The sequence below is a fragment of the Solea solea genome, chromosome 13 (assembly GCF_958295425.1).
Source record: "Solea solea chromosome 13, fSolSol10.1, whole genome shotgun sequence".
NCBI classification, from domain to species: Eukaryota; Metazoa; Chordata; class Actinopteri; order Pleuronectiformes; family Soleidae; genus Solea; species Solea solea.
In genome coordinates, this window is record NC_081146.1 from 14,811,256 (window position 1) to 14,878,042 (window position 66,787).

The following is a 66,787-nucleotide window of genomic DNA, read 5'->3' on the forward strand; positions in this document are numbered from 1 at the left end:
TCAGCCAGGTCCATCGCTACATCTGTCACTATGTCCATTGCTGTCCCGACGTCTGCCTGACATGTCTTCAGGCTTGACAGAGTCCCGTGAACGGCGCTCAAAGACATAACGACACGTTTTAAAAACAGACACCAGTAACACAACCAGCAAACTTCAGCTGACCATCCGCTAGCCGTTAGCCTAGCCTGCTAGCGTCACCTGTCAGTTGTTGTTAGCTTAGCTGGAAAACTAACGCGCTAAATGTCTAAAGGGTTTAAAGTGTACTAAACTGTGATAAAGTCACTCGGTAGTGACTTTACAAAGATACACGTGTAAAGTACGACAGGCATGTGAGATTGAACCAAACCCCCGAAATGGAATCTGAATAGACAACAATTATCATCAAAGCTCTGACTTCCGGGTTTGTTTTCAAAGTAAAGGGAGAAACTACATTAAAATCAAATTATCAACTGAAGACAAAAAAAACAACGACATATTATGAACTACAGTATTTATTAAAGAATGTTATTTAGTAATGGCACAAAGTGATAATCTACGTAGTTGGCAAGTTAATTCAAAGATAATTTCAGAGTTCTATGTACAATCTCTCATTAGTGCATTAAGACAATGAAATGTAAGTAAACAATTCAATAGGCCTTTTCACAGAAGACATTCTGACATGTGACAAGACAAAGAGTCAATGTGAAAATAATAAGATTCAAGCCAAGTTCACAGGGTTTCTTAAACCACTGCCCTGCTTGTTTTAGATGTTTCCCTGCTCCAACACACCTGATTCAAATGAATGGGTCGTTATCATGCTATCAGTGCTTGCTGAGTATCTGACCATTTCAATCAGGTGTGTTGGAGAAGGGAAACAAGCAACCCTGCTCTACATGACTTTCAGAGTTGGAGGATCTCTCTACAATACAGGAGTCTTTGCAGTCACTGTGAGTTTACATTACAGAAGTGATAACTGAAGGAGTTCATGTTTCATGTCTCCACGCTGACCTTTCAATTTATAAGTTAGCAATTCTTTTTTTCCTTCATCCTCTTCTTGTTGATGACACGCTGTTGTATTACGTTTTCATCTTGTTGTGGTCTCTCAAATTTCTAGCATGCTGGAAATGAGTTAGAGCTGGGCATCTGCAGGTCTTTGTCCATGGATTTTTGGGCAAAACATCTCATAGTGTGAACGAGGCTTAATGATATCTGACTCCTCCTAACTCCTTACTTTGCTATCCCACTCTTTGTGCTGGTGAAACATGCACTGCTCACAGTCAGTGTCATGGTGTACTGGAACAGACCCATCATTCATGATTAGTAGTAATCCTGTGAGTCAGTCTGTCTGCTGTGAAAACAAGTCTATGGCAGCATAATTGTCTGAGGAAGCGCTTCATCCAGATCTTCACAGAATTGTCCTGAACTCATCAAAGATGAAACTTGGCACATGGGCTTCAGCCACCTAAAAAAGATAATATAACAGAATAAGTGGAATTCAATCATATATCCATCAGTACATACAGTAAAATTCAAGGCAATAATGTCACTAGTTGTCACTTTCACTGTACTAATTTGTCATTTCTTGAAGATCACATTAGACTGTAAAAAATATATTTTACAGCATAGCTGAAAGCTGCCTTACCTTGCGTGACAATTTTGTGTACTTCACATAGTCTTCGAGGAACATCAGTGCTCCCACCACATCAGAGGGCATGTCAGGGATCTTTTGACTATAATACATTTAGAAAGTCATGTGAATTCATAAAGCCAATATATGAAACATAAGATAACATTAAGGTCAACTAAGCAATCATCAAAATAAATAAATGTGTTAAGTGATGAAACTTCCATATTTATTCCACAGTGGTCATGTTTGTTTGGTTACCTTGTACACTGCTCCATGATTGACCGGATGAACTGGCCAATGAGAGCCAAGAACTGTTGCGTGTATCTGGAGTGGAACTGCTTGAGAAGGGTGAGCAGGCCGAGCACTAATGGAGGCCAGTCAACTGGATCCGTGGCTTTCCTGCATGTCATTCCTGCGGAAAGGTAATGCAGCCTTACATACATGAGTCATTTTTACAATTAATGAAAAAAAGACACCATAGAACATATCACTATTATATTAAGAATATAGTGTTTCTCTACATCTAGATAATTCTTCTCTGAAACATTAACCACAAAACCTGTGTTTCCACCAAGTGGAATGGTTCAGTACAGTATAATACATATTTTTTTGCAGTTCCATTAGGAATAGTACCAAAATAACCAGCCCCATCTGTTCCATTTCTTAAATACCCTTCCCTTGGGGTACCTACAGTAAGGTTTGACCAGCTCCACCCATGACTGTCAGCAGATTGGGTGACGGAAAAACATTACTCCCTTGTGGTCGGTGTAAATATATCATGGAAGTCAAGGCAAACACCTGCAGTCTAGTGTCATACAAAGCTTGACGTCTTGTTGAGATAAACAGCCACAAACCAAGCAGGAAAAAAAAGAGCTACTGGATGTCCTTCTTGTTCCCTGTTGGCACAACAGTACGACATCATGCTATGCAGCCATCGGCCACAGCCCGCCTACCAAGTAAAGGTACTCTTTTCAGTTGAAACACAAGCCTGACCCAGGACTACCATTCCAAACCATAGCATACTGTACCAACCATAACTGTACCATGATGGAAACATAGCAGAAGAAACATTGATTTACCTGTTGCACTCAGACATGCACAACTTAATAAGTCATCAATAATAATAATAGCTTGATACGTGCTGTGATGTGGAAAATCATTATGAAAGAAAAACTTGCCTTGGTTTTTGCTGTACTGAAGTTTAGGCAGCTGAGAAATAATGAACAGGAAGTTGATGATGGGAAAGTAAGGCAGGCGCTTGGTTGTGATGTAGATCTGTAGGAGAATTTAACAGAAAAAAAAATGGTAAGAACATTTGATATAAAACCAGTCAGGAAACCAACTGAGAGAGTGTTGTGGCAAAAATTGTCATAAGATGTCTAATGAAGAAATATAGTTGAATTAAAGTTGATTGTTGAAGCATGGTTTGTTCTTTGCAAAGAAAGAGTCAAGATGGATAACTGCTCAATGGCAAGTCAAAGATGGCTTTGAGGCACATGAGAAACACTGTATGGTTTATAGTTGGTGTTTGCGCCCTAAGGGTTATCTGTGCAGCTGGGGAAGATGACCTTGGTTCCCAGGAACAGGCAGGGACGGTAATCATGTGTGGGCATTGCTTAGACTACAAGTGTATGAAGATAATTGGGCATGTACTAGGTACGATATGTACAGATATGTGTGTGTGTGTGTGTGTGTGTGTGTGTTAAACCAAGCAGTATATGAGAGCAGGTGTTATTTTCCATGACAAAGAGTGATGATCCCCTCGACAAGAATTTCCCATCACCGTTTCTGTTGCTCCAATGTGGACAGCAGGTGGAACATAATGGAGTAATGGATGTAACCAGTATATTCTCCGCGTACGTGTGTGTACGTGTTTTCTTTGAGTACTCTGTCATGCTCCCAAATGCAAATTGTGGTTGACTGGAGACTCTAAATTGACTGTCGGTGTGAATGTGAGTGTGAATGGTTGTTTGTGTCTTTATGTTGGCCCTGTGATGAACTGGCAGACTGCTCAGAGTATAGCTCACCTATCACCCACGGTCAGCTAAAATTGGCTGCATCTCCCCCAATGGCCCTCAAAATGTAAGTGGTAGAGAATGAAATGGGGGGGATAAACACATTGAGTGGGAGGAAAGAGCTACAGACTGCACACCTTGTTGAGAGGGTTGTGAATGCCGGCAGCCTCCAGGTAGGCAGTGATCTCATAAAGAAGAGTGTTGTCTTCTTTAGGATAGGGCAAGGATGGATCCTGGTAGTGAGCTTCAATGTCTGCCAGCAGAGACCTGGTTTGATTTAAAAAAAAAAAAAAAAAAAAAGTTGAATTTGAGCAATAATCATCCATCAACAACTGTTTTTGCTTGATATGGAAAATGTTATATATGTTTCTCTTAAGGTAAATTGCAAGCGCAATGTTATTTAGTCAACAATGCAATACGAATACCTAATAAAATGTATAACAAAAAAAAGGAATAATTGAACATTTATATATTTTACACATCCGGCATCACAAGCCTAAAGGTTATGAAACATGAACAGCTTTTTGGAGTAAAAGACAACACATTATATCATTATATTATACTGAAACACATAACGCAAACAACAATAATTACATTGCGACACAGTTATTACTGTCATGAATCATGATATGCATTTTCATAATACAGACTGACTTGTTAAGGTTCTCCAGGGCAGCAGCTAGGTGTTTGGAGTCAAACTTGCAGGAGAAATTCAGCTCATTAGCAATCTGCTGTCTGAGAATCTGCATCTGACCAACCTAAAACAAACACCAGTGTTAAACATTATTATTGTTGTTGTTGTTGTTGTTGTTGTTGTTGTTGTTGTTGTTATTATTATTATTATTATTATTATTATTATTATTATTAATAAGGCAATTTGGCTTCATTGGAAAGCTGAGTGCCACTAAGAGTTAATTATATTTATGCATTCTCACATTTATATTTATTTTCTGTCAAATAAGATGAAAGAATAACATGGACAAGTACCTTCATGATGACCTCCAGGTATGTGCCCCAGATCTTCTGTGTCTTGGCCACAGCACTGCTGTAAACTTTGCTGGCATTACCTATTAGGAAAAAAAAGAAGTTTAAATGTATTAAGGAGTAAAAACATCCTGGTAGGTCGTGGGATTTCCAGAATCAACACCTACCAACAATGCCCTGAACTGGGTTGACAGCACCCAGCATTGCTTTAAAGACATCCAACACTGCTCGGTCCCTCAGAATTGTCTTCTGAAGCATTGTCAGGAAGTTCTTATGGGAGAAACATGTTAATTATCATTACATTCCAGCAGAGACAAGACACAAAATATACCCTGAACATAGTTAAGGTTTAGGCTGTTATATCAGATATCAGAGACACATTTTGTGGGCTAATTACCTGCAACTCCTTGACAATCATGAAGCAGAGTAGACGGTCCAGTCCATTTAGGCCAAAGGTACCCAGAGTGTTCTGGATCTCAGAGAAGAGCCTGTTGTTGGTCACTTCCTGGTGGCTCTTCAAGTCATACCAGGTGTTCATCTGGTCAATGTAGCATGTTATTCTGTAAGGAGGACACATGAGTTTATAAATACTGCACGGTTTGGTATTTACAGATATGACCAAAGGTCAATCATTAGACTTCAGAGTTCAGAGACACTGTTATACTTGAGGAGACTCACTTAGGATCAGTGATTCGGAGAATTTCTCTGCAGAGACGACCAATAAAGGTGGCACTCTCATCCACAGAGGAAAATTTGGGGATGGGGATGTGGGTGGACTGGTACACACTCTGCCAGTCTTGGATCTGATTGGAGACAGAAAATAACTAATCAATCAATAAAATTATATTACTGAATAGGAAGGAAATGGCTAGAGCATATCCTGCGCATTACAAAGAGGAACTTTGATGTAGGCTCACTTTTGACAGACGTGTTCAAAAGCTATTAACATCACGTTGTTTTAATGGCTGACCTTGGTCCTGAGGAAGCTGTTGCATTCCTGTTCCACATTGTAGTTGATGATGCGTGACACTTCCTCCTGCCAAATCTTAAGGCCATAAATGCTGACGTAGTCCTGGATGTATTCAAACGACCTGTAGAACCCATCCATGGTGGCCGCCATGTCCTTCAACTTGGGCATCAGCTCACTGGACTGAGAGAATCAAATATTGTATATATTTGTTTAGTTTCCTCCTCATAACTTATCACTAAGTGAGTTAAAATACATTCCTGTGAAAATCTTTGTGTTGTGTTTATGTCCTCAGGGCAGTGCTATGAATACTTTAGTCATCTGTTGTCACACCTATTGTTTTACAAACGTGTACAAGTGGTTAACAATGAACTGGTAAATGTCTGACCTTAGTCCTGGGGTTGAAGATCAAACCTTTGTGCAAAGCGTACGCGACCCTCTTCACCAGCTCCTTCCTGATGCCGTCCTCCAGAAGCTGCTTAGGATCCACCTACAGCATTACAGTGTGTTAGCAGAGTAAAAGCCACATAAGTGATTTAGGGTTGAACTGCACCCAATCCCTGTCAAAAATGGCATCCGAGTATTATTATATCATCAGCTAGGGGTAAAAATAGCAAACATATTAACAATCACAGGATCTACCTTAATGATCCCCACTAGAGTGGTTTTCATCATCAGGATGCCCTCAGTGAAAATGGAGATGTCATGGGTGAGTTTAGCCACCTGTAATCACATGAAGCAGGATTTTTAGTCACATAAATGACAGAACCTGAACCTTAAAGTGATCATTTCAATATCTAAAAACAAAGAAATAAAGAAAGAAACTTTACAAATAGTTCTAGTTCTAGATCAAAGTTATTTAAATCCTTGTGCATTTGGCTATGTTTCATATATGCCCATTTAATATCACCCTGACAAATTGTAACTAATGATTAAAATTTAGTCACTTTCTGCAACAAAATCTTTATCTATGTCAAGCTTTCCTTTCTAATTAGTATTTCACATCAAAAGCTGTGTGTGAGATTAACATTTTTTTTGAGAAATAGCAACTTGTGTGATTGCCTCAGATTCAAATACTGAAGATGAGTCAACATCAAAACAGAGCAACGTCAGGCCTCTCATGAAATACTTATTAATATGCATCACATCCAAGGACTTATTTCCATCAACTGCAGTGACACTCTGAACAACATTCAATAAGATCTGTGACCATTTCAAACATTAGTTTTACTTCATAGCGGGCCCCGAGTTGGGAGTAGTCCTTTAGCTTGTCCTTATCGAGCCGTGTGGGCACTTCCATGATGTCGTGGATCTGAAGCTTGATGATCTTGGCCAGAGAAGTGAACATACTTTCTGGGATGATCTGAAGCACCTGGGAACAAGAGGAAAAATAGAACTGATGGGAATTGTTTTGTGTAATGGGCTTGCGAGAGAAGAGTCTTCTAAAGGAGATGGTATGAGACTCTGTAAAGTGAAACTCTTGTGGATGGATGGCTAAGGAATCATACGTAAGCATAAAATGGCATAGCGGGTGGTAAACAACACCAGAAGGAAAGAGCAGGTTTTTCTTGGTTACATTAATCAAACAGATGGATGTGGGAACATTTATCACGCAGTCATTTGCAGTGTTCAGAGCTACTTTTTAAAGTAATCAAACCATATTCACCAGCGATAAGTACCCCAGAAAATATTTACTCTGACTGACAATGAATAAATAAATAAAAAAAACAGAAGGTACTTTTAAGAGCTCACAAGCAAATATGTTTTTAATGTGAAGTACCTTTCTCACATAAGCCACCAACTCTCCAGAATAGAACTGTGAGACACTCAACAGGTCAGCACTGTTGGCCTGGTTGATGCGGAGCAACGGCAGATCGAGCGCAGATGCCAGCTGGTTACACAAACACACACAAAGGAATTGTTTTAGCATTACAGTTATCAAAGTCTATCAATGCCTGAATTGAGGGGCTTTTTTTTAAATAAAAATCTGTCGGTATGTGTGGGTAAACAGCCCTAACCTTCAGAAATGTAGCTCTCAGTTTTGTGACCATGGACGGGTTAATTCTGATGCTCTCCTGCATAATGGCTGTGAAGCTGCAGAACAAAATATAACCCAGATAAATGGTGAAATCAACTATACAAATAAAACAAAATCACAATGGAATTACATGAAAGTCAAAACAACTACAACACCACTGTATTTAGATTGGGAAAGATATAAAGTCAGCATGCTAATCATGAGATTAAGTATAAAATATGCCGACTGCAATTAAGTGAACTGTGTAGAAAATACTTTATAGATGATTCAGGTTTATTTATTGATATGTATTCATTATTACCTATCGTTTTCACACTATATCTGTACCTGGCTTTAATATTTATAAGCAAGTTGGTACCTGTCAATAATCTGCCATGCGTAAGACAGGTCTCCCACTATCTGCATGGTAATGAGGACTTCTTCTTTGATATTGATGGTGCGGATCATTTGGTGCAGGAACTTCCTGGTGTCAGCCAAAAACTGACAAACCTGCAGGTTAGATTCCAGCTGATGGAACTCCTGGACCTGAGGGCGTAGAGATAAACATTTCATAGACCCTCTCATTTTACAACAGACTGTAGCATGAAAGTCAGGTGAAAATAAGAGCACTGCAATCCCCTAAGCCAAAAAGCTATTTCTATTGTGGAGTCTGATGCATTTTCCATTTTATCTCTTATGACCACTAACCCTAACTAGTCTAGCACTAATTTCTTTACTTCTGATGGTCTTTCCTTGCGCCGTGACACTAATAAATGTCTCTGATTGCATTGTAATTTTTAATGAATGTTTCCCATGACCCGCATTTCATAGCAGTTAATAAAAATGATATAAAACCATTCAAACAGACAGCCATTTAAATATGTTAACGATCATTATCTTGCTCACCTCTACAAGAGCCTGTATGAGCTGAACTGTCTTCCTCCCAGCAGCTGTAGAGTCCTCATAATTTAAAGACTCAATCTGCTTTGAGATTTCTCTGAACCAGGCTTGTAAGTTCTCTGTGAGGAGCAACACAGGTGTGTGATAACAGCAGAGAGATTGATGACAACATGTTTTGCAAGATGTAGTTAAGACAAAAATATGACTGATGTACATATAATCCTTATCTACACAAGGTTTCATGCATTTTTTTCATAATGTGAGAATGCAGATGTTTTTCACATTAAAACCCAACTTGACATGTCACTTTATACTTTCTATTTCTATATAGTCTATTTTTTCTGCTGTCTCACCATTTTTCTCCACCCTGGTGAGTGGTTTGACGCCAGAGAAGACTTCAGCCAGCTCAGTCATTCTCTCTGATCCCTCCTTCTTGTAGCTCTCCCAATTGAGCTGCTTCTCTAACAGCATCTGCTTGAACATCTGGAGGAGGGACGACACAGATGCTTCAGTGATGAGGAAGGATTAGTCAGATGAGATGTGTAATGACAACATTAAATTTGTTTCCTCTCCTAATGACAGATTGGCTGGCCATATGCTGTGTTGCTGTATGCTAATAGACAACAGAGGCGTAAACACACCCCGTGGCAAACACAGTTGGGTTCCCTTTGGAATTATTCTTTTGAAAATTTCACACGTTTTAATGCCCACTTCAAGTTTCAGTAATAATGAGACGCTCTCACCTCTTTGAGCGTGAACTCAAACTGTGCAGTATCAAGCAGGAGCTGGAATAGGATCCTGGGGTTGTACTTGGAGTCATTGAGAACTTGCTCTTTCATCTGGCGCAGTCGCTTGTTGTTTGGGTCATAGGCTACGAGAAAGATATTGTGCATTAGCTATTTTCATCAACTTCATTTTCCCCAGAGTCACAAATATGCTCTGGAGCAATGAACTGGATGAACCGAAGAGCTGAAACTTACTACAAATGGACAAACGACACATTATTTACTATTCGGTAGCCGTAAAAAAAATTCTTACAAGTATTCTTACCTGACTCTGCAGAGTGCAGCATAAGCCAGCGAATGGCAACGTTACAGTCTCTGAAACAGTTGAGCAGTTTGGGGATGTTGTCTAGGATGATTTCCTCCCTCAGGAAACCTTCCTTCAGCAGCTGCTGCACCTGTGGCCTCAGGGACTCCATGCTGGCTGCGTACCTAGTGGCCTAATCACACCGTGATAATGGTGGTATTGTTTGGGAGATGTGGTCAAAATAATTTTTCATCTGGGATGATAAATCACAAATTCACCCCCACTAGTTGCCTTTAGGGAGTATGACCATGTACTGCAAGACTGAACAGGAATGATTCAGTTACTCCCAAATGATCATCATCACCTGCGCACGTTTATTTCTTTCAACTTCACTTTCTTTCAAGTTCATAAAAATTCATCCTTTTTTTCAATTAACTAACTTTCCAAGAAAAGTATAACATGTCTCTGTAAAGTCACCGATTTTGATTAATACCATTGTGTTTAAATTTAGATTCTGCAGTCACTCTTGATGACTTCGTACTTCTGTGAACCCAGTTATCAGTTCCTGAATGCAAATGAGTAACACACTGAAGGACTGTAGATTAGGGGAAAAAAAAGAAACTTGGAGACACTGTATGACATTGAAGGTGATACATCTGGTTTAATACCTGCTCTTTGATGTTGGCAGAGTCCAGCGTGTAGTTGAGAGCAGTCTTGGCAGCTTTGTATGGTTCCCAGGCCTCCACTAGGTTCACTGTGATCCCCATATAGATGCTGATAACCTACAGATAGACAGCACACAAAGTTTGGTTCATTGTAACAATTGCAACTATTAATATGCGTGATATGTGATATGCATTTGTCTGTGATTGATTTTAAATATTTTTATGTATAATTATTATTATTATTATTATTAAAATTAGTTTTGCTGTTGTGATACACCAGGGAAGAGGTGCTCCCATAAACCACCTTTAGTGTTAGCTGTCACTATCTTGCTACTGTCAGTCTGCTTTCATTTACCTGTATACATGACTTTATTGTGCTTTGATGTATTAGACTATTGATGTTGTATAGCTTTGTAAATTAAATTGTATATTCTGTTTTTGGGTTACATCTGTCCAGGCACTACAGATGAAAAATAGCCTTTTGGCTAAGGCTGGCACATTTATAGAAATGCTTATCAATGCACACTGTCCATGTTTACCTTTAAAAAAAATTTAGTAAACTGCCTCCAAAAGGGTATGTACCGCCAATGGTTACACTAGCACAACACATTTACAAAACCGAGTAACAAACATAGTGAATGCTACAACATAACATGGAAAATGCCATTTCTCAAAGTTGTAATCTATTGTCAGTGCAGAGTAGGCAAAGAAGATGCCCAGGGATAGATGTCTTACCCAGTTGTCAGGGAAGTACTTGTCCACAATCTCTCTCATCTTGGCCTGCTGTGTGTGCAGTATGGATGGGCTGAAGTAAAGGCAGACATACAGCATGGCTGCCTGGTTAGCCAGTGCTGTGCTACGATGCTCTGGCAAAGGGTACGCCGACACCTGACACACAATACAGGTACAATGTTTTTATTTTAGATCCAGCTTAGAACATCTGTTGTTTCAGGTTAATTGTCTTTTTCTTACTTGGTTATAGATGTCGTCAGAGCGCAGCCTCCCAATGACCATGCTGATAAAGGGGGCACTGATGGGAACTCTCTGGAAGTAGCTCTCTGGATAGTTGGCTGGTCGTTTGGCTCCAGGCTGGCTGGAGTACCCAGTGCTACGCAGGAGCTTGCAGATGTCATCAAGGTTGGAGTCCGCAGATGAACGGGCAGCACTACAGAAAATGTGAATGCGTGTTTAAAAAAATGTGGCGGGGTAAACCCTGGAGAGGTCACCAGTCTATCATGGGGCCAACATATAGAGACAAACAATCATCCACTCAAACACTCACACCTATTAGTGTTCAATTAACCCCTGCATGTATTTGGACATGTGGGAGGAAACCGGAGAACCCAGAGAAACCCACACACACAGGGAGAACATGCAAACTCCACACAAAGATGAAAAATGAGTACTGGTGCTAAGAAATAAAGTGGTAGCAAGAGAAGGAGAGGTCACAAGCCCACCTGTATCTATAGTAAGAAACGAGCATCCTCTCTCGGACTTCCCCCTCAATTTTTTGGTCAATAACCAGCAACATAACTCCGTACAGATAGAGAGCTTCACACTGGGTAGAAAGACAAAAACATGCACAGTGAAATTTAATCTTTGTGTAGTCTCTTTTCGTTAACATTATTAAAGTGTTATTGTAATTAATTGCATTATAACATTATAACAACTTAATCCTGCAACATTGAACATTTAAAACTGTATCTGCATTACTCACTAGAAGCTGTTTTCCATCCTCATTTAGCAAAACAGTCTCCAGGGTCTGCTGGATATAAACACCCTCATGTAGGTCTTCCAAATATCTAAAGAAAAGAGGGAAATAATATCATATCATATCAGCCCGCGAGACAGATACTTAATTGAACTGAACCAAACTCAGTCCTGAGTCCTGTCTTACCTGTTGAGATCCACTATGTACTTGTGGACACTCTCAAATGCCAGATAGAACCTCGACAGAATCTCAATGTTGTTCTCTCTGAACTCTTCATCCAGGTCTTGAAGGTCAGGTTTGGCTTCCAGCTTCCCTTCGTAATATTCAGGACCCTGATGGGGAAGCATTTCAATTTTAATTTAGCCCCAAACTGTCAACAATGGAAGTAAGGTGGTACAATTACTTTGATTAGAGATAAATCATACAAAGCTATTCATTTTTGTGCTTGAAATTGACAGAAAACTCTTAAGCAGGCATTCAGTGGAAGATGAATAAGATGAAACATATCAACCTTCTGCAAACATTAAATATAAGAAATGTAGTTTCCTTTTTATATTTTATTTTCTTAACGTGCATATATTACATGCCTGGCTTGCATAAATCTAACATTCACACTGTACCTTGAAGTAGCTAAAGTCACAGATTATGTCTCCATATTTCTGCTGGTCACTCTTGTCCCTGAGCCTGAAAACTGTTGGGATGAAATCAGAGAGGCGCAAGAGCTCAGCAATGATGGCATTTCCTCTGGAAACAATCCTAAGGATGGCTTGGCCGCACAGGTTGTTCTCTGCCAGAAAGTCCACCATTGTGGCTGCAGGAGGAGGAGACACAGAGCAGCCACACCTTCTTTGACCCTGTGTTTTTTTTCCAGTAAACGTTACAGCTGACAAAGAGAATAAAGAATATGTTGTTAATTTAACAAGGACTCCCACACCTCCTCACCTTCACTCCTCAGTGTCAGAAATGGTAGACAGACTCCTTAACTCACTGCATGAGGGATAAACAATTAATTGTTTTCAAATTCATTTAAATCACAAATTCAGTAACTGCTATTGATATTTTACCCAAATCATTAAAAACTACCCAGGGGTATGCCATTTGAATTGTGACTTTTAATCATTTCAATTTGCTATTTACTAAATGTCTACTCTATGTAAGGGACATTCTTTCCCTTGTACTTTATGGACATTTAAATCATAGACAACTTTGAAATCATGACTTTCTATCTAAGTCTATTATACTGGGAAAGCACTGCATTGAAAATATGAAAATTGGTATGGTTTTCTTTTATAATGTCTTGTAATCGTGTATGTGTGTTTTATTTTTCTGTTTTCACACATGGACTTTTGAGTCTGCCAATAAACCGTAGCCTATTTTTTAGATTGCAACTTAGAAATTAATTTTAATTCGAACTATTCTATCCTGTAGGGGTAATGTTTTGGTGTCATAGGCATGGAAGTGCATTATGTAAATTACATAAAATGAACCAAACCAAAATGATTCACTTTTAATGATTTCTTTGTTATCCAGAGCAAAAAAAAAATCACATTTAAGAAGCTTGAACAATCGGAAATCTTGTTTTAACCACGAAAAAAAGCTTCAAACCAATTAATCAATTATCAAAATACTTGTCAATTCATTTAGTAATCGATTAATTGTTTCAGCTTTACAATGAAATCTGGAATTCAGCGATTACAAGTTTTATTTTTTGTTATTTTCATTCATAATTCCATTTTAGTCAGACTAGCTTCATCTACACACACTGTCCTACTGAGGACTGAAGGCGAGGTAATCAAAGCAAATATCCTTATCCTAATAACATAACAAATATCCTTACGATAAAGTCACAGTATAACAGTTGCTGTCATGCTAACGTTAGCATACAGTCTTCGAACAGCTTTGTAATTAAATTACTGCAAACGACAACTCACTGTGTACATATACAAACATACCGTGGTAAACTAAGGCGTCTGGGCTGTGACGTGTCAATATAAATAACCGATCGTGTTCAATTCTGGTGAAATAAAGAGGTAAAGGCTCACCTCTTTGGATGTTCCTTCCCTGTTTACTTCCTCATGACAAACCATGTGACTGTGCCGCTGGGTGCGTTTGATTCTAGTCAGCGAACGTGCCGCCGGAAACAAGCTGTGACTTTTACTGTGGAGATGATCGTCATTCTGTACAGTTAAAGGTCCAGTCTTTACAAGTTATTGTCATTTGGCATTGAGACATTATAATTTATTTAATTAATAATTTAATTGAGAAGGGCAGAATCACCAAACATAGTAACATACTCCAACTTGGTGGTTAAGCGATATTTTATTAGTTTGCAAATGAGGAGACACATACTTTTTTTCCCCAAGTAAATGAATGAATATTAAACACTCTAAATAACATTTAGCAAGATAATATGGGTGAGGAAGTAAAACCGATGAATAAGATAAAGAAGTAAATAAAAAACAAAAGGGGGTGAGTTAATCGGCAATAAAATGGAAAGAGAGATGACATACATCCATTAGATGCATAAGCAGCAATTAGAATCCAAACACAAACAGTGCTGCCTCTGCAACTTCAACCAGAATAATCAGATCCACACGCTGCTCTAGATGGCGACAGAGATCCATTTACCATTTGGAGATTATCGCTCTCACAGTTGCTCGACCACACTGAGGGTCTGTGAGAGCAGATCTGTTGCTCCACAATGATGCAGCGATTTGCACTGAGAATTAGCCTGAACTAAAATTATGCCAGCCAGCTTCTGCAGAAAACTCTTACATAATTCAGCACACAAGAAATATACCAATCTCTGGTGTAAAACCTGCACTACCAATACCAATAATTGTCTGATACAGTCATTTTAGAACTACTTTTATGAACTATGAAGCTGTGAACAACACATTTGTGCTGAATCCTTTCAAAGACATGATTCTCCAACTGTGTAACAAGTAAGAAATAAACACCCCAAACATGACTCAGCTAAAATGCTTTTGCTGATTATTATGTACATGTTGTTACAGTCTGTGCATAGTGAAGCATGTGATATATACAATTGTTTTGATTGTATCGAAGTTGACATTTTGACCGATGCTGAGCGATACTGATTTTTACTCAATTTAAACTGATTCCCTAATTTTAACCATTATCTAAACAACAATAAACAGTCAGTCAGCAGAAATAATGAGCCTACACATGGTAAAAACACGACTGCTCGTGTTTTCTTTGGGTTCTGATTGAATTGGACTTTTATTGCCAATAACTCTAACACGCTGGCAGGCACTTCCTTTAAGCAGTGTGAGCCTGAGGTTAATAACTGTCACATGGAGAGCGCTGTTTGTTTGATCCTAGCACCTCTCTGCATGACATCTCAGTCTCAATGTGCCCGCACACATCATTCAACATTCACATCGTTGTCACTCTTCGGGTACGACACCGCCGCATCATTTTGATTGCATGTTACCGTTTGTGTGCAAAAGCCTTCTCATCAGCTCGAGGGCATTTTAAAGGATTATCTTCATTACACTTTCACTTTACTCATTTGTGCTAAGTGGAGCTTGACAGGTGACTGGGAGAAAGGGGATGTGACATATGGCATGCTGAGTTGCATTTAATGTCCAGAACAGTGTGTTTCTTATCTCTGTGAGCCACTGGTGCAACATCATTTCTATGCATTTTATAGTGGGAGGAGAGAGAGAGAGTCAGGTGCAATTTAGATTCCGAGCTCGCCTCCTCATTGACCTGACTGTCCACTAACTACACACTGTGTCCCTGCGGCTGCTGGATTTATTACCCATTTACCATCACACCAAGGTCACATTCTCAGCGGCACCTGGGTCAGCTATATCTGTGTATGGGCTTCCTGGGAAGCATCATCAAAGGTTTTCACTAATGAGAGCTCTTACTACACACCTTCTTTATTAACCTTCTGGCGCCTTGAAGGCTTACTCCTCTTGTTATCGTGATTGGTCTATGTCGGCAGGCTCTCGTCTGAGAATAGCTCTTCAATGTGTGAATGGAGATTGTTTGCCACAAATCAAATGTATGTGCAAATAAAAACAAGACACTCTATTGTAACAATGCAATCTTATCACACAGAGTATCGCTTCAAGCACATGTTGTACAGCCATTGAGTCATTGACTGAAAAGCAACCAAATGACCCTCACATCTCTGCCCATTAAGAGCATTGACAGATCTTAGCTCTCATTCCCTGAGTAGCCTGCCAGACATTCACTGGTGGGTCAGGTAATTATCATTCATCAGTGAAACTCCTGCATTGGCTGACAAATGGTGATTGCCTTTTACCTGTGAGCTACATGGTGTGATAACAAGCTCACCCCACTAAAGACTTTGGATAACATTGTCAAGAGTGACTCGGAGATTTATAAACTAGCGCGTTATCAGTATTCAGCAGCTTGAAGAGGGCTGTTTTAAAGCACTTTGTATGCAAGAGCGGCGCGGACAGACATGTGTTCACGCATGTGTTTGCGTGTGTCTGGAGGTGCATTTTTTTTTTTTTCCGAATGCATGTGTGCACGTGTCCCCTCAGGCCCTGTGTGCCCTTTATTACCAGCCAGTTGACTCTATTCAGCACCGCCAGTGATTAAACCCTTTCATGGTGGGAACTTTCACACCGCTGTGAATTGTGTGAGGTGATTAAAGGCTGCTCAATTTGTAGTCCAGTCCCACAGCTATTCTTCCTCATTGATCTTTTTCAGGCCCTTGAAGTCAGAGCTGTCCACAGCAGGTTTCTCTCACTGGACTGAGACAGGATACACACTCTGCCCTGCGCTCTCTGCTCACATGTCAGCCAATATTTCACACACATCGCTCAAGTCTACTCGCAGATAAAAATGAGCTGCCATGTATGGTGGGTTTATATTAATATTGAAGTGATTACCTTTATAGTGTTACCTTTGATATTGCTGTAAGAATTTAATTAGGATATTTTATGTTGGACAATAAACACGACTACATATTAAGTATGAAAAGCATCACTGGGCGAAACATAAATATCAATGTCAATTATGTCAACGAGCATTGTAGCGCTAAAAAAAACTACTCGATTATTAATCCATCATTAATCGTCAACTATTTTGATAATTGATTCATCGGTTTAAAGCTTTTTTCATGATTAAACAAGATTTCTGATTGTTTCAGAATATTTTCTGGTTTCTTTGCTCCATAAAAAAAGAAATCATCAAAACTGAATCATTTTGGTTTGTGGACAAAAACAAGACATCATTTCCAGAGTTTGACCAGCACTGATCAATATTTTTTACACATTTCATGAACCAAACGATTACTCAATTAATTGAGAAAATAATCAACAGATTAATCGATTATGAAAATAATCGTGAGTTCCAACTCTAGAGCAATGCATCCTTCATTTTCTATATCAAAGCACATGGATAATTTTTCATCAGTCACTACTAACTGTATAGTATGTAAGTCGATCTGCAACTTCTAGCAACTGGTAATTTACACAATCACAAGCACTGCCGATCCCGAAAGGCCCAACCCCAAGGATCTAATCTCTCCTATGTAGTGAAATTAATTTAAAATAAATAAATAAAATAAATAAACACAAAAAAAATAGTTGGAGAGGCCACAAGCATAGAAGTCAAGGAGTAAGCAGCCTATTCAGCCAACTGTTAGTCATTAGTCGATATCTGATCGTACATTTTATTGCCAGTCTCGACTGAAAATCTTGTGCCGATAATATTGTGCTGGAGGGGAGAGCTACAAAAACCAGAAGGTACAGAAAAGTTAAACAGCTATAGAAACAAAAAAAATATTTTAAAAAACGATTTAATACAAATGTAAACAAACTATATTTCAAAAAAAGAATAACCTCTATTAATTTTAACTCTAAAATGTCTGTAAAATAATGAAGATACTATGTAAAGTGTACAGTGTTGTGGAGAGAGATTTGCCCTTCATGCCCTAAAAGGGTTTGTCTCTGAGGACTAGCATTTCACTTACTTGACATGTATGTCGGTTTTCAACTTTCCCCATGAGTACACAGCTTACACAAATTCAGCACTATTAGTTATTGCGCACAGACACAAATGGCCAGGAGAAGGGTTATTACGTCACCTGTACGAGTGGTTTCAGGACAAACAGCACAGGGTGATTGTGGAAATGCTATATCACATTTGATCAAGCAGCAGATATCTCTTTTTTTTCCCCTTTTTCCTATTTGTTTTGTCATACATATTACCATATTAATGGTTTCTTGGTCTGCTGAGAGCTTTAAGTTATTGCATGTATAATTGAACCTGATCTCAATCTCTGATTGCGATGTTTGCACACACACACACACACACACACGTCGCTGTGCACAAGGAGGTCGTAATATTGCACACATTCACTGATATTGTTTGTTCTTCTCATTTCGGAAGAATCTTTCTTTTTTGTCACACAAACATTAGAAATTCAGATCATGGCATCTCCTGTGTGATTATTGTGACCATGATTATATCGATACTGGATTCACGTAGAGCAGAACTTTAATCACTGTCTTTTTAATCCATTTGGTCTTCTCAAATCCATTATTACACCATCTAAAGGCAAATGCAAATATCAAATAATTTAGCTAATTCAGCAAAACTACTGGGTATAAAGGCTGAATGTATTGTCAGGGTCAGAGCTTTTTGTGTCTGCCATTCAAATTTATGTGACAGGCCCTTATGACTGAAGCACATCACAGAAATTACTGCTAAAGCAGAAGCAGACATTCTGAATTTATTGGGGGTGAACATTTAATTGTGCCATGGTCTCTAGTGACATATTTATTGAGACAATATATCAACATTATGAAAAAAGGCTTTTTGGGACAATGAGAAAATTAAGAAATGTGATCTTTCGAGAAACAAGACTATCCATGCGATCGCTGTTTAACTTTAAATGGCACATTATTATTTTGACAGTAGATTTAGGATCATTTATGTCAGTGATATACTGATTATCGCCAGACAAATGTCTTACAAGATGGTGGAGCCATCCTGTGCAAACCTCACCGCTTCTTCTATATTTCTAAATATGTAATAATGTTGACATTTAACTGGTTTTAATGATATATTACATTGTTTGTATTCATTACAGAAAAAATATAGACCGTTATTTCATTGGACATTAGAACATTTCATTCCAACAAAAATGTAAACCTGCAGTAGATTAGTAGTAAAATGATCTGGGACCTTGTTTGAAAAGTAATGTGTGCAGCCTCAAGCAGCACAAAAGTACGACATCCTTCCATCCTTCCTTATTATATATATGCATGTATATATACACAGTATAGATTGAATTTGTAGCCCATCTCTAACCCACCTTCCCGTATTCATGAAAAACAACTCATTATCTAAAAAAGGCTGTAGCAGTACACGTCATGTCTAATGCAAAGCTATGATAGTGACATTGATCTTCTCCTGTAACATGATAAAGATAACACATATGTTACGGGCTACTGCGTTGTGATTCTGAAATCACACTCCAGCATCCCTAGTCTATATATGGATTGTTCCCACTAGGGGACAGGTGCTATATGAAGACTACAGTACATCAAGTAGCGGTAGTTCCCCAATTAAATCCTCACAGCGGCTCTTTCTGCACGGAGACACGTCTGTTCCCATATGCCACACACACATACACCCACACTCTTAATTTCACCATTCGCACTCACATGTGATTTGTGTATTTCAGCATCAACACATATGGATGAGGCTCCCCACCAAGGCTGTCGGCCTCAGTCACCAGGGAACGTTAAATTATCACATCCAAGGCTGTGCGCTACATGAAAGAGACACACACACAGCATTCACAGTGTGTGTGTGTGTGTGTGTGTGTGTCTGCACACGAGTAATCATGCATATGTGTGCTTTGTTTTGTGACACAGTTTGTATTTTAATTGCAAATATGAATGTGAACTGTAATGACAAATCTGCACAGCATTAGAATTATTAAGAAACGGAGAATCAGTGACCTTAAAATGTACTCGTGGGGTAATAATGAATTACCATTTGGCTGTTTAGTTGCTTGGCTGGCTGACTCGCTGGCTGGGAAAACTACGCTGACCTGGGTGCCTCCAAATTAGAAACTGGCATAGTTGTGTTTATCACACAGTGGGAGAGCTGCTCTGGCTCAGTCACCCTGCTGCTCTGAATCTGGCCAGTGCTCAGCAAACACAGCTCAGCAAACACAATGCAACAGCAGGGAGACAGCATCGCCACATTTCCATTAAGCTGGGGATAATAACTGCACAAAGACATATACAGTGTGTTTGTGTGTGTGTTTGCTTATGCATGTGTGTGTGCATATATTAAAGTGAGGCAGCCGAATTTGAATGAGCCTGAAAGTGCAACAATACATTCCAAAACTTAAAGTGGGGGACTGTCACAATTCCACATGGACAGACCACTTCTAAGAGCTTGATGAGCGACATCCATCAATAAACACCCTCCCTCATAAATCAGTTAAAGGGATGAAAGAGAGAAGAGATGGGAAGAAAAACATACCACAGAGGGTGCAGCAGAAAGCATGATAGAGATAGTAAGAGAAAGAAAAGGCAGGAGCGGATCTGAGAGTGAGAGAGAGAGAGAGAGAGAGAGGAGAGACAAATACAAACGGAGGAGGTAGAAAATGAGAAGGTGGTCATACCTCTCTGTCTTTTGATCAGTAGTCCATGGGGAAGTGGGGCAGCACAGAGAACTGGTCCACAGCTCCTGAGGAACGCAGCTTCACATTCCTCCTTCCTCTTTCCCTGCTTCTGAAATATCACTTCTACTATTTTTTGGACCAGAGCAGCTGTGAAAACACAATTGTGGCTTATAGTAAACGCCAAAAAACACCTGGCTAATACGTGGCAGTGCCATTGTCCAGATGGTCCTTATTCATATAATGTTTTCTACAGTATTCTATTTCTGTTTGACTGAACATTATGAATTTATCTGTACATCTCTTTTTTTTCCTAAAGTTTACATTCTATGTGTTGCCTGTGGGTCTTTTTCTGAACAACGTAAATAAATCCAGAAAGAAGAAAAGAGACTATTTGCACCACTGACCATCAACATTTCCTGTCCAGGCTGCTGTAGAAACAGTGTCACAAGATGGCAGCCTTGATAAAGCAAAACCCTTTTTAAACACGTTTTATTTTAAAGCAACAATAGACTTGAAGAAATATAGTCATGCATAGTATATTCCAGTGGTTCTCAAAACTTTCACCAATGCCAGCTTAAAACTTATCACAGGAGGCAGATTTATTCCCAATAAGATAATTGGCTTTCTCATCCTCACATAAGCTTCACACACTGCTATAGCAAAATTAGATTAAGATGGAGTGAGAGATAAGGTGACTCTAATTGTTATTATTTAATTTATTATTATTTGTTTCATTTACTACACACTCCACGCCAATCACATACCGCCAGATCACGTTTGCATACCACTGGTGGTACACATATCCACAGTTTGAGAACCATGGGTATATTACATTTTTGCACCTTAATTTTAAACACAGGACTTTTAAAAGCAGCGTTGTGGTGGGCGTGGTGTGGGCACCAATACTCAATCCTCCCTGACACCAAAATGGCTAGGACCGTCTGTTCCTTCATGGCCTCGTTTGTTTCAAGTAGTGCTTCCTGTATATATTCCTCTTCTATGCTGTTTCGCATGGATTTTAATGGGTCCACTGGAAGCTCCGCCCGCTTGGGATGTAGCGCGAGCCAATGATAACGCACCGTGCGCCGTAGAAGAACGTCACCTCATTATCAGCGGTCGTCCTGTTGGGACTCAGCGCTGTCTGTGCCGCTTTGCTTCGCTTGCAGTCTCCACGGCACCTCTCGTCTTCGCGTGTGTGTGAGAGAAAGCGACCCACTGCCTCAACACTTACCGGGGACGCTAGGCTATCTGTTTCGTGGTGAGAGAGCCAAATACATGCTGTGGTCGAACGGAGAGACTGGGTTGTAGCCGGAGAGGAGAGGGTGTCTGTCCGCCTTTACTTCCACAACCAGCGATAAATCTACTTTGATTCGCCCGCTTTGCTAACAAGCTAACTGGGAATGTTTTCAGAAACTAGGCAGGTAGTTAGCTCGCTAGCTAGCTAGCTAATGCGGCTGTTTAAACTCTGTATAAATGTACCAAACACAGTTAATGATACTTGTATGTGTCGGTACGTTTTTGAGATGTTTTAGGCGACGTTTACAGATTAAATGCTGATTTGTTTTAGGGCTCATGTTCCCTTCTGGTTGGTAATATGTTAAAAGAGTTAACTATTCAGGCAACAAGTCTGGTTACACACAGACTCAAGTTGGTGCTATTTTTGCGTCGTCGTTGTTTCCGTATGGCTCTCGTTAGCTAACAAGCGATACTCTGTGTTAAAGTAAATATTTGGAGCAAAGTAAAGGCAGGGAAAGTAGGAAGCCACTTTCGGTGCCCAGATTTGAGTGTATCTGTTCACTCAGTTTTACAGGAGAAGCGGTTGTCAATAAATCGATTCTATTATTGACGAGGAGACGAGGTGTGGATGAACATTATAAATCGCCCACATGCGTTGGATCAGCTCCCGGATCTGTGAAAGACATCTGAAGCAGAAGGTGGGAGACGTGAGCGCACAGCCCTTGCAGCCCGTGGGAAGATGGCGGAGCGTTCCCGCAGGAGGTGGTGAAACCAAAACTTGTGGACGACTTGGATTTATCGCCAGACATCTTATTTTACATCGAAGGACACATGCAGGCCAAAAAACGCTACTTAATTCTATTCTCCGCCAGTGCGTGTCTCATCCTGCTGTTTTGTTTTGGAGGGATACAAGTCCCGCTCTCCAGACGGGGACACAGTCGGCGTGATGACAGCCTCACTGGTTATCACTCGGGGGCTCGGTGGCGTCGCCTCCCCGGCTACCTGCAGCATTTCAGCTCCTGGGACCAAGACTGGAGCGATGACCACAATGAGCATCTGTCACCTAGGCAGAAGAGGGACGCCAACTCAGGCGTTTACTCTGGGAAACGCTGCAGAATGGAGTCCTGCTTTGATTTCTCCATGTGTGAGAGGAATGGTTTTAAAATTTATGTCCACCCCCAGCAGAAAGGAGATAAGATGTCAGAGAGTTACCAGAACATCTTGTCCTCCATTGAAGCTTCGAGGTTTTATACACCTGACCCAGCACAGGCATGCTTGTTTGTCCTGAGTCTAGACACACTGGACCGGGACCAGCTTTCACCCCAGTATGTGCACAACTTGAGAGCAAAAATCCAGAGCCTTCCTCTGTGGAATGGGGGCAAGAACCACATGATCTTCAACTTGTACTCCGGCACCTGGCCAGACTACACGGAAGACCTCGGCTTCGACATTGGCCTTGCCATGTTGGCTAAGGCCAGCTTCAGTACTGAGAACTTTAGGCCAAACTTTGATGTTTCAATTCCACTTTTCTCTAAAGACCACCCTAAGACAGGAGGTCAAAGAGGGTACCTCAAGCATAATACCATACCCCCTTATCGGAAGTATATGCTTGTCTTTAAGGGGAAGAGGTACCTGACTGGAATAGGTTCAGACACAAGGAACGCTTTATATCATGTTCATAACTCAGAGGATGTGGTCCTCCTCACCACTTGCAAGCATGGGAAGGACTGGCAGAAGCACCAGGATGCACGCTGTGACAAAGACAATGCAGAATATGACAAGTGAGTACCCACAACTATTCAATGAAGAGCTGGGAATTAGTTCAACAACAATATGTTGTAATGTTATAACTTTGGGGGACAAAAAAACCAAAATAAACAGTTTTTAACTTCACCTTTGAGCAAAAACAGGTATGAGCCAGTATGATATTCTCTGTATCTGTATCGGGTCGATACTGGTCAATGGATTGGATATTGGTAAAAGAAAACTGTAAAATACAATACAATTGTAAGCCCTACATATCACAAATGCATCACTTTTGCATCAATGAAAATGAAAAGCTGTGACAACAATTTTAACTTACTTAATCTTTGGAGGTTGAGTAATTATGTTATTATATTTTTTAAAATAGCATTCATGGGAAGGTGGTAATCTCAAACAGCTCAGTAGTTTCCTTAGTAAACTTGAGTATTTAAAAGCTGTAGAAAGAATGTATCGTACTGATGCCGGTATCTGAAGACTAAAGAATGTGATACCGGTAGTATGTCGGAGACGGAAAAAGTGGCATTTAGCATTCTTAAGCAAATCCCAAACTTTATGTGATATTTATGATTTTAAAAAGCTTTATAATTTAAACCATTTACAGCCAGATTGCCCAGCCCCTAGTCAATTGTGAACTTAAATTCAAGATAACCATTCAGACCTTAATTTACACAACACAGAGTAAATAAATGGTTGATCTTGATTTCTTGTTTTTGTTTAGTAATGTAAGTGATTAAAGCTTCTCCTAAAATAGAAATCCAAAATCAAATACAAAATCCACAAATGTTGGCTCTTGGCTCATAATGTGCCAAATACTACCCAGACATGAGAAAGTCTGGGTTTGGGAATTTCAAATAAATATTGCGACGTTGTTTTACTCAACAAAAAACACGCAATGAAAAGTTAGCCTGCATGTCTCATGAGTAATTTAACTACTAATCACATTGCACAGTTAAGTAGATTTGCTTTAATATCAGCCCCAGGAGCCACAGTATTGAAGTAATTCAATTGATTTTCTCTGGCTGAAATTGTATGAATAGCTGAAGTGATCATGATACGAAGGGTATATGGGAAATGATCACGTCCGATTACAAATGAGAAGTTAAATATTACTTTATAATACCCTCTTTAACTTGTCTCATCCCCCACTGAAGGATATACTGCATAGCATTTTGCTTCAAGAAGTTACTCTGTGACCATCACTCAGTTTTGTAGTTCAACTATTTTGTTTTCTTTGCCCAAATCTGATGAGCACCCTGATGTCTGTCTCCCTGCTTTGGTCAGTGGGATTAATTCTACGTCACAACAGACTGTGCTATGTTGTTACTGGTGACTGTATGGTGCTGGGTGTTTGACTGTAGCTCTTTGGAATGGATTAACAGGGACAAAGCACTGGTGCCAGTAAGGGGAAGCTACTCTGGCCCCTGTTTGCTCAGTCATTTCCAAGACAAACCCAACTGCATCAGCCAGGAATGTCCTGGCCCCAACACTGCATCCTGTGTGACCCCTTAGTTGTTGGGGGGGACCTGCAGTGATTGACCCTCAATAATGTTTAACTTAAATGGCCAACCATTTCATATAATGTTTAGGGGTCAGTTATGACACTTGACCAACATTTATTGATCAATGTCCATCAATGTTTTGGAAATTTAGCAAACTCCATCAAGATATATGGAGATAATATTAAAGCTCTGTATTAGAATGATCTCACACTATGCCTAAGTGCACATCACATGATGATCATTCGTGTACACTGGACATGTATATGCTGCTGTAAACAGGAAGTAGTGTCTACTCTGCTTTAGGATGTATAATTATAGATAATACTACTAGGAACAGCAGTGGGAAAGGGTAAGAGGAGAGATGTAACAACATAGTGCTGTATGAGTGTAAGACTTAAATAATATGTTGCATTTCACACTGGCATTCTCTATTGTTTTCTTAAATAAAAGGGTTGTATTATAGGAATATGATGATTTCGGGAAAATTAAACATAGCTGATTAGACCCAGTTAGGTTATGGGTGTTTTGCTTCATTGCTTCTAAAGGTTTTGCGTATCTATGTGTCCAAACCTACTGACCCACAGACAGCATTTCTGTTGTAGGGGCTTTAAAATGGCTGAGCTGAAGATATTGCCAATATTTATTCCATTCCTTTAAGTTATTAGGTGGTTTTGATTTTCTGTTTTTCATGTCATAATATCTGATGTGTTTGCTTAGCGTTGATTCTCATGTTTGTGTGTGCCAATGCAGGTATTGGCTTCAGTGTTTCATTCGTTGGATTCGGAAAATAACATTCTCCATAGCAATCTTAGGACGAAAGCTATCTACTCTCTTTCTGCCAGTTGAGTGCTTGCTGTCAAGTGCTTTCAGAGTGATTTCACTCAGATGGTTGGTATCAGAGCTACTACTCACAGGAAAAATTAATCTGCCTGTTATTAAATAGTATTGGGGAGAGAAAGGCTTTAGGTATCTCTAGCCCTCGTCAGCTTAGCCTAATTGCTTGGCCTCAGAATATTCTGTGGCTTTCAGCCAGTACATCCAAAGTAAGCCACACCACCATCACTCAACCAGCTTTGCCTTGATCCTTCGTTGACTGCAGATTTCCTATTAATTTAAATAAAATGCATTAACTTTGCATTTTCATCTTACACTCTCCTTTTTGCTTGTAGAATTATGATAAAGTTGATATGGTCGTGAAACTAGTGGCGGTTGTTGGTCATTGAAACAGGGGAAGTGCATTTCATGCCCACTTATTTATACATAAATTCTGCCCTCCCTTTTTGTAGAAAATGCTCTGTCAATTAAAGCTGATTTGCAAAGAAAAACGCATCAGCTGATGAACTGATTTGGTTACACCTGTTTCACTCTTTTACTTGACCCTAAATGAGGCATGTATAAAATAATATTGACACCTGCAAGTGTGAATTTAGGCAGTGTGTTTATCCCTACATCAGAAAAGTGACATAACACAATATCATTGGCACCACATGCTGGAACTCCCTTTCTCACAGTTTTACTGCTGCCACTCGCCACAGAAAGAATAAAGAACAATTGTAGGTCATTCTGTGTTCATACCTCTTTGTACTAAACAGAGAGGCAAAATAAAGGCACAACATTTCTGTCTTAAATAAGTTGTGTAAAAGGAGATTAAGCCCAATTGTGCCATGACTGGGTTATACTCTTGTTATGAATCAGTGTGCAAGATCACACCCTATAGTAGTTCAGGATTAAAATGTTTTGAAAAGTTATTTTCCTATTGTGTACCCTGGCAAAGCAAAGAGAAAAGTGCATAAGTTTTAAAGTTGTTTTGTTAATAGTTCTGGTTAAAAATACCTTTTGGTACATGGCTGTTTTATAAAACAGGATTTGGTTGTTTTGCGAATCTTTTTTATGGCCTGTCCACAAGGAAACGAGCGTGGGTGAATCCACATTTTTTATTATCGTATGGGTGTTTCATCCACACGGAAGCAGCGTTTTGGGAGCCCCAAATTGGTATTTTTGGAAAGTGGGTCCCAGAGTGTGAAAATCTCAAAACGCGGACGTTGCGTTTTTGTGTAGACCATAAATGCACTACTTTGGAAAAACTAGTGCATTTATAGTCCCACCTCTTTCTTGCACTGGCATTCACTGTCCCTATATTTGTCACCGCTGTCGTTCGCTGTCATATTCCTATGTTGGAGATTGTCAGTGTAGCCAACTACTGTCAATGAAAAGTAACTTAAGTCAGCCTGAAAAGACGCTGGTAACACTAGAACACATCCTGTCCTCGGTGAGTTCAGACATGGGAGTGAAGAAAAAAATAAATGTGGAAGATTAGCAGAGGAAGAAGGGGAAGAGAAATCGATACCTATTTTCACAGACACTATTTTTACTTGAATGAACAATACAGATTAGTGATTGTTCTGCACACGGTAAAAAAAGTTGCTATTTTAAGAAAAAAAATATAAATAAATATAGCAATTAAGTTACTAACACCTTAGCATAGGTACAGTATATGTTGCCTCAGTCTTGATCTTTGGACAGTTTTCTTCTTTTGCTGTATTGGTCTGTATTTGATTTTGCCTTCTGGGCACCATCCAACAAATTGGACCATGAAAGCTCTATCATTACATCAAGTGTTTTAATTGAGTCTGTCTGGAAGTTGGGTAGTGGGTTTGCTTTTTGGACGTCCCTGTTTTTAAACTAGATCAGAGAACCGTGATTCATCAGTCCCCAAAAGCTGAGTCACTTACAGCTTTAATCAAACCCAGACCCTCTCTGTATCTCTGGCCTGGCACCCAGCTGTGCATGTATTTTCAAGGGATTGAGACTTGGAGGGGCCAAAGACATGGGTGGGACAGTAGTCAAAGATGGCAGTTACCAAGGAGATTAATATTTGTTTGTGTGTCATAATTAAACTTTCCAAATAAATGTCTGTGACTTGAACTGTGCTATAAACAATAGATGAGCTGGAATAAGCTGCTTGTAACATGTCGCAAAATGGGCAAATATTAGCCAATCTCCGGATTATGCAACTATTTGTCTGACAACAGTTTTAGACTTCGATTAAGACTGTAGCCCGTTTTTAAACTTTTAATATTTTAAGAGCTGTTGAGCCCAATTTCTGTCTCTTCCATAATAAGATAATCATCTTACTGAATTAAGGAACAGTGAAAATAGCTTTTGATTGAACTGAACCATCTTTGGGGCTGTGGTTAATTCTTTTTGCAGGTTGACATGGTTGATTGTGCCAGAGTTGTACCCTTGTTACACAGTCCTATGGGTCAGACAGTACAGTCTGTCAAACTCGGTGGAAGTAATAGTTGCTGTGCCTGGCTATGGCTCTTTGTGCAACAAATCCCCTTTATCCTCTCTCACTGACAACTAGGAAGTTGTGACAGACAATGTAGCCTCTCACTATAATTATCTTGTAATGGGCATGTCATTTATGTGTAAGAGTTGAGAATTTATGTCTCAGATGTTCGCTTTGTATGTATATGGTTAGTTTGATGTACTGTGAATGGACATGTGTTACCTATGTAAAGGACATTTTAATTGCAGGCAGGCTGAGCATCAAACTACACTGTCGGTACTTGTTTTTGATTACACAACAAATCTTTTTAAATAAAATAAGTCACCATCCTTAGGCTGTCACTACTCGTGGCCCATATTTTCATGAGCTTTTCTGATAAAATGGTGATAAAAATTTGTGTATCGATTACAGAGAACAAAACTATAAGTTATTTACGAATATAAAGTTTTGTTTTTTTATATTTGTAAATAAAAATACAGAAATAATTAAGACCAAAGTAATTAGCAAGTTCCACGTCACGGCAAAGCAGACTAACTCATTCATGACTTCATATGAGTAGTGATTTAATGAACCTCAGAGTAATACCTAATGGTGTGACATTGTGTTGGCAATAAAAATGTCAATCGTTTTATTGACGATGACTCTTTACACTCCTGCATTTAGGTTGTTCGTTTCTAGTCGATCATTCCATGTCCATGGAGCAGAAAAAAGCTGGCCTGAGTCGTAGCAGTGACTAACATGTTGACAACTTATTGTGTTAGTGGTGAAGCCAAACCTCTGAGACTTGGGCCCGAAATATGAGCATTTATTATAGTTATATGCAGATGTTGATGCTCATATTTGTACTGCATAAAACAAATCCACGCTGCTTGATCTGCCTGTTTGTCTATCTTTGGAGACTTGATTACTTTGATTTTGGTATCAGTATTCATTGTCAGTACAGTAATCAACAGTGGATTTAAGGATATTTAATAAGTGAAAAGGTGCAACTTGCCTAAATCTTACCATGTGTTACCATGAAACGCTGACCATTTCATCATGAGAATTCTTGCAAATCAAGCTGTTGGCAATTATTGCAAAAATTGAGCGGACTGCACCGAGTTGTTGAATGCTTTGCATTGTAAAGAAGGCCTAGGACCCACTAAAGGAATCTGTAGCCATGAGGTCTGAATAATCAGTATCTTTTGGTTACCTGATTATGCAAATATTGGAGCTGTGCAAGATTTTCAAGGACTAAAAACAAGTTAGATGTTCTCCACTCAGTTTGTTTTCTTGTAGTGACCCCGCTGTCTCTAGCCAGAGGGAAGAGTCAACTTTTTGCTCCCTCTTCACCTCACTCTGTCTTTCACACAACTCTTCTCAGCCACCCTATATGAGCCTGTAAAACAGCCAAGGGAGAGAAGAAGAGAATCAGCAGGAGACAGGTCAGATGCAATTTTAACCTCAAACTGAAAGCCTTCTCACAGCTTGTTTCCAATTAAGAGTCCCTGCCAAGCAAGAGAGTATGAGAGGGATGGAGTGAGAGAGACAGCAGAGTGGGAGATGGAATGCAAGAGGGAGTTGGAGGGGAAAATGGCAACCCAAAAAGAAAGCGGTGAGAGTCTGAGAAACTGAAAGGCTAAGGGAGAAGTTAAAAGCAAGAGAGGCAGAAAAGAAGAAAAAAAAAACATGACAATTCTCCAGCAGTGAGAGGTGAGTGCAATAGCTGGCTGGGTGCTGACGTTAGTCTGCTAGGTGTATTTATAGACATGTAGGGTTTTAATCCTCAATATTGGCCAAAGCCCCTGGCAGAGGGCTGCTAGCCAACTTGATGCAGGCTTTGCAGTGCCTGGGTGAGGAACTGATAATCATTGTGGAGGAGGATGGTCGATAGTACACATTAACTATAAATTATATTGCACTCTTGTCTATGATTTAAACACATTGGACCAGCAGTGAGGTTTTTGTTTTATTTAAACACTCCTTTGTGTGCTTGCTTGGAGTCTAACACATTTCTTCTGAATAACTTGAAATAATCAGATTTTCTTGTATAACCATTGTTCATTTTGAGGAGATTGCTTCTAGATATACAGTGAAGGCAGTTTAGCATTATTGGGAAAGTAACCTGAAAGGGTCCATGTCCCCAAATCCCTAATGTCTAAGGTAGATACATCTTAGAGAAAGTAAACATCAGTTGCAGTGGCACCTCTGGCAGAGCCACAGATTGTATACATGTAACCTTCACAAACACCCTGACACAGAAGCATAAATCATCTTCAGGGGCCAAATAAGTTGTTTTTGGTTTGAAGATTGTAATTCATTTGGGATAACTAGTACATCATTAGTGTCATAATAATTGTTCTGTCATTTTTGCCTGTTCAGTGTGTTCTCTCTGCCATCCATTTCTGTTATGTTGTTTTTTTGCAGAACGTTTCTAACGATGCTAAGGAGGACTATTTACTACTGTGATGTGATCTTAATTGAAAAATCCCTTTCTCTACAAGGCTCCTTTAGTTGTCATCTTAAACTAGGCTCTGCCTGTAAAATACTCAATCAGTTGGCCCTGTTGGGTTGAGCTAAATGATACAGCAGGCAATGAAGGGTGCTGGTAAACCACAAAACCACTCTGTAAAGATTATATGCTTGTTCATCATCAGCACAGGCCAACAAATGACACTTATATGACCATGCAATACTTCTGTTGTACAAGAGAAATATAGTAACAATTATAGCACAGTATTTCTAATATAAAGAAGTGAAAGTACATATTGCGTTGCAAATGAGATGCCAACACATAAACATACAATAAAGGGGTACTAGAAGGCTCTCTTTTTGTGACTTTGCATTAGACTCAAGCTTATGTGTTTAGGCATCTATTGCCAATGAGAATAGTGCAGCGAACCATATGAACAAAACTGGCGTGGCCATTGGACTACATTTTTCGATATGCTTGTATCTCCAATATGTTGCGTTATCAGTGAAGCTCATGTTGCTAATTTCACACTTAAATGCTGAAGTAATGTCTTGTCTCTAAATCTGGAAAAATATAATATAATATATAATAATGTTCTATATTAAATGTATATATTCTATAAAGTACATAAACTCTGCCAGCAGGAGACTGTACACAGTGTACATCCTAGCTTATGTTTTCTTTGTAAAAAGTGGATTTATTTATCCTTTGGGTCCTTATGGTCCTTATGTTAAGGAGTGGAGTGCTCATCTAAGTTGATGATGCATGCTCCCATAGAGCCTGGGGATTATATACTACTACTTTTAAGCGAGCTAGTGGAAAGTGATAGCTAAAAAACAAATGCAGGCTGACATTGACATTGTACATAATTGTGCCATGTGATGTAAAAATGACCAAGCTAACTGACCTCCTTATGCAGATGTACATGTACATGTACATACTGACCTATTAAGGTTCATCAAATCCTGCTCACAACATCATGTGCCTGAGTCAAACTGATGACCTGTGTACAGTGTGTTATGCTTTTCTATTGTGGTTTATACTGGGGTACACTATAGATATTTGCCACATACAGTATACTAATGGTGTGTGCTGATCTGTATACATGTAAGCCTGCACTTAATTCTGTTTTATCCCAGTAATTGCTGAAAGAGCAATGTTTGTGGACAGGGCCCTGTCTGCTCGCCTCTCGGTTTATTGCCATTTAATTTGCACTACTAGGATTTATAGAAAAGGAGTTTGAGGGTGACCAGAGAGTTTTTTTACCATGCTTATATCTTACCAGTGAATAATGACTACAGAAAGCTTGCTGGGTCTCCTTTACCTTGACTTTGGCCCTTGCTCAGTCATTTGGTACAGCCAAGTTTAAGAGTTTTAATCTTGTGTGTGTGTGTGAGAGGAATATGAGCTTGAATGGTTGCTATGGTTTTGTTTCTCTCTCTCTGTCCGTCTCTCTCTGTGTGTGTCCTGCTCTCTCTTGCTCACACACTCACTGATTCAAATTCAGATATTCCTCATTTGCTTGAATAGGCTTTGTTTACACTCGTACTCTCACTGGAGACTAGTTGTTCAGGGCAAAGGGCAGTGCCACAGGTTTGCTTTGCTCCCACTCTATCGTACCTCCAGTCCTGACAGGATGATGTATGTATTGTCCTTGGCAGCCATGAGCAGGTGATGTATCCCACTTGGAATGCTGGGAGAGTGGAATAAGGAACAGGATGTCCACGTGCCAGGCACAGAGTGTGGTCCATTCCAGGAGGAGCTTTTCTGTCAACAAAGAGAGGCACACATCATCATTTCCTTGCTGCTTGAAGGAGTGATAAGAGTGATAATCTTTAGCTGGCTTTAGGTTTAGCACTCTTTTTTCTACATTATGCTATACCATTAAAGGTGCAGTGTGTAAAATATGTGATTGGCATTGATTTGACAGAAATTGAAGATAAAATAAGTGTTCAATCACCTGATTGTATGATTGTTGTTTTTCAAAAATTAGCCTTTTATGTTTATATGAGGAGCTGGGTCAGCTTTTACGTAGGACAACATTTTGGACCACAATGTTTTTACAATAGACCTCAATGGACAAACTAAACAAGGTCATAGTTTTGATGTCTGAAGTTATGGTTTGTTTTCTGCGAGCACCTTTGCTGTTCACTATTAATAATGTGACTTGCTTGATTGTGTCACAGTATACTAAATCGGTTGACTCGTGATTCAACAAAGTGTTCACACTCAGACAAGTTGCTTGCTCGACATGATGGGATATCTCATTTATCCCTCGTTTACAATGAAATATTTTGTGAGAGCTACATGCAGAACTAAGCAGCACTCTAGGCCAGCCAAATCCTGTGGGCTTTTAATCCTGTCAATGTGGAGAGTTGGCCCGTCAAGCCCACAGACATTTTTCAGTGTCTGTGACTCTTGACTCTGCCACAAAATGTTGTCCATGTCTGTCCAGGACAGATTTGTGCTATTTAAATTTTTTGAAATATTTTAGTCTTAGTAATCTTGGTACAGGGATATTTGGGCCACATGAGTGATTGCTTTTGTATCTTTTCAAAGGTACTTTGGCAATATATAATTTTCACCATGTTGGACTAGGTTGTGCTGCGTTAATGTAACACACCTGGCAGCATTGAAAAATCTAAAGCCACTATGTTGTAGGGCTTGGCTGGGTAATGACTTGTAACATAAGATAAAACTGGCACACATACACACAGATGTGCTATCTCTCACTATCCTCTTAGGCCTCCACTTTGTCAGATAAGGGCTTCAGCCAGCATCGAGAGAGAGAGAGAGAGAGAGAGAGAGAGAGAGAATCCTGAATATGTGATAGTCTGAACTCTTCCATGAAATGATGGCCTGTTCTTTGTTGCTGTCCTAAACCTATCACAATAATATTAAAGTTGCCAAATGCATGACGAAGAAAAACAACAGAACAGTTTAATGAAGAAAAACATGGAACTGATGGAAAACAAGTAAATGCTGACAAAGAACTGTTAATCAACCAGTTTTATCAAATACAGATGGTTCCATGATGAACTGAACCTGAAACAACTTTTCTATGCAACTATGATTTTGTGCCTTTTTAGTTTAAGCTTCATTATGTTTTTTCTTTTCTCACATGGTGAAATATCTCATTTCCTCATCTGAGGTCGCAGCCTGAGGGCAAGACAGGAAGTGTTATCTTTGATCTTTTCCTGCTGCTCAGACTAATTACCTGCCCAAAGCAGCCAACACCACTGCCCATGGAATTCATTAACAAATGACAAAGCTTTGTTCTGGGCCAGCATGTCAGCAAGGATACAGAGGAATTGAGCTGCCTTTCAGAGTACTGTTGTGCAGTCTAGGGCTGGAACAACTATATAATTTTATTTTTTATAATAAAACAACTTAATATAATTGTATATTAATCGTCAACTGTTCTGATAATCATTTTATCAGTTTGAGTGTTTTTCTAATATAATTAAAGTAATTAGGTTGTCCTTCCCCACAGTTTCACATTAGCAAGTGAGGATTTATGAAATAGCTTAGGGGTAGAGAGTAGTAGTAGTAGTAGTAGTAGTAGTAGTAGTAGTAGTAGTAGTAGTAGTAGTAGTAGTAGTAGTAGTAGTAGTAGTAGTAGTAGTAGTAGTAGTAGTAGTAGTAGTCTGAGAATGACCATGGTCAATGTCCTGTGTGTCATAAGAAAAAATATAGCTACTAATGTTTGTTAGCCTGTTGGTTATTAAATAGTAATACTCACTGCATGTCAGAAGTATTCATCACTGTGGACCTGACATGTCTCTGATGTTCACTGGAGTTCTGCTTTACATATGCGGAAATCCGACTAATGCCTCTGTGGATGTTTGTGTCATATTGCTTTGAGAGAAAATGTTGTTTAACTCGGCAGCAGACATGCAATAAATAAACCATTCCCTCTTCATCTTTAATTTTGAAGTATCGCCAACGTATTTGCCAAGTGCCACACATTTCTGTTAGTTGCTGCAATTTTGTGTATCCTCTGGGATAAACTGCAGTACTTTTGCTTTTCCCCATCATCATTAGTGCAGTCGCCACCCTGTAATCTCTCTTTCTGTCACTGAGGCAATGGGGCTTCTCTCTTCTTCGTGGCCTTGTAATTGAGAGGTAATCATCTTTTCCCTCTTGAGAGCGAAAAGACTGTGTTTACACTTCTTTTTTGGCGGCTCGCCTTGGCAGACACTAATTTACTCTCTTAGCAGAATGAAGCAACTCTTCTGATTACTTCACTTTGGCATTGCACTCATAGCCATTATCTTAGCATTACATTTGGGGTTGTTTGTCATCAGCAGGTTAGATAAACTTTTTTTTCTCCTCTGTAATGCAGTATACTTTAAAAGGTTGATTAATCAAAAAAAAAATGATTTAAACTGCTTCTCACTCCGTTATTGTGGTACAGTGAGCTTCACAATTCTTAGAGTTTTCCCAGAGCTCTTTGACTTACTGTACTGTATTCCACATTATTCTTAGATGTTTTTTCACCATATCCATCCCCAAAATATCAAATTCAATATTGTATCTTTTAAAGGTTACATGGAGAAATGGTAACCGTGTAAGCACAGTAATATAAATTGAATGCGGAATCAAAAGATAAAGATGTCTTTGTTCATTGAGCCATTACTCACTCTATCATGGCTGCCTTTTGAGTGCCCTTAAAAAGGTATCTCAAAGACATTCTTAACTTTAACCCAACTAGTTGTTTTGAGTGATGTGGCCTGTAACACACGGTTCTATTCATACTCAAATGAAGGATCTGTGTCAGTAAAAATTTCTTTTCATTCATAATCCATTTTATATTCCATTCCATTGGTGTCAAATTTGGACCAGAAAATAGGCCTTATTTGCATTTTCTTGTAGTTTATGAGCACTACCTCATGTGTTTTTCATGTATAGGTACTCCAAAAAAAGAGTGCTTACCACCAACTGGACTTGAAAGTGTTGTGCTCGAGGGATTATAAACAGTCTTACAAAATGAAACTGAAGGCGTGCCTGGATTTGTTCATGTAGGGTCACCATGGACAAATGGAGTGGATGATGACATTTATGTCATGCAGACCATTGTGCACATGAGAATGCAAGTGTGACCTGGTCCTTAATAACATAAAACCTTGATTGGTTTGCGGCGGTTTGTCTCAACAAACATCAATCTTTGTATGAGAATAGACTGTCGTCCAATCATCATTGTTATGGGTGGAGCTGGTCTACCTCCAGACTGTACCCTACCATTTAACTCTGGTACCCCAAGTGAAGGGTACCGAAGAATGGAACGGTTGTCAGAATATTTTGGTACTATTCCTCGTACTGTACCAAACCGTTCCCTTTAGTCGAAACACGACTTCAGTGGCAGATAATTGTTATGGAAATTAAAAAAAACACTATACCAACATTATAAAAAAATCTCCTGTACCCACAACACAAGTAAATTTGCATACATGCCCTTGCAGTTTGTCTATCACATTACCCCTTAGTCCCAAATGACACCCACACAAACACATAATGCTTTCAGACAGACTTCTTAGTCTAGCCAGATCCCAGCCTCAGCCGTCAAGATTTATCTAAATCCCCCTCTCGGCATGATGGATATTGGATCAGATCACACACAGCCCACAATTCCATCAGATGGTGCACTGATGGCAAACTCTGTTTGCTATCAAACAGCCCATATTGTGAACCAAGAGAGACATTACAAAGCCCTCTCCTGCCTGTCATGGATGTTGTCACGGTTTCTTTACCATCAAAGGAGGGAGGCTTTCTTGAGATGACAAGGTTTTTTTTTATTTGGATAAAAAAAAAAAAATGATGTTTGGACAAGCTTTTCATATGCTGACACATTTATAGAACTTACACAGGTAGACTGTCTTTTCTGTGGATGCATAGTTTATATTTACCGTACTGTGCAAACAGGGCACCACCAGTTTAGTTTTTTTTATGTCTCAAATACTGTGGTCATTGGCATTTGGATTGGAATGATGTGACTGAAAGGTGGTCTCATATATTAGCAAGCTGTCAATGAGTTAAACTAATTTCTTGAATAAGTAAGAGACCTTTTTTATAGCAGATGTTTTTTGACATGAAATAGGACAAACGCAGGTTTTACCAATAATATTAATTATAGCTCCAGTTTTAAGAGAGCCTGTGCTTTTGTTCAAGCAGCAGGCTAGGCCACACTAAATAGTTAACATTTTAATATGGTCAATTTTTTTTTTTTTTATATTGTATTTTAAAGCCACATGTTCACCCTGTTTTTGAGAAATAGTAATGCTGTATGGTCATTGTAGCACTGCTAAAACAGCAAATCTAATGGTGGCCAGAGACTTTTGCACAGTTCTGTTTGTTCTTTGATTTTGCCAAATGACCTGTCCATGGTGTACCTTGCCTTTCACCAATGTCAGCTGGTATTGGCTCCAGCTCCCCCACAACCTTCATGTGAAGGATAAAGCAGTACAAAATGGATGGATGGATTTTGCCATAGAATTTCTGCCCATCTCTGCCTGTTTCATGTTTTTATATTCTTTTGCCCTGTTCATTTTTTTAGTTTTAACTTTCAGTCTTCATTTCCCTCTTTCTCAAACACCACCTCCAACCAGTTCCCATCCATTAATCGCTCTCTCCTGTTCCCTCTGCCTCACCTTCTACTTCTGTGTTATTCAATCCCCCCCTCCTCTCCATCACTCTTTCTCTTGTCACATCCTTCTATCTCTTCCTCCATTCATCCCTGCTTGGCCCAGACACAGAGACATTCCTGACCTGGACTTATCTTTCTTGCAGAGCAGCCACTGCAACAGCAGCAGCTCAGCTCTATCTCCAGCAGTCATCAGTTACTGGCTGTTTGACAGCATTCCTTTGAGCTCTGGGATCTATGAGATTAATATGTTCAACTTCCACCTTTGTTTCCAACGCCTTGGCCATTGTGCCATATCTATGTTAATTCATGTGTTCATTAACCCGAGTCATGTTTTTATTTGTTTGGTGGACTAATAGATAGATATGTAGGTTTGTTAACCTTGGGCTAACATTTTTTATTCATTTGGTTACTTCCAAATTCAAAATGCAAAGTGAGATTGAGTTGAATGAATAACATTCTAGACCTTTAGGTAATTTAGGCTAATTGCTCAGGTCATACCATGTTTCAAATTAGGGAGGAAATGTATATTCCTTGTGACTGTTATGGCTATTGGCAGAGGGAGCAAGTTCCTCTTTGATCTCTGCAGTTAGGTAATGTGACCCGAGCTGGCTATTCTGACAGCTTTATGTTGCCTGACTTTACAAGTCAGACCTGACATTCCAGCACTAATGGCTTTACCATTAACAGTCATTTTATTATCTTCCAAAATTCCCTTGTTTCTGGTTTATGGTACCCAGAGAGCACTTCAAAGCATCCTTCATCAACCTCATCAAGCTGATAGATGGCTGATTAGAGAAGTGGGCAAAACTTCCTTCAAACTCCCGGGGGAGTGAAAACGAGCAGCACAGTTAATGACACAAGCGTTTTCTGGACGGATGTTGATAAGTCTGTGTGTTTATGGTTACTAACTCTAGGGCGTGTAGGACTCTATTGTCAGAAGATATTTGCAGAGATGAAAGAATGTTTTGCTTTTTGATTCTCCCATTTAGAGAGGCTTAAGATGGATTGAGACTGAGATGAGGGAATGGGGAAAAGGAGAGTGATGGAAGATTCAAAGCTTCATAATTAGGTGAATTAACCTGGGGTCATATAGAACTCTGGAAGGGTGTGAGACCCCCCTCCATGTGTCTGTAAATGTTTTATAAAGCTGTCTTTGAACTCATTACGCAGAGGAAGATGAGTGAGCCCAAGGTGCCTTGAGGAAATAAGTGAAGGCTCTGTTTTTCAGAAAAAGGTTTTGGTATGAAAAAGGGAACGCAGTTGGCAGAGCACACATTTTCAATATCAGACAAAGTAAGTGAGAAGCTAAAATCACAAGTTTGATAAAAATATGATTATTTTTTTTAGTTCCTTATTAACACACCATGTGAAAGTGAATCACAAAATGATGATGACAGGAACTACGCTCAGCAACTCCCCTTCCTTTTTGACAGAACACAAAACCCAACTAACAGCCCATATGCAACCAAAAGTCTCAATACTATCCACCATTATGTAGTAAGAATGTTCCACTCTTAGTCTGGCCATCACAAGTCCTTCCAGATCCGGCACAGAATCCATGACACCCACACCTTCTTCACGGTTCTTCTTCGTCAGCCAGATGGCCAACTTGGCTGTGCCACACAAAAAGTTAATTAACATATGAACAGTATTTTTCTTTGGACAGTATTTGGGTCCAAAAACAAACAAGGAATGTGAGAAAGCCTCCCCAGGTCCCAAAAAAAACCCTGAAAAATGGTGTCACATGAAGAAACTAAACAAATAGATGCTGTAAGGTTTCATTCAGTGAAACTGTGTGAATGATTGTGAAGTCCTACCGAATGTCCAGGTTTATTTTTTGCAGTAGAATTAACTTTATCTTTTTTATGTTTTCAGCGATAGTGCTGCTGTATGAAGCAGTCCCACTTTACTTGTGTAGTGTGCTACTTCTGCCTCACCTGGACTTGTAACAACAAATGTGTGACTGTGCATCGCAGGAATGTCACTACAGACACGAAAAAAAGAAAGTGCTATATTGAGAAACAGAGAGAATCATGTGTAGCATACAGGCTTAAACATCATTGTTGGTATTTATTTGGCCATGGTTTTAATGTGACAGACATTTATATTATATATATATATATATGTACATTTATATACATTTATATTTATATTTTAAAAGTTACAAACTTGAGCTTTACTTAATTGCAACTTAAAATAGCAGTGAATGTGATGGGTGACTAGTATTGTGTCCCCTTGCCTGTCAGCTTCAGGGATTCAAAAAATTTGCTTATTTATCATGGCTACAGGTAAATGGGTTTGGATTAACTATGCCATTAATGCAAGATGATGCTGTGAATGCCATTCATAATGGTCTTAATCATTAATCTCAATGCTCCAATCCTGAGGCCACTGGAGTATTTTAAGCTCCCTAACTAATTTAGGCAAGTTGCTGCCACACTCTTCATTTATCCTGGTTGCTATACTATTTGTCCTTGTTGCTTGAAATGCGTTGCTGGAATAGTTACCTCATTGTAATTTGAATCCACGCGTGCACAAAAACAAGTGTTGTGTGGGTGCGTTGGATTGGTGCTACCACATCCCTACAAGCTCAGTAAAACCACCACTGATGTCTTACATTTCCTCATTCCTTTGGGATGACTTTTAACAGAAGTTTCATACTATCTCTGTATGAGAGGCCAGTCCACTCACTAGTATCTATCTCTCATGTCAAATTAAACCCATGTGTCATGAGTAGAAGAGCTAATACATGTTACAGACAGCTGTTTGATTGCCCTGTTTGATGTCATGATTGATCTTATGCCTGAAGACAGAGTGTATGTGTGTTTATTGTTGAATAGTTATTTGCTAGTCTGATGCAAGATTTCCACAAATTGAGTTTTTATCTCGCTGCCTGTCAGTGTGCATTGAACATGTCTACCTCTTGGTGTGCAGTCCTGTCAGCAGTGTCTTGGAACTATTGAAGCCTCTCTGATGTGTATTGAGATGAAAATGGGGCTTTATGTGTGTGTTAGTGTTGTGTGTGACATTCTTGCCCTGGGTAGCACTGCCTGTGTGGAGCTCGGATATAGCGTGCGGTTGTCAACTGCTTTCCCCCCCCCCCCCTTTTTTTTTCTCCTCCCTTTTATCTGATGATGCTCACTTTTACTTGGTGCTTTTCAGACTGAAATTCCTCTGGCTTAAGTTCAGTCCTGGCAACAGTCAACTGCCCATCAACTTGGCACGTGTGACAGAAAGGAGGAAGCAGAAAATTAGATAAGAAATCAGCAGAGAATGGGAGTGGGGTATTGAATAGTGGGATATTAATGAAGCTGCCCCCATTTTCGTCTTTGAACTTTATTGTAGGGCATTGTATTTCTTGTTATTGAATCTCCCTCTGATCAAGATGAGTGATGGGTACATAATGAACTGCAGCCAGTACAGTGCCAGTGCCATTTTTTTTTTCATGTTCTCAGAGTCTTAATCATTCATGGGTTTTTTTGTTGTTTTTTTTGTTTTGTTTTTTAAAGCATTATGTTTAAACGGCCTAGAGCCCTCTGCCGACTTGCTGTCTGTTTACATTGCTACAGATACTATACAGCAAAGTTGGCCTTTGCTTATCTCCTTATTAGTGAAGGAATTTTTTCACTCTTTAGTTTGAATGAATCTTAAAACTACTTTCAAAATGATCAACCTGGTTCAACCCAGGGAAGACCCAGGACTTGCTGGAGAGTTTTTTTGGAACTCCTTGTGTTCCTTCCAGAGGAGCTGGGGGAAGTGGCTGGTGAGAGGAGTATTTGGGCTTCTCTTCTGAGACTGCTACCACCTCGACCCGAATAAGCGGAAGATGATGATGATGATGATGATGATGATGATGATGAACACCTACTTTTCTAAATGAAAGGAGTTGCATTCATGGTCCCTGGTTGCCACTTTTTCCTGGACAGAAGACACTTAGAATGAACCCACGGAAGCACTAAAACTTGTTATAGCCAATGCAATGCCTCCTTTGGTTGGGGCCCTCACTATGAGTTGTTATGTTGGAAACGTGTGTGTGGTCTCATGCACAAATAATGGTAGACAACACTTTGGCTGTTCTTCTGAGGCTCCTCGGGCTCTTGACAGAATGAAACCATGCATTTCTTTTCTGCTCCATCCATTCTTGTTGCTAGGAGACTGGATGATATTTTTTTGCTCGCTTAATTCCTTTTTTATTTTTTGGGGAAAAAAATCTGTGTCCATGTCTTGCAATATTAAGATTTTACATGTGATAAAATACATTATTTAATTGGTTGATATGAAGTTAGCATAACATAAAATAGAATAGAAATACTTTATTCATCCTCAAGGGGAAATTGTTTTAACATAGCAGCAATACAATACAAAAAAAAATATTATAAACATAAAATGTTATGTAAACATAAAATGTAAAATGTGCAACAGTGGGGAAAAAAATGCAATAATAAAGGAATGGCATAAAAGAGTGCAATGGCATACAAAAACTAATGGTGCTAGGTTAATGCCGTGTTCTCAAATAGGAGACCTTTTTAAATGGTGCAGAAGTGATGATGCCACATTAGATAAACAGGAACAATTTGCATTAAATTAAAAACTGGTGACAACCTGCACTGCCTTTTGTTTGCTGAAATTATATTGCAATTTATAGCATACAAGTAGTCACAGTAGATCAGCTTTTAGTCCTCTTTTGGTGAAGCAAATGAGTATGAGTAAGTGGTTAGCCCTTAAGTGGACTTCACCAGCTGACTTAAAATTGTCCAGTTTTGCAGCATAAGCTGTATATTTGATGTCTTCATGCTCTTGCTGGCAGTGCTGTGGTCATTAGTTAATAAAGCCAACTTATAGTTTGTACTCGGAGCTTGTAGGAAAAGAGGTTGTTGGTAAAATTGTTCCTGCTTGTAGAGATATTTCAAACTAGTCTCTGTATCCTGTCTTTGGTTAGCCTTATACCCACTGCATCCAGTCAATGCAGTGTGTTAAAACAAATTTCCCAGATTTCTTTCCTTTTCTTGTTTCAGAGTCTCTCACTCACCCATACACAAGATCTGTCATTTTTGTGGAAAAAGCAAGAGCAACAGAATGGTCAGGAAATGTCAACAGTGTGGTCAGTCTGATTGAACAGTTGGTTTAGGTTGAGACCTCACTGAACGTGTCCCTGTTCACCACATGCATTCTCTCAGACTGAAGCTCTGATAGAACTTTGCAGCACTTTGGTTTGACCATTTTCAGTAGATTTGGTCCTTACTTTGATCCAAATGTTCTATATTAAAACCGATTTTGAGGCCAGCTGTGTTACCTGCTGTTTTAATGTGAAATATTACATGTATATACCACAATGAGCCACGGTCATTACAGTGTGTCAGTAATGTACAATCTGTTTCTTGGGGATTGCTTTGCTCACCAGTAGCCATCTGCATGTTGGAATGCCTAAACTATGGAACAAGTAAGGATTTACCTAATTTACTATATATGGGTGATTATTGGTGTCTGGGCAGATTGCTGACATATTAATTTTTTTCGCCTAATGAACACCTATGTGTGCATTGTCCAGAAAAGACACACCAAGACAGGAGCTGGTTTATGGGGAATGTGTTGAAGCCGAAAGAAGAAAAATATGTTTTACTCGTACTTCAACATCTCTGCTGATGTGCGGTATCATACTGTGAGAGTGCTCCTCCCCACAGGCAGCCATCTGGAAGAGAAGGGAAGAATAGAGGTATGCAGGGAGAGCAACATCTAGACTTTTCTGAAGCGATAATGAAATTGATGTAAGATTTAGACCATGGCAGGCCCAGATATGGATCTATATTTTATTTATATAAGCCTGGGAATCACTTTGCTATGTTTCTCTGGCTGGAATATGTGTCTGTCATGTTTAGGGGTAGACTATAATATCTGTGAGAGCTGAAAGGATTAGTCGAGCCCTGATGGAAACCTGTAGTAATATTGACTGCTGTGTGCCATGTTGATAATGAGTTTCTCGGTACGTTATAGTGTATTTCTTTAGATGGGATTAAGCTTAAATGAAGCATTTATGCTTCTTTTGGCTGTTGATCTGAGGTCACCACAATGGCTGTAATTGTAAATGGTATGTGCACTTATAGAAAGTGGGATTATCCAGATAGATATTACTTAATCTTCAATGTTCTTTCTGCATTATGCATTGTAGTCATTTGTGACCCCAACATGGTAATACTGGAAGTATGTAGAATACCATTTATTTAAACCCAAGCAGGCTGACCAATCATCGCATAGTACCTACTCAGCATGCTTTTGGAACCTCGCCTGAGCAGGTACAAAAATAGTATGTGGTACCAGATACTATGCTAGTGGAAACGCTACTTAAACCGTGGCGTGGCGTGGTGAGTAGAGCCGGTGGAAATACGCCATTAGAACCATCTTCTTCCAAAGATACATGGTTGTCGATATATTGTATAACCCCAACCCACCTAATGCCAGTGAACCTCGCAAAACCACGTGAAAAATGACTTCACCGAGTGAAGTAATTTTTTTAAGCTATTGAATTGGCTCTATTGAACAATATTCTACCTGTTTAATCTCCAGCTCTATCAGCCCTAAGCCCATTACATTTGTTAAATAAGTGGTGTTTTGAAGGGACATTGAGTGCCTGTTCATGATTTGGAAAATTGTAGGTCTGTTGTCCATATAATGCTTTTTGGCAACTGCTGAAAATATGAAGTTACTATGAATGCTCACCATATTTACTGTGTTCAAGTGAACTTGAACTTGGGCAAATCACTCTATTGTGTTACATATATTCAAATATTGTTTGAAGTGATAGCCTTAGGTTACAGTAATGCAGTGAAATTGAGATGAGGGACATGCATTCCTATTCCAAATTGTTGAAGTGGATCTGTTGAGGCATCAGATCTGCAGTGATTTAGGAATTTATTGTAACAAAGTGAAGCAATAAGTGTGATATATCTACACAAACGTACTATTCACTGTCAAGGAAAAGGTTGGAAAGTTAACCCACACTTTCATGATTACACTAATTATCACTCACATTTCCATCCATATTTGCATTCTTATGCTTCCAGTCCTGTCTCGTGAAATCCAGCCCAATGTATAAGCATGCGACACACAGATGAACACACATTGAAGGAATTCCAAGCAGCTACTTAATCCAAGCAAGTGCTGACTGAGGCTTAGATTGGATGGAGGGAGTGAGGAAGAAATGAGTGATGTTGAGATGGACAGGCGAAAGGGCAAGGGTTTTAAAGATGGGTGGGTGAGGGGTTAAAATTAAAACATAGGACCGCCTTACTTTTTATGTATTCTGTTGGTTAAAAAGAGCTTTGTTCAGTCATCAGCTGCCCTGAGACCATTTCAAGAAACTTGGGCCTGATGTGTGTTGCATTCTTAGATTCAACATTTAATCAGGGGATCCTGTTTTCATAATGGACAGTGTAAATTTAAACCAAGCATCAAATGCACTGATTGTAATGTTTGTGTGTGTTTTGTAGCGTGACACTGCACACGCTCTGTTATATTTCCTAGTACCCTGCATCACTTCTTAAAGAGATCTCTGTTAAACGGTAACTGAATTAGTAAATGTGTTATTAACCCTTCAGCCATTTTTTACCAGTTATAAGAAATGCTAAGCATATTAAAGTATGCATGGAAATCATGAAAGAATTCACTGTATTGTTTATATGAACTTCATAATACACGCTTACATTCTGTCCGGAGACCTACATAGCAAAGCGTTGTGGGGCGATGAGTTGAAACCTAAGCTAAGTAGCTGGATCTCTCATCATGTTATCATTTAATTCTTAGTCATACACACCGGATTACAGGTTTTTATTGCGACAGACCACAGCCACATGTCGAACACGTCCTGTTTTGTCAGTACTAGAGATGTAACGATATGAAAATTTCATATCACGGTTATCGTGACCAAAATTATCACGGTTATCAATATTATCACGGTATTGTTAGATGTGTTCAAAATGTTCCAAAAGTACTGAACACACACACACTGAAATCTTTTAACCAAGTTTTATTTAAAAAAAGATATTTTATATTATATGATTATTATTATTATTATCATTATTATTATTATTATTATTATTATTATTATTATTATTAATAATAATAATTATCATCTGACTGACTGACACACACACACACACAGGTCCTCACTCTGTGTCGGATAATAATTAAGTAGCAGCGGTCGTACACAGCATAAAAATAAAATAAAAAAACACAGAAACAAACACATTTTGGTCTGCTACGGTACCTGTCGTCTGCACACTACTCGCTTTCGCGAGACAAACCATGACGTTTCCCACTATTCCGAAATCCCGTTTTTGTTGACTTACCCGCTGAAAAGTTGTGTGTGGTGGTCACGGAGATGGCTCATCATATTGGAAGTGGCTTCGCGCCGCGAAGTTCGCGGAGATTTTTTTTTTGCATTTTCTGCCCAAGGATTGATTGTCTTCAATTATTTTACTCTCAACATCCTTTAAAAATACAAAATATGCCCAGATTTCTGATCTTACGGGGGGGTAATCTCTGGAGCGCAGGTGGCTTCAGCCGTGTTGTCGCTGGACAGACAGTGCAAACTGCGCATGCGCGCCCGCTTGAGCGAGTGCCGTTCAGGTGCTGCTGCTTCTCCAGGAAATGAGCAGTATCACTGCGAGTTTTTCGGTAATCAGTTGCGGTAATCAATCACGGTTTTAACGATAATTAAAATTTGAAACGGTATGATAACCGTCGGGAATTTTACCGCGGTTTATCGTCATACCGGTAATCGTTACATCCCTAGTCAGTACAAACAACCTATACCTTGGTGGTGCACGACAAAATCTCAGTTAAACATCCATGATGCATTTTGAACTCACCATCGTACTGTCATACTCTATCATTAAAATGCCCTCACTGTGTGGGAGCAAAAGATCTTGGCATGAATGTCACGAATGTCCTTGTATGTGTTCACATACTTGGCCAATAAAGCTGATTCTGATTTGAGCTTCATGCTAACAATACAACCTCCTGCTTTCACTCTATGAATGCTCAGATTCCTTAAGGTTCAGCTGTGTTTTTATTTATTTTATGTGACATAATGTCACTGAACCATCAGTCAAAGCACTATAGTAGTTATAGTTTTCCACTATAACTTACATTGAAACATATAGTGGTGGGTAGTATGTATATTGTGTTTCGAGCCACTGAATGTAAATGTACTTAAAATATGTTGAACTTATTATTTCCTGTTTTTTCCTCCTCTTTACTATGTTCCTGCAGGTATGATTACAGGGAGATGCTGTACAACTCCACTTTCTGTCTGGTGCCTCGAGGACGAAGGCTGGGCTCCTTTCGCTTTTTGGAGGCTTTACAGGTCAGTGACCCAATTTATTAAATTAGATCTGAATAAAGTCTGGCACAAATTATTTAATTCAATTTGAATCAGTCAGCATGACTACACATGGATGAATACAATCTATCTACAACATTAAGAGCTTGATTACTTCTGAAGAAACCAAACTGTAAAGTCATTTATAATCAGTGGGTTGAAATGGAAAAAGTGATGTACTGACTTACTCCCACGAGCTCTCTCGCACGCTGCCAGTCATTTTATAAATGTGCAGCTTGTGTTTCTTCAGCTGCCTCTGACTCAGTATCGTCACTGCTGTCTGTACCATCTTTTCTGTTTTATTGTTTCTTTATATTCAATTCCGGTTCAGTGTTTTTCTCATTCAGTCTCTCGTCTCCTCTGCTGACAGACTTTTACTGAATTTTACTGATTGAAATATAGTTTAATTTTAAGGGACCTAAGCGTCAACCTAACAATGTTTATTATGTTTATGGCTGCACATATACACTGTCCTTTAAGAAATGTTGTGCTTCCCGTTCAGTCACTTTACTATAATCATGTTGTATTCACCAAAATGTACCATTGAATTACCATTGATACTGGGTTTGTCTCACTTATGGTCTCATTCATGCACCTGTCCTAATCCTTTTATTGACACAGTTCTCTCAGACCACAGATATATCAAACATGTGTTTTTAGCTTGAGGCAGGCAAAGATTTTAATACATTTTTGCCTTTACACACTTTGCATTGCAGATATACCTGCATATATTCACATTTCAGTAAATATGTACAGTATATGAGAGAATGATTTGGTGTATATTTAGATTTTAATCATAATTTATCCTCTACCAGTGATATACACTTTACCAAGTGTAACCATGGAAAACAAATGACTGACTAGTGAGGTTTGTGTCAAAAGAGCAAAGAAATTATTTGACAAAATGTTTCTGAGGAAGAAGCTTAAGAGTGATTACTCTTAAGTCTACAATAGAAGAGGAGCAGTGACTCTGTACTGAATGGTTTTAGAAGATAATTGCACCATAGAGGACCTGGGAGGCAGACATGGCAAGACGGTGAGAATGTTCACTAGGTCAGCACGAGGGGAGAAACTGTGCAGCTTCAGTTGAGCTGGTATGCAGTTGTTGGCTGGTGTGCACACAACTGGACCACAGCCTGGAGGTATTAGTGTTTCACTCCAAACTCAGCCTTACGCTGGGCAGCACAGAGAGTCAAAAAGGGTTGGGCAAAAGTTAGGGAATTTGGATAAGTTGATGGCTTATCAGCTGCATTGGATACACTGGCTCAGTGAAGTATTTCAGCAAGCCTGGTAGGGTTTAGTGGGTTTGTCCAGAGTGGAGACATTCACATGATTTAACCATGAGTCGAGGCATTGAGCAAGGGTTGAGTGATTTTACTGATCCTTGAGAGAGAAAACCTGGTGTCATGTAATGAGCACATTTGCTCAGACTTACTGCAGAATTGAGTTATAATTTAAGAGCAGTGAGATGAGGGTGTCTGAGTGTGCACATGCATGATTAGTTGTGTTAGCTTTGAGCTGCAGGAATCTCTAGATGATTGGTCGGCAGGGCAGATCGGTAGGGATTGGTTCAGCAGGTTGCTGCTTTTACTAATGACACCAAGGAGATTATACAAGTGCTGCAGTGATGAGGCGGGAGCGTTTGTGCCTGGACATGAATGTTCATGTGTCCATCAGTGGATGGTACCCTGCTTAACAGATTAACAGAAAGCCCAGTCACTGCAGGCAGAAAGCAGCCTGCACTATCAAAAACACAAGCACACATGCACGCTCACACACATATGGATGCTCAATACAGTGCAATTTTCTACGTTTTCAAGTATATTTTCAAGTGCATGTTCTTTTCCCCTGAACATAATGAACGTTTTATGAGATTGCAGTGCCTTGTCACTTTAAGAGTAGTCATCAGGGTGCTGCAGTAGTTCTGTACTTAATGGAACTGTGTAGGAAGATGTTGCCCCTGTTGCTTAAATTGCCTGATTTGATTGCTTGAGAAATGGACCTTGTCCAGTGATGGCAGGGGTTTGCAGAGCGTAAGCCATTTATTATTTTTCGCTTTTCTGCTCTGCTCAGTTTATCTTTATTTTATTACCTGTTGAAGTAGAGATTAAACCACAGGGATAACACCTGGCTGTTCCCTTTCAATACAAATACTTTAGTGTCACAGGGAACATGACACTGACAGCATTTCTTCATCCACCCCACTGATTTAATACTTGTATTTATTCATACGTTATTTATATTATGTATGTTTTGCATCACTTTCTTCAACAGTTCGTCTCAATAACTAGCTGTGGATTTTTTTATGTGGTGTTACGCTTAACAGGCAGCTTGTGTGCCTGTGATGCTGAGTAATGGCTGGGAGCTTCCCTTCTCGGAGATCGTCGACTGGAATACGGCAGCTGTGATTGGGGATGAAAGGCTGCTTTTACAGGTGCGAACAGCTTCAAAAGCTGGGGGGGGGGGGGGTAATATCCATTTGAAGTTATCGGTGCCTAAAGGAAACAGTTTGAGACATAAAAATCTGTTCTGTACACCAGTGTCAGAGTACAGGTTCTTCTTTTCCAGATTTTGTAAGTCAGTTTGCAACAGTTTGTTTTATGTGTACAGATTAAAGTCCTGACTTATACATTTTGACCTGTCTTTTTGAGCTGCTGTAAAACTGTTTATTTGAGATTTACTGTACACAACCTTTAAGACTAACTTCATACATGTACTGAGGCAAATCTTGTTCTTGCTCCACAGACACTGTTCTTTGTGGACTGTACTGTGTCAAATACAGATTTATCAGTTTCTGTTTCAGTATATTAACATGCGTCCACCACTGTTTTAGATCCCCTCAACAGTGCGCTCCATCCACCAGGATAAGATTCTGTCCCTTAGACAGCAGACGCAGTTTCTATGGGAGGCTTACTTCAACTCTGTGGAGAAAATAGTACTGACCACACTGGAGGTATGCACACAGGCCCACACATTGCACTACAATGGTTGCACACAAAGGCATGAAAAACGTTGAAAAACAAAGCACGGACCCTTTTTTATGCAAATGTTTGAGTCTCCCCATTATGCTTATCCCAGATATAGACTTTTACATCATGCAAGTAAAGGTTGTGTTAAATATAGATGTATCCACAATGGACCTGCTCCAGATTAGATGCAAAAAACCAAGAAGGATGATATATATATATATATATATATGTATATATATATATATATGTGTATATGTGTGTGTATGTATATATGTGTGTATGTATATATGTATGTATATATATATATATATATATATATATATATATGTGTATGTATATATGTATACACACACATATACATATACATGTACATACACACACAATGGTAAACACTGCTGTCATGTTCCTGAGGCTGTTTGTTGTTCTCGCTTGGCCATCAATGATATTAGTAATTGGTTGCTGTCAGTCTATTTATCTGTATTCTTGCCTCTACCAGGCTGTCATATGGCTCTTAGGCTGAAATGACAAACAAGCAGAAACAAAAGCAAGGAGAAATGATAGAGGATAACAGAGGAATTGACAGTTCAGCTATCTGTTTTCAAGTCATACTTGAAAAAGATGAATTCAGATTCATGCATCTCCAAAAATTCACTCCCCTCAATTTCTTTTTACATTTGTTTGACTGTAATGGATATGTAATGTATGGCTGTTAATCTGCCTGAATATCATTTATAAAAAAAAAAAAAAAATGTGTCACCAATTTGCTTGTAGCTGATGTTTATTGAGTTGGCTGCTTTAAATTTGAAATGTTAAGATTCAAACACACAACAGGGAAGTCACTACTGATATTCAATTGTCACATTTTCCGTAAGACCTATTGCTTACTGCAGTTTACAGTTAGTCAGTTGTTGTCCTCCGATAGTGTTACAGAGGCCTCGTCTCAAGAAGTATTAGGTCAGGGTTCTAGACGTCAAGGTAAAGTTACAGTCCCAAGAACCTGATCTTCCTCCTCAGAGTCTTAACCCTGTTAGGTCCAAGACAAAACATGGTACAATTAGCGGTTAAATTTTAGTCGGACTCTGTAGTTGCTGCTTAAGAATCTGTTTATCACACTGAAATCCTACAGAACTGTAGCTACCCAGGCCTCATTAATATTTTTATTAAGGTTTCAGCTCACTGTGTAACATCTGTGTAACATCAGTTGATGCTGTGGGCCTGTAAAGCCTGCTGATAGCTGACCTGTGAGTTTGGTTTAGCATAATGGAAAATCCTGGTGCCAACACCAGATTCATTTAGAAGATGTTTTTAGTTTATTTTTAGTAATGTCACTAAAAGTATGGATGTGATCATTTTTAAGTTTGATAAAGTCACTTTGTTACTCTCAGTAGGATGTCATAGTTAGTCATCAGTGATTGAAATGTGCTGAAAACATAATTAAAAATGATAAAGATGATGAAATCTCCAAAAATAAAAACAATGCATCATTTGTAGGATCTTTGTTTCTTTGAAGTGACACATTTAGTGACACATTAGTTGGTCATTTGAAAAGTGCCAAGAGATATTTGTCTGCACTTATTTTCAAAATGTAATGTCAGACTATCTGTTTAATGTTTTCCTGTTTTTTTGTCCTTAAACGTTTCACAGGTTCACCTTTTTCATAGAGGGTTTTGAAGTGTGACGAGTCACTCAGATGTTCAGTTGACAGGTTCACAGACGACATGCTTCTGAATTCCTTTTGCTTCTGTATCGATGCAGATCATCCATGACCGGGTACTGCAGCACACCTCGAGGAGCAGCCTCATGTGGAACAGTCTGCCTGGAGGTCTTTTTACTCTGCCTCGCTACTCTACATATATGGGAGACTTTCCTTTCTACTACGCTAAGCTGGGTCAGTGAATTATTCCTGCTTATGCTATACAGTCGGCAAAGAACCCATTAAAGGCTCACCCTCATTAAGACGTGGCACAGGAACAGCTGGTGTGGAGCATCTGCGTATGCATGTTATGTTATGTGTCTCTTTATCAATACAGAGTAGCTCATCATTTATACCTGCTGTGTGTTGCCATGATGCATTTGTGCATTGATTAAATGTGTAGACAGGCAGCTTGTTAGTGACTTTGGACGTTGGTAAAGTGACGCTGTTTTCTTTATGTGCTTTATTAAAAGCCTGTCCAGTTTCACTCTGTGTCAATTCAGCTTTAAGTAATCAATGTAGAGATGCTCAGAGTTGTCGGAGATAAAAAACATAAAGCTGCACCTGCAATTGCATCAAGTACATGCACACGTGATACACTATGTTATTGAACTTACTTAAAACTCTTTTTTTTTTTCCAGGTGTCAAGCCATACCCCAAGTTCACAGCGATCATCCATGTGGTGACACCGCTAGTCTCCCAGTCGCAGCCAGTCATGAAGCTGCTCGTGGCTGTGGCTAAGTCTCAGTACTGTGCTCAGGTACTTAAAGACCCAACACTCAACCTCACACATGATCAAAGTGGTGATGCTCATAACACTGCTCATACATTAATAACTAATGTGTTCTGTGGCAAATATATCAAGCTGCTTTCCATGATCAAAATGGTGCATAAAACCTGTCATTTCTGAATGGAATCTTGTATTTAAAGATGATAAGTATATTATCGATGACAGTGATTGGTTTTAAGGTAGTCCGTCTTTTAACCACAATATCATTGTCGTTTTCGCACTTGATTTTGTTTGACTTTTCCTGAATTTAGGATTGTATAGCTATAATTAAGATGTTTATTATAGCAGTGACTGTAGCTGTAGGTGCAGTGAATGTTCTGATAATGGATTTAAATGTAGAAATGCATGAAAAAAATAAAGACATTTTCTTCCATAGAGGGTTGTCAAACATTAAAAGTTGATTTTTTTTGGTGCACATATGCAGATAACCAGGTGAATGTCTATGTTGAATGGAGAGCGATGTCTAAGTTGTATCTGTTTTTGTGCAGGTGATAGTTCTGTGGAATTGTGATAAGCCTCTTCCTGCGAAGTATCGCTGGCCTGCCACCTCAGTTCCCGTCATTGTGATAGAAGGAGAGAGCAAGGTAAATGCCTCAGGCTGATACTGTCTCAGTGCAGTTGCAATGGTATGTCAATCAGATCTGCAAACCTGCAGTTTAATTCACTTTGAGACGTAAAATTTCAATTTAAAATCCTGCCAAGTCCCAGTGGCACATCCATTTTGACTCAAAGGAGTTGAGTCATGGCAGTTTTTAAATGTCTTATTAATGCCATTTAATATTTATAGACAAAATTATAGATTATTTCTGAATTTTAACCACAGTAACTAACCCCTGCCAACCACCATCAGTCTCATCAGCTTAAAGAGATTTGCCAATCAGGACTTTGGTGCGACTGCTTGTTTTTCAAAGACTTGCGTGCGTAAACTGTAGGATATGAGTGTTGGTGTTAATCACAAACGTATTTGAAATTGAATGCCAATTTAACCACCAAGATTGCTGCTGTTGGGAGTGGAAACCCACATACTAGAGTATAATTCAATTGAAAGTGGCATTTAGATGAGTGTGCACATATTGCTTAAATTGAAACCTACCGTCTATGCACTTGTTTGTACAGAGTTATTTGTATTTACATTCCAAAAATATGAGCGCTTCATTGGATTTTAATGCACTCCAGTGCATTTGTGGTTATAAGCTCATCTGTGAGATGCTGTATTTTGCAATCATTTGCAGTAATATCAGGGGCCGTACATGCCCCTCAATCTGCTAGAGTTTTTTAAAATCATTCGAACTTTTATCCACATGGAACTGGCATTTTGAATTTATTTTGAAAACGGGTCCCAGAGTGGGAAAACCTCAAAATGCCATCCTTGTTTTCTTGTGTAGAACTAATTAGCTACTTTGGGAAAATAATGATGTCATAGCCCCACATCTCTTGTGCTTGCATTCACCGTCACAGTCTTCTTCGTCTTCTTTCTTGAAACAAAGCCACGTTGATGGAAACCTTTTTGAGATTGAAAAATAAAGTTCTGTTTCTGTGTAGATGAGGCCTTAGCTCGTATATTTGGCTGACTCTGCTGTCAATGATGAAACAGCTCTGTAGCGCAAACAGACGTGGAGAAGCTCATATGGGTCCTGTTTACACACTGGATGTTTTAGTTGAACCACATGTTAACACTGTCGCCGTATTGTGTTTTGAAAATCAAACCAGGTGATAAGCAGCCGCTTCCTGCCCTACGACACCATCCCCACCGATGCTGTGCTGAGTCTGGATGAGGACACTGTGCTGTCCACCACAGAGGTCAGAGAGAATAATGGCAACGTCATTTACAGCAATTAGTCATCTCCATATACTGTATATGTTGTGCAGGTTCTCATTAATACTGTGGAAACCACTGGTAGTCATCACACATCTATCTGGGTCAAAGTGGTGACTATAAACTGATAATAATTTGTCTTTTTCTTTAATTCTTGTGCAGATTACAATCTAATAGATGTGTATATTTATCACATGGTTATGGATGGAAGTAATGACCCAGATGACTGTATTTTATTAAAAAGATAAATGGTCAGGGTGAAAGTATTAACCGCCACATGCATAACCTACTTACGATTATGATCTGTAAAAGTGGAGGAGTTAGCAGAGCAGTAGCAGCTATAACAATTTCACTTATTTCCACCGTAGATGTGCATGAATTTACCACAGCTGACTGTTAGACATGCCTCAGTACTAAAAGCACGGGTGTAAATAATGAAATGAGGGATGTTTGAATGACATTAAGCTGCTTCAGTTGCAGGTAGTAGGCATTAGTCATGGTGGCTCACTGTTACACAGTCACGTCTTTCTGGGAGACGCGAGCTTAATAGAGTCGTATTAAATGTCATCAGTGCCACCTGAGATTTTCTTGTTTTGACATGTCAAAATATCTGTTTTGATACAGACTTGCATTTTGTGCTTTCTAAACACCTCCCTCTCTGTCTCTATCTCTCTGATTCTGGTCCAGGTGGACTTTGCCTTAACTGTGTGGCAGAGTTTCCCAGACCGAATTGTTGGTTACCCAGCCCGAAGCCACTTCTGGGACAGCAACAAGGAGCGGTGGGGCTACACTTCAAAATGGACCAATGACTACTCGATGGTGCTGACTGGGGCTGCCTTCTATCACAAGTACTGAACCTCAGCTTTCTTCCTCTGCTAACTTCTGTGGTGCATTTTCATCCTCAACATTGTGATTATGTTTCCCAGCTACTTCAATATTAACACAAATCCTCCTGATTTCCCCTTAGGTACTACCACCACTTGTACACCAGTTATCTTCCAGCCAGTCTGAAGAATATGGTAGACCAGATGTCCAACTGTGAGGACATTCTGATGAATTTTCTTGTGTCAAGTGTCACTAAACTACCACCCATCAAGGTCACCCAGAAGAAGCAGTATAAGGAGACCATGATGGGTCAGGTGAGGCACAGTAACCGTGATATAAAATTGCTTTAGTATGCTTCTGCATCAGTGACATCCATCCCCGGAGACATCGTCTGCAATACACTTTTAATTAAAATCCTTCAAAGTCATCATATACACATAGCACAAGTCTGGACTGAGTTAGATCTAGTTCTAGTTCAATAATATGCCCAAAAGCAGAGTGGACACTGATATTTACTTTGAATTAAATGGTTATTTAAGAACACTGTAAATTGCTTGTTGGTGCCCTGCGATAGACTGACGAACTGTCCAGGGTGTGCACTGCTTTTCACCCTGTGTCAGCTGGGATTGGCTCCAGTGATGCACGACCCACATGTGGAGAGGATAAAGCCGTAGACAATGGTTCTGCTACCGTCTCTTGTAAATATTCCAACAGTGAAATATGCCCTTTTACTGTGAAAGCCACACAGAACTTTTTCAAGGAGACTGTATTTAATGGACAAAAACCCATGTTTTTCCTTGTTAATGTTGACTGCTACCACAGAGACACAACATACCACTTTAACGCTAACAGTGTTGCTATTAGGAATAAACAGAACACTGAATTAAAATTTGCTCTTTCACAATAACATCATGAATAATTACAATAGGTGCTGAAAGGTCAGAATAATCAGTGATGTATTATTTATTTACATCTCTGCTCTCATGACGCTGTTTCTCCCTCTGCCTCCACTGATTTTTCATTCTCTATTTTTCTTTTTTTTCACCCCCCTCCCCTTTCAATCCCCCTTCCTTCTCTACCGTCCCCCAAATCCCAGAGCTCCCGGGCATCTCGCTGGGCTGATCCGGATCATTTTGCCCAGCGTCAGACCTGCATGAACAAGTTTGCCAGCTGGTTTGGCACCATGCCCCTGGTCCATTCTCAGATGAGGCTGGACCCGGTCCTGTTCAAAGACCAGGTGTCCATACTGCGGAAGAAGTACAGGGATATTGAAAGACTATAACGTTCTGGAGCCCCCTCTCCACTGGACACACCAAAGACAGAGTGAGGGGGCGGACACACAGAGTAATGTAATGCCGCTCCGTGATTGCATTAATGAATCACTGGAGAAGCAAATAGGATTGGGTAGAGGAGGAATATAAACTCCCAACAGAAGAGAACAGCACATCCATATATCTCGTCTGTTATATCCTTTGTACTTCCTCAGTTTCCCCTCTATACCTTTTCTTGTGTGTGTGTGTATATTGGTGTACAGCTGAGCACACAATATGGCTGAGGACGTGAACGTACTTCACTTTGAATTCAAGTGGTCAATTTCATGGGAGTTGTAAATCACAGCTCACTGCGTCGGTGTCCCAGTGTAGTAGTGCGGCTCCGCCCCACTGAACAAGACTGTCTGTTCTGCTCTGTACACTATGCACAGGTTCCTGAAAAGTTTTTCTCAACAGAATTTATTGATAATTATGACTACGACAGAGGATAACACTATTTTGGATCGCTATTTTTTTAATACAGTTAATGAATGCCCAGCACTACTCTTCTCTGGATTGTTTTAAAACCAATAGTGGAGTGGGTGAGGAGAAGAAAAAAAAAAGAGGACTGACAACCGCTCAACCATCGTTGAGCTGATATTCACAGTGCCTCAAGTCAATCTAGTGGCGTTGGAATATGGGAGTTAGAGGAAGGCGCGATAAGAACCTTGATTTTGCTGCTTTGTTTCGATGGTTTCTAATTTCAATTTGTTCCTTCAAACAAACCTAATTGTGATTTTGTGCCACTCAGAACCTTTAGCGTGTCTCTTTTGGTCAGGCTCATATGTTAAGCGAGAGCCAGTACTTGAACATGTGCTGGACTGAAGAACAGTGTAGGCTCATAGGAGCTGCTTTGATTCAGAGACGCTGAGCTCTCCAGTCAAGCCAACCACCAGTCAAGTCTACACAGATAATTGTTTAACAAGAGATCATTTGTGTTATTTTCCCCCCTCTCGTAGACCCAATTTAATTTTGTCCAGTGACAAGAACCTGACACAGGTCGTTCATCTTGATGAGCTGGCATTATACTAAGTAGACTACAGTATTTTATTTTAGTTTTTACCTTTTTCTTTTTTTTTTAACTAATAAATATGACACAACTCAAAACATCTCTCCTCAGGCCTAAGGAGGGATCTAATCTATTAAGTAAGTATTCTCAGCCACGGTTAATTATGAGCTTTTCAGTTTCCAGTGCAAATATGTTTGATAATGACTGATTTAAACAAAGTGCTGCTGTGAAAATGAGTGTATTAAATCTGGTGTTCTGTAATTCAGCATGTCGCGTTAATTAAAACGGTTCATATACGTTCGCCTTCTAAATCTGAGATGCAAATCTCATTTAGTGCAAAATCTGTTAATTGACGACCAAGTGTCGGTGGCACATAAAATTGGGTCTCTGCAGACGGATCAGTAGGCTAATTGGATTAAACACATTCTTTGTGTTTGGTTCCAGTAATACTGTCATACTTACTTTTTTCCCCCTTCTTTGGTTGGATTTGTCATATCAGATTGTCTGTAAATGTAAATTGATGAACGTTGAATGTGCACTTTTTGTTTTTAAATCATCGCCAAGTGGACGTTTCTGTCTTTGAAATGTATGCAGGGTTTCTGTGTGAAATTCTGGAGGCGAAGAGTCCTCCTTCAGCAGCTTCAGCTTTATTACTGTGGAAGATAAAACAATCATTTCAATGAGCTTCACAGACCCCAGTTTGTGCCATTAGTTTCTTTGTAAATATTTTTTTTTTGTCTAATATGAGGAATGCCAACTATTCCCGTATTTATTTGGCTCATCAATATATTGTTTTTTTTTAATTAAGTGTGTGAGGAAGGGGTCAACAAGAGGTGCGTACGAGTGGGAGACTGAGAAATCAGCATCGAGAAGGGCTGCATGTTTTTCCTCCTCTGAAAATGTGTAGCTTGAAAGTAAATAAACAACCCTAGTATTACTAAACAGTAAATATTTTACAGAGGATAACATTTCAGAAATGAACTTGGTGCAATATCTAGGAAGACATTTTCTTTTTCTTTTCTCTTTCCTTGTTGTTTGAGAGGGCGTGGGGTTACATATTGATGTGCCTTCTGAAGAAATACACTTACAAGTTTGTTTTTTTTCCTTCTGCCTTGTGCAACAAGCAGGTCCTCATTTTCATTACAGTAGCAGTTTGTTGTTTATTTGTGTAATCAATAGCCAGTAACATGTAATGGCTCCCTAAATACTGTTTACCACTGGATCTGATACTGACATTCCTGCCTTTTCTGTTAATTGAACATTTCTCAAGACTTGGACTGACGCGTGCACTGCCTTGCATTACTGTACCTGCGACGGCTCAACAGTGGCCGTCACAAGTATGGTAATGCATGTAATGCACATACAGTAGGAACTTCACTCATGCATACACAGTATTTATCAGGCAGAAATATGTCTCAACTTAATCACTGCCTGCCTCCTTCATTTATTCTGTAATTGCAGGCCTAACTTTATGGAGATTCAACACGGGCAGATAGAGGAAAAAAATTCAACATTTTGTAAGCAAATTTTTTTTTAATAAAAACAAAAAAATAAAATGTTTGATATAAATGGACTGTTTTTGTTTTCTTTGGGTCCTATTTTAATGTTGGTGGTGTTCTCTGTGCTTCCACATGAAAGTAAAAATTTAACCTTTATGACACTGGATTACGTATTGATGGGGGGGAATGTTTAGATGGAGAAAGACTCAAATGAAAACTGCTCCACCTGTAACTTGCTTGCTTTGAAAGTCTATTTGCAGTCAGGGGACTTATGTGTTTCCATAATGTGAATTTAAAAAGTAAAATAATTTTAGTATTGTCTTAATATGTTGCTGTACGGTGCCGAATAAGATGGAAAATGGACTTGGAGATTGCTTGAAAAGTGCTTGAATTTGAAATTTACTAACTATGATTTATGCCATTGTCCCCATTTCACCTTGCCATCCTTCTTAATCACTGACCTGCTAACTGCCTTTTTTTTTTCAGGCCTCCCAAACACATTTTGCACGTTGGTTTTCTGTGTCGTACTCGCAGCAGGAGAGCCGACCTCAATATCTTTAGCTTCCTGCTTCCTGTGCATGTGTGAACCTCATTTTGTGCCAAGGAACTGTTGTTTTTACACAAATATCTGTCAGGATGATTGGTTTAGACACGTTGCATAAATAACACAATCCGTCCAGGATGATCCCATGGTGCAAAGGAGCTGCCAACTCAGCCCGAGCAACAGCTATGAAAGAGATTGCTTCTCCCAAAATATATACACAGAGACAATCGCCCCAAACTCTTAAAGCAAAAATATTAACTGTGTGTAAAAGCGAGACACTTGTCCAAACAGCATATTTTATATAGTTAAAGCAACACAAAACCCACATCCATTCTGTGAGGACTGAGAAACAAACATAAGCTCCTGATGCTGGGTTTATATAAATTAGTGATTTCCAATAATGTGTAATTTACCAGACAGCACTGTTGGGAGAGTTTTACTGCACCCAAGGGGGCTGTTCGGTGCGAGAAGTCTCCTTGTATGCTAATCAGTTCAAAACATCTAAGTCCTCTTGATGAGATGTTTATCTGCAGTGGAGAAGGATCTCAGTATATGCTGGCAGCCAGGCCAATGTTGGATCAAAGTCTGTTACTCAAGGCCAAATTTAAAAATGACACTCTCTCTCTTTCCAACATCTGTACTTGGGGACACGGTCACGCAAGCCAAAAAAACCAATCCTCTCATATTTTTCGCAAAAGTAATATAATTCTGACTTAAGCCAACATATCTTCATAGCATAAATACATTTTACAGAATAAAAGAGCTGAAGAAATTCCAATAATATTCCAATATAAGTAAAAAATATAATTTAAAAAAAAAAGAATACTTTTAAACATTTCCACAAACAAACAAACCACACCACACATTAACAGTAATTACTGTCATCACATGAGCATTATGGGTTTGAAAATAGAGCGTTGTATAAAAGAGGTCATTTTACAGAGGAGTAGGAATGTGCTCCAAATGGCGACGCAATTGAATACATTTAGATTAAGTACACACTAATGTAAACGAGACACTATAATCCAGAAATAATGAATTCCACAGGACTGAAGGAATCTAATTGTCCAGTCACCATTTGCCTCGATAAAAATCCGTCTCCACTGTTAGCCCACATCTCCTCAGTGTGTGTTTGTGAGTGCATAGAAAAATGCTCACTTCATCCAAACAACACGATGTTTTATATCCTACAGCTGTACACGTAATAATGTACTTGTGTTTGGGTAGTGATAATCCGATGTAGCAGGCTTTGTGACTCACACTTTGTTAAGAAAAGAAGCAACAGAACAGAGGAGGCTGGCGTCTTTGAAGACTTTGCTTAGCATTGTCACAGCAAGCATCAATCAGAAATCAGGATAAAATTATCTCGTTTAAAAGAACTGTGTCACCGTGCAGACATGGCTCAGCTGCATTTATGTCATCGTCTGTTCACACTGCACAAGGGTTTAGACGGCAATGCAAAAAGTAAAGGGCCTGATTTAATACTCCCATAAATCAGTGATGCAACACATCATCACATCAAATACCTCCATTCAATTTTTAATTTAACATCATTTCAAATTCACCATCGCCTCCTCTACATCTGCTTGCTTTCGGTCGCAGAGCCATGTTTGGCACAGATCAATAATTTGTTCTCCTCACAATACCACTGTGTAGTGATGAAATATGTGTGAAAGCAGGGATGGCATTGATTTTAGGAGCACATCTGAGCGCAGTCCAATACATTTGTGAGATTATTTCTTCCCTCAGACCTGCTGGTGTTGTGATCGGGTTTTATTATAATGCCTCGTCGTCATCAGCGGGCAGCTCAGACACACAGGGACTGATGGATGTTCAGTGCATGTGTGACTTACATGATTTGACAAATCAATTCTCAAACCGTACTGCTTTTAAATAAACAAATGGAACATGACTGTAATGGTGTGTGCGTGCTCACTCGGTTATCCGCGCAGGGTCATGGAGTCCTGCTGCTGGAAAGACATAAACATGCTCAGCTGGCAGCAGCAGCAGCAGCTTGTGACACAAATCTGCTTTGCTGCATACCAATGTTACAATTTGATTGTAGATGAGTCGCTCGCTCTCTCTGTCTGGAATGCTCGTCCTCATCTCTGTGTCGAATATACTGTTTGGAAATGAGTTTTGTAGTTTGCGTGGCTCCCCAGCTCCCTGCACATCAAGGAGATGCGTTCATTGGATTGATTTTCTCTTTGATTGGCTGCAGATTGCTTCCCTCTTGTGTAAATATTCCGTTGCAGAATTAGTTTGTCTCCTAAAAGTTTTTCTTTGAATGCATCTAAACCAATTATCGCCTCCGCAGTACAAACAACAACAAAAGTAGTTAGTGATAAGTCATTAGAAAAGCCTTCATTGCAGACAGCACACCTATGACAACAGCAACTGGCAACACAAGTGCTCCTGTGCTTTTCTTGTTAAAATGTGGCAAATTAGCTTTGGGCTTTTCTGTTAATGCGCAGCATGTGAGTTATAGTTGGTTAGGTGTTGGATCTAAATCAGTGTCACCTGGGATTTGTTGTAACACTTTTAAAATCTAGAGAAAGCACTCTCCACTCCCTACATTTTATCTGATAGTCATTTACAATGGGAGTTCTATTCAGGGGGGAAAGTCCCATTTCATTGTTGGGGGACAATAAACAGTAAAATATCAGAAAAAAAATACAACATTACAACATTATTTTTTATTGCTTTCATAACATAACAAAGGAAGCACAGTTATATGCATTGAACAAACATGTAAAATCCCCCTCCACCCCCCAATTTATATCTGGTTATTGAATTATACTCAATTTAAGTTCATTTTATACAAATAAAAATCTATATACATTTGATTTAACATGTTTGTTCAATGCATATAACTGTGCTTCCTTTGTTATGTTGTGAAAACAATCCCCCCGCCCCCCCAGCAATGAAATGGTAAAAAAAAAAACTAAATAAAATGTAGGGAGTGGACACAGGGTGCTTTCTCTAGATTTTAAAGCTCAAGTAACACTGAGTGTGAGTCACTGCTGAGGGTTACTGTTTACACGTCCCCTGGCACTTCCATCACATATCTGTTGAGGGGGTCCCAAATCTGGTGAAAAATTTTGTTGGTGTTTTATTGTATAGGTCATTTTTTCTTTTTGTATTTTTTTACTCTCTTACTCTCCTTTGCTTGGTTATGCTGCTCACACACAAATTGATAGACATGGCAAAAACAAAAACCGGTACAGATGGTGATGGGAACTGAGAAAGCATACTTCTTCATAAAAATGATGTACTTCATTGAGCATTGATTACCTTCCAATGACTTGGATGCATAACAACAACAGAAATTATAATAAAAACGTGATCAACAACTGTGGTGACTATCTCCTCCTACACAGCCAATTTTAACAATTCATAAATGAAAAATGTTGGCTCATTCAGACATTTTCTGTAAGTTTTCCCAAAGAAGAAATGAAGTGGGTTGTGCAGGTCACAGACAAACAGGCAGGCTAGACTGTACACATGCACGCCAGTCATAAACTCTGTGAGACAGACAGACACATGGGGAAAACACTCAGCATCTCCAATTGCATTTCCCTGGGAAATATTCGTATTCTAGTGACTTTATAACTTAGTTTAAAATGATTAAATGAATTAATTATATCTTAGGGAAAATATTATAATATTTTTAAACTTCATCCTGTTGCCAGGTTGGATCCATCATGGTTTCCTGGCTCATGGTCTGATAAGTGCTCGGTAAGCTCTGTGCCACAGCGCCCCCTATCTCCACCCTGCGTGTACAGCAGACCGTCAGTCAGCAGACTCCTCCTCCGCCATTTTTGACTGTAAACATCCTGCCGATTTTAAAAGGACAGCGGTGAGCGGGAGGAAGGCGAGTGGCGCCATCTTGGCTCTTTTAATGAGTACAACAGGGGAGAATTCGCTGGGAGAAATAACATAATCATTGGAATTTCACTCTAAGCGGCGTACTGTGGGTAAGTGTGTCTGCAGCAGAGACATCGACGAGTTGTTTTGATGCGTTTGTGCGAGGCAGAAACCGGCATGCACGTCTGTGTTTATTTGCCGTGGCCTTCGCTGTACAGGGAGCCGTTAGCCTCTAGCTAGCAACACTGTTGTAGCTGGCAGATGGATAAAAGTATGAGCAGGTTTGAATGAGCGACTTCTACGTGTGTTGATTACTTTTCTTCTATTCCTCGGGGGACTGTACTTTCGTCCGACATTGCAGAAAAGCTGGAAGGTAACCTACGCCTGCCCCCAGACGCTAAGCTTACTGTATGACTGCTTCTTTTGTAGTTAGCTGGCGGCTAATTTAGTTGACCTACTTGATGGCGCCGACTATTTACTGGGATCGACCAAGCCTTTGGCGCGCGAATGCTCCCAGTTAGGTGAATTTAATAACGCGCATATTTTTGTTTTTTACATTTCTGATTCACGTGACGGTGCAAATAAAATTCCACGCTGTGGTGGGTGAGAGTTTGGAGTAAAGTGTCGGTTACCGTGGGCAGACATGTGCAATACCACTGTTTGCCTCCTTAATTAGGAAATAGGCGGAACTTGCATGAAGTCGGCGCTTGTTTTGATAACCGTAAAAACTATTTTTTTTTTAATGTAGTTTTCCCCGTTTGTATTTGACATGAGTGATTATTGGAAATCACTAAAAAAATAAACGTACCCACAGATCGAAGATGTGTTAGCAGGGAAGTTTTGATTCTAGCCTTAACGTTAGCTGTGTTTTAGCATGTAAGCATCCGACGTGACAAGATATGGTTTATTTCAGATACTGGAGAAGTAGCGGGCAAATGGCTATTTTAAATAGATGTTTTCAAAAATACTAATTAAAGCAGTCGGAGAGCGTAAACCTCCGACAAGGCCGCCCTTTTCCCCACAGTGTCAATCCACTCCTATCATGCAAGGCTGAACTTAAAAAAAATCTTGAATTCCAATCACCAGCTAAATGTAATTATTTTTTCTTTGCACCATAAGCTACAACTGTAGACAATTCCCCCCACATTTAGTTGTTTACGTTTTGAGTTCCACTCGCACACAGACACGCGCGGCCGAAAACAACCTCGTTGGCGGATGGTTACATTATTTAACAAGGAATAGTAAACAAAAACAGAATGTTTACAGATCTGAGTCTGTATCATTCTACGTAGACTTTGGTAAATTCACCCCATATCACCATGCATATTTTTGATATGAAATCTTTCCTTAAATTAGATTTTTTTTTTTCCACAGGTGAACCTTAAATCAGTGCAAGTGTGTGAAACAGGGGAACCAGGGCAATGTTCTACGCCCACTTTGTCCTCAGCAAACGTGGGCCGCTGGCCAAGATCTGGCTAGCGGCCCACTGGGACAAGAAGCTGACCAAGGCCCATGTGTTTGAATGCAACCTGGAGAGCAGTGTGGAGAGCATCATCTCACCCAAGGTAACATATTTGTAGTTTCTGCATTGATGTGGTCACGCAGCTGGCCGTGTTCACTTTAGTCTTCAGGCTTGTGTAAATTCTGTGTTTTTGCCCGTTTCCGTCCTTTTGTATCGTCATCAACCAATTGCTGATGGCTTTGTTCTTACCTGCTTATAGTACTCCATTGCTGGATTTCATGCATTGAAAACACAATTTTTGTACAGTTTGTACAGCCACTTTTCATGGTATTATGCATTTCATCTGCCTTTTTCCATTAGGTAAAGATGGCGTTGCGTACATCAGGCCATCTGCTCCTAGGAGTGGTGAGAATCTACCACAGGAAGGCCAAGTACCTGCTTGCAGACTGTAACGAAGCCTTCATCAAGATCAAGATGGCTTTTAGGCCAGGTACAAAGTAGTTACCTAAGGAACCACTTGAACATCCCCCTGACTTTGTGATCACTAGGGGTGGGCGGTGTGGGCAAAAAATAATATTTTTGACAATACCTATAATTTGTTGATATCCTTAAAACTTTTATTTTAATTGTCTGAATCAACACTTGTTTTACAATGTTTAAGGAAAACGACTCATTCTCTTTAGCATTCAAGCTAAAATGCAATGACTTAGAATTGAACTACACCTTAAAAACATTTGTCTCTGGGGTAAACATTCAGATGCTCTGCTTTAAAGGTACATTTCGCTGCATACAAGCACAAGCAACTAGTAAAACATTAGCATAACCATAGCTAAAATGTGTGCTAGTGTCTCAGACGATATTTGTCTTGGTGTCTTAGACGATATGTCTTGCCCATCCCTAGTGATCACTAATTTTACTTGGTACTGACTCGTTGTTGCTCTTTGAGGCATACAATCATGTAGTACATTTGTGTATTTTAACAATATTATGACTCTGTGTGGACACAGGTGTGGTGGATCTACCGGAGGAAAACAGAGAGGCTGCTTACAATGCCATCACCTTACCCGAGGAGTTCCATGACTTTGACCAGCCACTTCCTGATTTGGAGTGAGTTATTAACATGCTTGTTTCTGTGTGCAAAATACTTTTGGACAATACCTGAAAGAGAAATTGCTCTATATGATGAGATACCACCACCAAGTGTTGTTCAATCCTGTTATCTTTTTGTAAACAGTGACATAGATGTGGCCCAGCAATTCACCCTCAACCAGAGCCGAGTAGAAGAGATCACTATGAGAGAGGATGTTGGCAACCTCAGTCTCCTGCAGGACAATGACTTTGGTATAAACATATACAGTCATACTTCCCACTATAATATACAAATAAGTTGAATAAAATAATTTTGCATATCTATGCTGTTGTAGATTTGATTGTGTTATGAAAATATTATTCTTGGACATTAACTTGAAGGAATCCAGCTTGTTTAAAATAGCGATTTGCTTTTCAGCTGACTTTGGCATGGACGACCGAGAAATGATGCGTGATGCCAGCACATTTGAGGAGGATATGATGATTGGTACCGCAGCTTCTAACCTTTTGCTGGAGGCTGAGCCTGGTCCAGCTAATTTGCCTGACAAGTCCAACCATATGGAGTATGATGACTTTGGGGATGGCTCCATGGCCAACAGTGATGGGGGAATGTTGGGTGAGTAGTTTTAATATAATATCTCATCCATAATTTTGGACTGCTGTTGACATTGCTTTTTTTTTTTCAAAGGATAAATCATCATTAACTGGTAGTCACGTTATTCCACTTTGTATTTTTTCTTTCTCCTCAGTTGATAAGCTGCTGAGTTCTGAAGATGGAGGTGGTATTTTTGATGATCCTCCAGCTATCACAGAAAGTGTCATGATGCCTCCAGATCATGGAGATGATGAAGACGACTTTGACAACCTCCAGTCCCGTAAGAACAGCGGTTTCTTAAAGAATGTTGAACTAGAAATGTGTGGGGTTTTATTTTATACATTTTCTATTTTATCCCCTTTTGAATCTATAAAATGCAGTTACATGTGGAAAAACATTGCCACCTGGAAAACCTTTGTAGGGATAGCATTGTAAATGCACATTGTGATTTCTTGCCTGTTCTTGGTGTGTGTGTATAGCGGGTCCAGACAGCCCAGACTCTGGCCCAGC

The 66,787-nt window shown here is 39.5% G+C and overlaps 4 protein-coding genes across 6 annotated transcripts in view; 2 read left to right on the top strand and 2 right to left on the bottom strand.

Moving 5' to 3' along the window:
* The window catches only part of nsmce2 (NSE2 (MMS21) homolog, SMC5-SMC6 complex SUMO ligase), a 3,890-nt gene extending 3,499 nt beyond the window's left edge, over positions 1-391 (bottom strand). The window contains exon 1 of the mRNA XM_058647487.1: positions 1-391. This exon is cut by the window's left edge and continues 8 nt beyond it. Within this exon, the coding sequence (XP_058503470.1) occupies positions 1-107 (107 nt within the window). The 5' untranslated portion in view covers positions 108-391.
* Positions 392-475: 84 nt separating this feature from the next.
* washc5 (WASH complex subunit 5) lies at positions 476-14,012 on the bottom strand. Of its 2 annotated transcripts, none has more exons than XM_058647484.1 (29): positions 13,937-14,012; positions 12,515-12,777; positions 12,081-12,226; positions 11,901-11,985; positions 11,641-11,741; positions 11,156-11,348; positions 10,919-11,071; positions 10,187-10,300; positions 9,540-9,711; positions 9,233-9,360; positions 8,843-8,972; positions 8,496-8,608; positions 7,969-8,135; positions 7,591-7,666; positions 7,353-7,463; positions 6,804-6,944; positions 6,215-6,295; positions 5,961-6,062; positions 5,576-5,755; positions 5,284-5,408; positions 5,003-5,165; positions 4,773-4,875; positions 4,609-4,688; positions 4,276-4,379; positions 3,759-3,888; positions 2,785-2,881; positions 1,865-2,018; positions 1,622-1,709; positions 476-1,441 (listed from the first exon to the last, which is right to left on the bottom strand). In XM_058647484.1, the coding sequence occupies exons 2-29, from the start codon at positions 12,698-12,700 to the stop codon at positions 1,385-1,387; spliced, it is 3,480 nt and encodes a 1,159-aa protein (XP_058503467.1). In that variant the 5' UTR covers positions 12,701-12,777; positions 13,937-14,012; the 3' UTR covers positions 476-1,384. The 2 variants fall into 2 exon arrangements, with proteins under 2 accessions (XP_058503467.1, XP_058503468.1); XM_058647485.1 differs by having other exon boundaries at positions 13,847-13,964.
* A 7,631-nt stretch (positions 14,013-21,643) lies between these two features.
* Positions 21,644-58,794, top strand: LOC131471511 (exostosin-1a-like). 2 transcript variants are annotated; one of them, XM_058648103.1, is made up of 12 exons: positions 21,644-21,805; positions 22,350-23,564; positions 46,701-46,794; positions 49,136-49,243; positions 49,643-49,762; positions 51,534-51,666; positions 52,113-52,231; positions 52,750-52,845; positions 53,972-54,061; positions 54,765-54,925; positions 55,045-55,216; positions 55,999-58,794. In XM_058648103.1, exons 2-12 carry the CDS (start codon positions 22,615-22,617, stop codon positions 56,182-56,184), a joined length of 2,229 nt encoding a protein of 742 aa, XP_058504086.1. In that variant the 5' UTR covers positions 21,644-21,805; positions 22,350-22,614; the 3' UTR covers positions 56,185-58,794. The 2 variants fall into 2 exon arrangements, with proteins under 2 accessions (XP_058504086.1, XP_058504085.1); XM_058648102.1 differs by having other exon boundaries at positions 21,644-23,564.
* Positions 58,795-63,111: 4,317 nt separating this feature from the next.
* LOC131471512 (double-strand-break repair protein rad21 homolog A-like) overlaps positions 63,112-66,787 on the top strand; it is a 7,216-nt gene continuing 3,540 nt past the window's right edge. The window contains exons 1-8 of the mRNA XM_058648104.1: positions 63,112-63,241; positions 64,506-64,696; positions 64,954-65,083; positions 65,601-65,700; positions 65,828-65,934; positions 66,101-66,298; positions 66,432-66,557; positions 66,757-66,787. The exon at positions 66,757-66,787 is cut by the window's right edge and continues 95 nt beyond it. Coding sequence (XP_058504087.1) covers positions 64,553-64,696; positions 64,954-65,083; positions 65,601-65,700; positions 65,828-65,934; positions 66,101-66,298; positions 66,432-66,557; positions 66,757-66,787 — 836 coding nt within the window. The 5' untranslated portion in view covers positions 63,112-63,241; positions 64,506-64,552. The remainder of the gene's footprint in view (positions 63,242-64,505; positions 64,697-64,953; positions 65,084-65,600; positions 65,701-65,827; positions 65,935-66,100; positions 66,299-66,431; positions 66,558-66,756) is intronic.

Bases quoted from the DNA above. Each gene is read 5' to 3' on its own strand.
- washc5 (XM_058647484.1), bottom strand. From the start codon at position 12,700: ATGGTGGACTTTCTGGCAGAGAACAACCTGTGCGGCCAAGCCATCCTT. The intron at 9,361-9,539 runs GTAAGAATACTT...TCTTTCTCGTAG, and splicing joins GCTGCACTCTGCAGAGTCAG to CCTATGACCCAAACAACAAG. The intron at 5,756-5,960 runs GTCAGACATTTA...TGATTCTCTCAG, and splicing joins TCTTCAACCCCAGGACTAAG to TCCAGTGAGCTGATGCCCAA.
- LOC131471511 (XM_058648102.1), top strand. From the start codon at position 22,615: ATGCAGGCCAAAAAACGCTACTTAATTCTATTCTCCGCCAGTGCGTGT. The intron at 52,846-53,971 runs GTAAATGCCTCA...AAATCAAACCAG, and splicing joins TGATAGAAGGAGAGAGCAAG to GTGATAAGCAGCCGCTTCCT. The intron at 54,062-54,764 runs GTCAGAGAGAAT...ATTCTGGTCCAG, and splicing joins CTGTGCTGTCCACCACAGAG to GTGGACTTTGCCTTAACTGT.